The sequence below is a fragment of the Acanthochromis polyacanthus genome, chromosome 1, assembly GCF_021347895.1.
Source record: "Acanthochromis polyacanthus isolate Apoly-LR-REF ecotype Palm Island chromosome 1, KAUST_Apoly_ChrSc, whole genome shotgun sequence".
NCBI classification, from domain to species: Eukaryota; Metazoa; Chordata; class Actinopteri; family Pomacentridae; genus Acanthochromis; species Acanthochromis polyacanthus.
Window position 1 is genome coordinate 64859418 of NC_067113.1, and position 72089 is coordinate 64931506.

General features: G+C 41.6%; 3 protein-coding genes and 1 long non-coding RNA gene across 7 annotated transcripts in view; 1 reads left to right on the top strand and 3 right to left on the bottom strand.

Moving 5' to 3' along the window:
- Positions 1–6270: 6270 nt before the first annotated feature.
- Positions 6271–8947, bottom strand: LOC127535889 (uncharacterized). The gene is made up of 2 exons (XR_007944771.1): positions 6709–8947; positions 6271–6604 (listed from the first exon to the last, which is right to left on the bottom strand). It is a non-coding gene; the product is annotated as an uncharacterized LOC127535889 (long non-coding RNA).
- Positions 8948–17078: 8131 nt separating this feature from the next.
- Positions 17079–20678, bottom strand: LOC127535656 (E3 SUMO-protein ligase ZBED1-like). Its single transcript, XM_051954181.1, has 2 exons — positions 19293–20678; positions 17079–18068 (listed from the first exon to the last, which is right to left on the bottom strand). The coding sequence occupies exons 1-2, from the start codon at positions 20571–20573 to the stop codon at positions 17643–17645; spliced, it is 1707 nt and encodes a 568-aa protein (XP_051810141.1). The 5' UTR covers positions 20574–20678; the 3' UTR covers positions 17079–17642.
- Positions 20208–54734, top strand: LOC110966563 (EF-hand calcium-binding domain-containing protein 6). 4 transcript variants are annotated; one of them, XM_051953917.1, is made up of 19 exons: positions 20208–20293; positions 21743–21999; positions 22113–22193; positions 22380–22540; positions 25424–25579; positions 29411–29630; positions 33438–33552; positions 34352–34458; positions 40004–40227; positions 40319–40382; positions 40464–40582; positions 40678–40848; positions 45974–46169; positions 46247–46441; positions 48097–48336; positions 48706–48882; positions 49662–49720; positions 50385–50568; positions 53643–54734. In XM_051953917.1, exons 2-19 carry the CDS (start codon positions 21892–21894, stop codon positions 53763–53765), a joined length of 2700 nt encoding a protein of 899 aa, XP_051809877.1. In that variant the 5' UTR covers positions 20208–20293; positions 21743–21891; the 3' UTR covers positions 53766–54734. The 4 variants fall into 4 exon arrangements, 3 of the variants coding, with proteins under 3 accessions (XP_051809877.1, XP_051809876.1, XP_051809878.1); XR_007944447.1 differs by lacking the exon at positions 20208–20293 and adding an exon at positions 50666–50853 and having other exon boundaries at positions 21006–21999; positions 53643–53767; XM_051953916.1 differs by lacking the exon at positions 20208–20293 and having other exon boundaries at positions 21006–21999.
- A 7916-nt stretch (positions 54735–62650) lies between these two features.
- The window catches only part of mpped1 (metallophosphoesterase domain containing 1), a 152791-nt gene continuing 143352 nt past the window's right edge, over positions 62651–72089 (bottom strand). Inside the window, exons 6-7 of the mRNA XM_051954472.1 lie at positions 70847–70960; positions 62651–66370 (exon numbers count right to left, since the gene is read on the bottom strand). Of these exons, the coding sequence (XP_051810432.1) occupies positions 66252–66370; positions 70847–70960 (233 nt within the window). The 3' untranslated portion in view covers positions 62651–66251. The remainder of the gene's footprint in view (positions 66371–70846; positions 70961–72089) is intronic.

Genomic DNA, 72089 nt, shown 5'->3' on the forward strand with positions numbered 1-72089 from the left:
TGGATTCCTGATTCATTTAATGTTATCTTCATTTTAAAAAAAAACTGCTTTTCTTTCAAAAATATTTCATTTCTAAGTGACCCTGAACGTTTGAACGGTAGTGAACATAATCGGAAGTCAGTTAGAAAATCACATTTACCAGTTATCTTAAAATCTAGCCTTAAATTGTTTTGGTCACTGCCATCTAAAAATAAACACTGGAATGAAGTGGTATTCTACACGTTGTGTTTGATGGAGGTGTCCAGCCGAGGATCAACTCAATGTGAGAAAATGAGACAGAGAATGCAGAGACCAGACACTCCGACCAGCTCGTGTGATGCACCATCAGTACTGCCACACAGGAAGCTGCAGACTGTCTTCTACAACAAGGTGCGGACTTGTCTGAATGACTTTGTGTGTTTAATTCCTCCTGTTTGCGTGTCACCATCTGGCCCTCTCCCCTGCATTATCCTCTTTAAAGATGAAGGGGTAAATTAGCTCTAAGTGGCGCGTCAGGATGCAAACAGCAGAGGGAACACTCCTAATTAAAATGTTTGCCCAGAAAAATCAGCTCCTGAGTTAGTGTGTTAATCATGGCTAATTTGCAGGAAAGGCAGCAGAGTCGAGGCCGACTCTGTTCTTTCATCCTGGAGCTGCACTGGGATGTTCTCCATGGCAACCAAAAACCCATGGATGACTCACGTCCTGTCCTTATTGAGAAAGGAAAGCTAGAGAAGGAGGAGGTTTGTTTCTGAAATATGAACGTCTGTACATCTGTGTGTGTTCTTCTCCCCACCAGATGTGTATGAACTCCACCCCAGTGTGACGAGCACTGCTGGCCTTCGACACCACCCACTCTGGCCTGGTAAAACCGGATGTTCAGGGCCGTTCTGAGCAGCTTTATATTTCCCATGAACCCTTTCTCTTTTCAGAAACTGACCAGCCGGTAGGGAAAGCAATATTCTATTTATTTATTGTTTCATTTTTATCAACCTCACAAGAAAAAATGCCCCTCTTAAAACAAGAAAGAAAAACTATTTCAAGGAATTTTTACCTTGAAATAAGTGGAAAAAATCTGCCAATCGAACAAGTAAAAAATGGCTTCTTAAGATATCTTGAAATATATGTTTAGGATATTGAGATCTTAATATTAGCTGGGAAAACTTATTTTAACCTATATTTTACCAGGATTGTCAAGTTTAGGTGTCTCATAACAGGCAAGACATTGTGAAAAAAAGCATTTTTTTCACTCAAAAACAGATTTTTGCTTTCATGTTACCTCCTAATTTGAGACGTATTAACCCTCCTGCTGTCTTCATTTACGGGCACCAAAAAATATTGTTTCCTTGTCAGAAAAAAATCCAAAAAACCTGCAAAAAAATTCCCAAATTTCTGAAAATTTGCAAAACTTTCAGGAAGAAAATTCCAATAATTCCATAAATGTTTCCCGTAAAAATTTTATTTAAAAAAAATCCCCCAAATTTGGCAGGAAAATTCTTGTAAATATTTTTTTAAAATGAGTAAAAATCTTCCAAAAAAAATCCTTAAAATATCTAAAGTGATTACATATATATATATATATATATATATATATATATATATATATATCAGCAAAATATTAAAAAAAATCTTGTTTGTTTTGTTTGTTTTTTGTGTGAATGTTCTTAAGAAGAGGAGCAGCCCAGCAACTCTAATATTGAAAGCGCCTACAAAACTTGACAGACAAATCTATGAAATTGGATCTTATTTACAACTGCTAAGAGCCATGGAGGGCGTCCCTTAAAAACACAACGGAAGGCCAGTGAGAACGGGTGCAGACTAGGTTTCATAGTTGGGATTCTTGCGGAGGATAACAAAGCTCTCCAGGATGGGAGTGACGGGGAGGTACTCCTCTGTGGCCAGCTCTGGTCTCTCTCCATGAGCGAGCAGCACCAAAAAATGTTCAAAGATTTCCCAAAAATGTTGAAAATGTGGACATCAAAAGTTTCACTATTAATTTTTTTTCTCCACATTTTCAAACTTTTAAACGGGTCTATTTGACCCACACAATGACACGAGGGATAAAACAAGATAATTTCAAGATTGTTTGACTTAACAAGATATTTAAGATGTATTGTCTTAAACAAGTCTCTCCATCTTGCTGAAATGTCTCTTTGGAGAATCTATCGTAAGTCAAATGGGAAGAGACATTCTGACTAAAAATAAGGCAAATAGACTTGGTAAGATTCTGAGTTTTTGCAGTGCTCCCTGCTCTTTGTTCTCTAAATCTTGAATCTACCATTCATCTATAGAATGTCATATATTTTTCATGCATGTGTGTGGACTGTATGTGTGCATGTAGCTATGGTGTGGGAGCAACAGGGCCAGTGAGGTGGAAGCGCTTCTTGGGTCATTTCACTAAGCCGCTCAGTGCAGAGGGAGATGCAGATTTTCACTGTGATTTTCACTTTGAAGTGACAGCATTTGTACTTGTTCACACATGAAACAAACACAAGGTTAGACTGGACAAAATGGAAGGTCGAACTGAGAAACAAGAAGTTACTTAGTATATTATTGGCAACAAGTAAATAAACACCACGAGGCAGTGGCTAAAAGTGGAACCACCCACGACTGAGGAACGGATTAATATTGTACACGAAGTTTACATTATCTAAAAGTTGACATTTTCTCTCTCTAAAAGTGCACAAAGAGAAGGTCTATCAGATCTGGACCAAATGGAACGAGTATGAAAACCCACAAAGCATGATCTACCCATAATTAGATACAACCAGTCCATTCATCTTTCTTCTTACTTTTTCTTTCTAGTCTTGTGAAGATAATTACAAATGGCCAGCTTCACCATTCTATTGTTCATTTGCAATAAAAAAAACAGTGATGTAAAAAATTTAAATATTGGAAAAACAGTAATTATCTTTGGTGCTGTAAACACATGTTTGAAACTGTAATAATCTGCCTTTTAATTTTAAATAAAGAGAATAATAAAAAAAATCTAAAGTGATTCATAAAATCCAGCTCGACACCAGACTCCATCTCTGCAGCACCACTATTTTAGTTAATTAGTTAGTATAGACATTGAGTCAAGATAACATAGTTAAAATGCAAATGTAGAAAATGTCTATTATTTAGTATTTTACTTGGATTACAACTAGTTGCACCTGATATTGACGTTATCATACCATTTAATAAGCGTTATCAGTGCATGTCATTGCCACAGATAAGGGCCTTGAAGTAGCTCAGTAGGTTGTTATCACCTCAAGTAATGGAGCTCAATTATCACCTTATTGCTCCAACTGCTGCTTTCATTCACAGCTGTTCACCTAGGGCCTATTTCACAAAGCAGGTTTAGTGAAAACTCTGAGTTTGTTAACCCTGAAATGAGGAAAACTCTGAGTTTTCCATTTCACAAAGCGAGGTAACTCTAACCAGGGAATGCGGGGTAACTCTGGTCTGTTTCACAAAGAGGGGTAACTTCAACTCTCGGTCAGTTACCGCAGTAACAGACTCTATGACTCTAACCTGCTCGCCAGCAGGTTTATCTCGCAAAACCTCGAGTTTCTCTCTGTCTCCGCCCTCTTTCAGCCACACACGCTGTTTCATTTCCTCATTCATTCAGTCAGTAAGCGAGCGAGTTTTGGCGTAGACCAGCTTTTATTAATGATCCAGTGGATAAAGGAGCAGCATTACTGCACAGATAATTAAATATTCATCGGTAGATTGTTATCAGACCAAGCATAAATGTTCTCGCATTTCCGAACACCACGGCTGTGGGCCGGTGGGGCGCCGTGGGGGTCTGCTATGGCCCGTTCTGCTGTGTGGGCCTTGGGGCTCTGACTGTGTCGGTGGGGGTCGCTCCGGGTTCCTGGGCTGGTTCTCCGCTCAGTGGCTCCTGCGGGGGGGCTGTGTGGACCTCCTTGGGCTGGAGGAGACAGTTCCCTTCTTTTGGTGGAGGTTTTCATGCATGCCAGACCCACCACACCGGCACTTAACCAAAACTCAATAGAGTTTGTTCCTCCGGTCGCTGAGTCAGTGGAGGTTGCTGGGTTAGTGTCTGTGGATCTCACTTTGCTTTATCTATCCTTCTTGTGGTCTTCTGACATCTTCATGATTAATCCAGTTGGGATTCTGTCGTATCTGGTGTTTGTGAAGAGTCTTAGATTTGTAACTGGTTTTAAGGTGTGAATTAAAGAGCACAAACAAATAAAATGCACCTTTTCTCTTAGAACACTGTCTATGCCTCACCTTTCTGTCTGTCCTGTGTTTGTTTTATGTTTCACTTGGGTGTGCACAGCCCTCAATGGCATAATGTAGAAAACAGCTTGAAATAAACATGATAGGTTAATTTGCCATGAGGGCAGGTGATGGTCACAGTTAGCTTGAAAAATCCAAACTGAATCTCCATGTAATCTCCTATCTCCATGTTAGGAGATACAGGAGAGTCAGTTTGGCATTGGGCGAATTGAATCACGTTTCCCTCCCGGTACAGTTTGGTACGACCAATCATAGCACGGGAGGCGGGAGTTAATGCTGCGTCATCTTCAGCGCCTGGATTACCCATAAAGATGATGCCGGAGGAGGAGGAGGGGGGCCACCGCCGTAAAACAAGAAGGAGAGAGAGAGAGAGAGGAGGGGGGCCAAAGCGAATCTTTTTGTGGTCTCTTGGCGTTTTGGATGGCGTTAGTCGTTGCCTCTTTTCACTTGACGTTTCCGACGATGAGGAGGCAGTGGATGGCTCATTACTTTCGGCTTCTTGCCATTGTTTGTACAGAGGAAAATCCCGTTCCAAACGTGTGAGTAAATTTAAGCAACTTTTACACATACGCACTGAATTGGTTTGGCTCTGATTTAAAGTTATTCCTAACTCCGCTAATCATTCGGAAGGAGTCTTTTGTTGCGTAGCCTTTTCAAAAATAAGTGTTGTACTTGAGAGTACCCCATGTATTCGCAGATTTTTGTGACAAAAACGGCAGTAATCATTCATCGCGACGCTTTCTCGGCTGCATGTCGTTGTTGTTTGGACTACATGGACTACAAGGTCGATTTGTTTGTGCGTCACATCCGTGTTAAGCTGATTGGTTCTTTCTCGTTCAAGCTGCATTCGTTAGCCCCTCCTTTTTGAAATTGTCTCGTATCATCGCAATGCCAGACTGCCTTTATTTTAAATTAATACATAAATAAAGTCAGTCTGGATTTTCCAGGCAAGGTCACAGTCACAAAGAAGAAAAAAAAATTGCATGAAGCTTAAGTAATGACGCCATGGTTGGTTGGTGTCATTTTTGAGCGGATTTGCAGACAAAAAAAAAAAAAAGAAAGAAAACTTTTCCTGGCTCTGAAATGACTTTTACTCATTGTGGACATAAACCTGTCAGAACATCAAGGAGGAGTTCCACAGGATTGCAGGTGAATGATGTAGAGATCTGTTAAATTCATTTTAAATAATATTCTATTAATGACATTGTGCTGCAACCTCAGACTGGGATTAGCCATTTTAATTTCTTTTAGGATTTCTCAGTGTGACTGGCTGCATAGATGCACACACATCCCCGTTACAGCTCCCTCACATCTTGAATAGGAAGTCCATTCACAGCATAAATGTGTAGGTAGGCCACAGGTAGACTGACTACGGTTTCTAAATGTTAAAGACTGCATCATAGTTCAACATCTGTCATTCTCTGCACTGTCCAGATCATATGTGATGCTGCATACATCATTTCTAATGTGGAGGCCACGTGACTTGGGTCTGTTCATGACTCCAGGATTTATGGAGAGTCCAACCTGAGCAACAGACTGCAGCATGGTCAGCAGCCTAAAGATTTTCACAATATAATTCTCTTGTCTCCCTCCTTTAATATGCTCTGATGTATCCACAATACATTACAGGAGAGTTTGATGGCCTTCTGCTGGGTGACAGGGGTTACCATGCCAACCCAGGCTGATGACCTCACACCCTGACCCTCAACCAGGCCCCCAACAGAACTTCATCCGGGCTCACTGCAGGACCAGAGCCCAGGTGGAGATGACCATAGGCCTGTTCAAAGCCCATTTCCAGCACCTACATCACCTCAGGGTGACCCCTGAGAGGGCCTGTGATATTACTGTGGCATGTGTTGTTCTTCATAATATTACCACTATTAGAGGAGAGCAACACCCCTACAAACTGAAGACCCAGATGATGACCCCATCCACCTGCAGCTATCCAGGACAGCACAGCAGTCAGAGACACCATATGCAATAATCACTTTAGAGTTTAAGTCACCATCATCATCACCACAGCAAATAAAGACATGATACACATTTCATTTGGTCTTCTTTATTTCCTACAAATAAAAGAGATAGTTCAGTGCATGTTCTAGTAGTTAACATAATTCACCTGTGACCATCACCCACCTCTAACTTGTGCTTCAGTATTTCAATTTCCAGATCTGTCCTCCTAATCTGTTTTTTTTTTTTAAATTTTCTCTGCAAATGCAGTTTGTAAATCCATTTTACTGATAACTGGCAATACATAGAGGACATTAAATTATACGGTTGCACATGAATTCCACGGAATGAATCTCTGGTGTTTCCTGAACATCCATCTCACTGCAGTGGAAGTTGAGGAACCATCCTGCTGCTGTCCAGGCATGCTCTGTTAAAAAAAGATGAGAATGTGCAATACTTCAGTGTAGGCTAAATGTCACACTCTATATTCCACCCAAAATGTGAATGGAAAGAGAACTATCAGTAACATACCTCTGTATGCCTTTCTGGAGCCCCCTCTGTAAAGGCAGCAGACATAGTTTCATCCTCTTCATCCTAGATCAGTGACATGTTTCAGTACACTTAAACTACCATTTGAATAAATCTTTGGAGTGTTGCCTACTTACAGTTACAAGGTATGTGGTGTGAAGGGGCCAAAAGACAAAAAAGACACAAAAGAGAACTAAATAATCATATGTATATATTAGGGCTGGACCCGAATATCTCGAATATCCGAATATTCGTTCGCTACGGCACTATCCGGATATTAATTTTGGTATCCGAATATTCATCCCCCCTCCCATCCTGCCGTTGGACGTCACCGGGCGGAAAGAATATGCAGCGTCACTGTCTTCCCTCCGCCTTCGGCCCACATTGGTTCATCTCATCCTGTGATTCCATAAACATATACACATATGTCTATAACATATACACATATGTCGATGTGATCACCCCCTCCTCCCCCCAGAGGAAAATATTCTGAGCTCGTCTCTTCCCTGCGCCTTCGGCCCATTTCGGCTCATCCCGCCGTGTTCTTCGGCTCATTTCGGCTCCTCCATTCATGTTTGTAAACACCACCCGAATGGCCGGGTGGCTGCTGACTCTGAAGCCACGCTTCACTTCGTTGCATAAACACAAGACAAGATGCTGAAGACCGGTGATTGGGAATTCTTCAGTTTAACTAAAGACTAAACGAGGGCAAAATGTGGACCCGGGAGAGCAGACAAATGGATCCAACTATTCGGGCAGTCTCCGCCGCCACTGCCGCGCCGCCGCACGAACCACACGAACGAATCCGAATATTTGGCCCGTCTCCGCCGTCACCACTGCCGCTGCCGCCGCCGCACCCGTTTTACAGGCATCTGCTTTCTTTCTGTTGGCTGAGCAGAAGTCTGTGTTAGTTTAAATGGGCTCAATTATTTAACAGGACATGATATGGATGCAGACATTTAGGCTATGTGTGGATAAAACAACTGCACAGTCAAACAGCCACTTAATATTTTGAGCACTTCACAATGTAAAACATGATCAACATGAAGGACCTCCATGAAATATGCCGAGGTCTGACCTGTTTGAACAATGTTTTTATATTTCATCTTAAGCTGCTGCCACGTGCGCTTCTCCCCCGCGGGATTTCCCCTAAATGAAATAACTCAATATTCTACCATTCAGACAGTTTTTCACTGTAATATTATTACGATTACAAAGGACTACATTTAAACTTACGCATTGACCTGGGCAGCAATGTTCTCCACGCCGTCTCCCTCTCTTTTGCAGCTGCAGCGGTTTTGCACTTCTTTCTAAAAACATGTTCAAACTCGCCATATGAGCGCGTTAAAAATTTCCAGTTCAAAAACGCAGCCTTTCGCTTCCCCGTTGCCATGGTGACTCATCGAATCGGGGCTCCATTGATGCTGTCTTTCAGAGTTGCAGTGCACGCGCTTAACTCAGAGTGAAACTACTCCGAGTTGATTAAACCAACTCAAATCAACCGTTGTGAAACCGAAAATTCAGAGTTTCCTCTCTCAGAGTAGATCAACTCAGAGTTGAGGATTAAACTCAGAGTTTGTAAAACCTGCTTCGTGAAATAGGCCCCTAGTGTTTAGTTGTGAGTTCCTATTTGATCACATTTAGGTCTAAAAATAATTGTTTAGATTTAGAAACCATTGATTTATTTGGGTTAAACTACACCCTTTATGTTACAAAGCTCCATTTCCTATGTTTCCATGGTGACAACTCCACTACAGACTTTGCATGCACTTATTGGCACAACTGCAAGACGTCACTTTTGTTATCAGGGTTACTTTTGTTAATCAGTGATTGAGAGGTTGACAACTTTCTGGCCAACTGGAAGGTGGAGGACGTCCCTACTGGCTCTTACACATGAATGATGTGCAAAGATAACGGTCATTTAATGTGCTGATAATGCGGGTGTTACAACCTTCTCAACACACAAGATGTCTTTTCACCAGCGCTTCCTGGAATACACAAAAATGTCTTTTTAGGGGTTTAATCACTGACTGAAGTGCGACTAAAAAAGCATTGTTGAATGTCGAAGCTGAAACAACATCAGTATTCATTTAGAGTTTTACACCCACCGACCACTTCAAGCTCAGCTTTTCATTTATTTCTGCCTTACAAAATTAGGGCTGGATTACGCTCGGTTTGAACTAGCTTTTACATCACGTCCACTGCAAGTTGTATCTGTTCGGATGTGGGAAAGGTATGAAGGGACTGAGTTTTCCAATACCTTTTGGCCATCAGACATGCCATTCTTAAGAAGTCTACTGACAACTTAGACAGCAACATTTGCCCTTAACACTGACTTCAACATGGGTGCACACACTACCAGTCAAACGCTAGGAGGCACATCGCAGAGTACGCCTTCGAATACACCAGGAACAACCAGAGGACCAGCGTGATGGCCATCCACAAGGCCAACATCATGAGGATGTCAGACAGTCTGTTTCTGAGATAATGTTGTAAGGTGGTCAAGAACTACAGAGAGATGAAGCTCACAGAGATGTACCTGGACACCGTGTGCCTCGACATGATCCAGGGTCTGACCAAGTTCAACGTCCTCGTCATCCCCAACCTGTACGGAGACATCCTCAGTGATCTGTGGGCCGGTCTGATTGGAGGACTGATGATGGTGTGTCACATGGGTCTCCATGACTACGGCAACAAGATCCAGGCGACCTGCTTTGACACCATCGAAGAAAAGAAGGTTCTCACTAAGGATCTGGGAGGAAACTCAAAATGCTCAGAGTTTACAGCTGATATCTGCCGATGTGAATCTGCCTCACGAAGCTCATCCAGAAAATGCCAAGAGTGTGTTAGCAGTAATCAAAGCAAAGGGTGGCTACTTTGAAGAACCTAAAATATAAAACATGTTTTGACTTATTTCACACTTTTTTGTTTACTAGATAATTCCAGAGGTGTCCATTCATAGTTTTGATGCCTTCAGTGAGAATCTACAATGTAAACAGTCATACAGAAAAAACATTAAATGAGAAGGTGTGTTCAAACTTTTGACTGGTCGTATATGTAGCCCAAAGCAGAATTGTCTGACACAAATATAATTTCTAAGTTCGCATTGTCCACACTTACCTCCTGCTTGAAATAAACCTGAACTTCATGTAATTGACACAGTCTTGTAAAACATCACAGATAAGAATGCTGTAACTGTCTGCATTTTTCACCCAGGAGTGTTCCACTTACTGCTCAACCCAGCAGAAAATATCTAGAGACCTTTTAAGCCACGAGCTGGCAAAGTTTTAGTTCATCTTACACAGTAAATTAACTCCAGCTGCTGGTCTCACATGAAAATTGCCAGAACATTCAGAAGAATAAATTCCCCACTACTTGATTTGCTTGTGCTGGTCACAAAGATGTGTTTGAAATTATCTTCTTTTTTCAATCTGTCTCTTCTCTCAGGGCCTCTAAAGTGGCTGCCCCAGATGTGGACAACTTGGATTTGCACAAAATGTATCCTCATCTGAAAGAGACCCCCCTTGTCCGAACCACGGTACGGCTCAAGAGTAAAATAGAGTGGTGAATCTGCTACTTGTACAAAAGACAGTCATTCAAAACTCACCCATATTTGCACTGTGCTGCAAAAGCTGTAGGAAGAGGCGAGACAGAAGTGATTTTGAGTGTTATCAGACAGGACACCAGGGAGTAATCTCAGCAGATTGCAAAGAGACAAAGGCACATGCTCAGGTGTACGCTTTAAATATAAATGCCAGACAGCTTTACAGATGAGCCGATCATCATCCGCAGCTTTTTGATGGCCATAAACATGATTAGATGATTGCATATGGCCACTGGTTAGCCACTCAGTCACTAGCCATATGTTCGTCTGACAGCCATCCCCTTCAACACGCCTCCGCATTCAGTTCTGCCTCTTTAATTTCAAATCAGTCTTCTTCAGCTGGATAAAAGTTTGGTGTCTGACTAAACTTCTGGGGAAGGGGGGGTTGAATTTTCCATTAATTCACAGCTATGTTTGATGTTGCCGCCGCCACTCACAAAACAACACCGAGCTTCCAAGTTTAAGGAAGTGTGTGTACATGTTTGTGTGTACATGTGTGAAGCTTCTCCCAGATATGAATCACGCATATCTACGTGCCAGAATCTACTCCTTTTTTATGGCATGGGAGGGAAAAAAATCACTCCATCAACTGTTTAAAAAATCTATTGAGCGGGTGGGAGATCAAACAAGAGTGTCCTCATACTGCCAGCTAATAATGAGGTTTTTTTCACTCAGGCAGGTTTTAAGCCAACTATGATTTTTAGACTGTCTCTGGGGAAGCATTCAAGAGCTCAGACGTCTTGCAGTGATTCACATTGTGTGTGAATTATAATCTAACATATGCTTCAGATATATTGACCCAGGCCATAATTAGTACTGTTTTAATATTACACTGCATAATCATATGAAGTATTTTAATCTTGTAGATTCAGGATTCTTTTATTTGGCCATGTGTGTATCAAGACACTGTAATTCATGGCTTCCAGCCGCTCCCAAAACACACTGTGAAAAATAAAATCAGACTTGAGTGTTTCTGCACTAAGCAGAGCTTCCTCTCTGTTCTAACCTCAACAAAGAGTGAATACATTTCAGAAACATATTAAGTGTTGGTATAATACAGTGTAATATCCCTGCAGCACAGGGACTGCACAGTTTGTAAATCATTAAAACTGTGCATTTTTTATTTTAAAATGTAGCGTAGTTGTGCATCTTTACATCATTTTAAAGAATTGTAATGATTCCAGTTTGCGTATTTGTTTGTCTTAAATTCTTCTCATCTGGTGTTTCTCTATGAATTTTTCAGTGCCTTTATCAAAAAACAAACAAAAAAAATCTCTGAACTGTACAATTAAACAAAAACTTGATTTTTTGTTGTTCCACCTAAGACAAGAATACTGCAGTGTTAGTGCGAGGTGTTTTGAACCCAAAAGCAGGCACTCAGACAGGTGGATGATTAACAAGGATGTAATAACGAACTCAAAATAACTCCACATGGGAGGCACGGAAATAACAGGACAGGGTACAAACTAAACGAAGGACACAAACTAAAATGGGCCGCGATATGGGCTTAAACTAAGAAACTAACAGAAGACTTACAACTAAAACAGTCCAGGGATCGGGAGCTGAGGCAGGGGCAGAGGAGATCGGGAGCTGAGGCAGAGGCAGAGGAGCTGGGCTGGGCAGGACTGGGCAGGCGGCGAAGCCCAGAGCAGGAGGGGAGACCAGAGTAGACAGGGATGTCCAGAGCGGGAGGGGAGACCACAGTAGATGGGGAAGTCCAGAGCAGGAGGGGAGATCAGAGTAGACGGGGAAGTCCAGAGCAGAAGAGGAGACAGAGCCAACCAGGCAGGTGTATTCCATGCAGTGTCCCAGGCAGGTGAACCGCAGGCAGTGACCCAGCATTGAGTCGTTGGCAGAGCCAGGCTTTATGTGCCGCTGATTACTGATCAGCTCCAGCTGTGGTCCCTCTGTGGCTGGGGCCAATGCTCTGACGAGCCGCGTAGCCAGAGGGAGGCGGAGCCGAGAGACAGGCAAGCTGTTCCACTTCTCGTCTGTACAGGTGACCCAAGCGTGAAGCGCTTGGGTCACCTGAGGTGTAGTCGTTGGTATAGAGGGAGAAGAGCAGTGGGGAGAGCACACACCCCTGGGGGGCACCAGTGCTGATTGTCCGGGTGCTGGATGTGATGCTCCCCAATCTCACCTGCTGCCTCCTGTCTGCCAGGAAGTCTGTGATCCACTCACAGGTGGAGGCTGGCACAGTGAGCTGGAGGAGTTTGGAGTGGAGGATGTCCGAGATGATGGTATTAAACGCCAAACTGAAGTCCACAAACAGGATCCTTGCATAAGTCCCTGGGGATTCAAGGTGATGCAGGATGTAGTGTAGTCCCATGTTGATTGCATCATCCACTGACCTGTTTGCCCGGTAGGCAAACTGCAGGGGATCCAGCAGGGGGCCTGTGATGTCCTTCAGGTGGGCCAACACCAGTCTCTCAAAAGATTTCATGACCACAGATGTCAGGGCGACGGGCCTGTAGTCATTTAGTCCTGTGATGGAGAATTTCTTGGGGACTGGGATGATGGTGGAGCGTTTGAAGCAGGAGGGGACTTCACACAGCTCCAGAGATCTGTTGAATATCTGTGTGAAGATGGGTGTTAGCTGGTCAGCGCAGACTTTCAGGCAGGAGGGAGACACACCGTCTGGTCCTGGTGCCTTCCTGATCTTCTCTCTCTGAGAGTGTCTTTCCACCAAGGGAACCGGATGAGAACCATTGGTTCAAGGTGACGACCGCTGCGGGTCTCGTTCTGCCGAAAATCCCGTTTGCTTTTCCACCGGCTATGAGCCGAGTTGCGGCAGCGTCGTTGTGTCACCGCAAGACATCAGTACGTCACTGCATGCGTAGCCGTTCCGCGATGGTGCAGCTGGTCAAAATGCGGGCTCTTTTTGGCCAAAAACTGCTGCATCCCGGCTGCCTTTTCTGGTCCTTGTAGTCATTTCTGAACTTTTTAGTTGTTGAGGAGTTAGTCAGGCTCCGTTCATACAGCTGTAGCCATCTCCCACTGGATTGTTTCGAACACTGGTGTGGTCCAAAAGGCTCCCTCTAACTTCCACTGAATTTCATATGAAGACCACAGTTACAGGAAGCTTTGGGTCTCCTCCTCATACCATTACTGCTTGGATTTTGCTTCCATATTTACCGGTTTTTAAAACACAAACACTGAACATTACTGCTGCTCGCTCGGCTGTTTAAAAATGGTGCTTCTGTGTTTCCGCTGTTGAGGATCGGTCATAACCCCGCCCCCAGCCCCTGACGTACTGGGCTTTCACCTCGGTCCACCTCCGGCCCAGCAACGTCTTGGGGCTGGGGGCGGGGTTATGACCGATCCTCAACAGCGGAAACACAGAAGCAATGGTGAGTCCCAGTTTTTGGAGCCCGGAGGCGGCCCACCGCCTGTCGAAAAACAAAAACCCGGGGCCGAATCGGGCGCCGACTCCAATCTCGAACCGGAACTGTCTCGGTCGAAAAGGGGCTAGAAAGACCCGACACACGTGTGCAGGTGAGGGGTCAGCAGGGTGAAGGAAAGGGGTGGCAGGAGGTGTGAACAGTTGTGAGGAGGTGTTGTTGGGTTGGGTGAGAGGTGAGAAAGATGGCCTTTCAAACCTGCAATAAAACCCATTGAGCTTCTCGGCTAGGTGATGGCTCCCTGCAGTGTGGGGGGAGGGTCTCCTGTAGTTTGTGACGGTCTCCAGGCTCCTCCACACTGATGCTGGGTTGTTTGCTGAAAAGTTGTTTTCCAGCTTCTCAGTGTAGCTCCTCTTAGCTACTCTGATCTCCTTAGTCAGTGTGTTCCTGGCCTGGTTGTACAGGATCCTGTCCCCACTTCTGTAGGCCTCCTCCTTTGCCCGGAGGAGGTGGTGTGTAGGATGACCCTGGTGGTGAAGAAGATGAAGAGGGCAAAGGCAGAGCAGAGGACCAAATGGTGGAAGCTGAAAAAGGAAGAGTGTTGTATGAATTTCAGGAAAGAATTGAGACAGGCTTTGGATGGTCAGGAGGTGCTTCCAGATGACTGGACAACTACAGCAAATGTGATCAGGGAGACAGGTCGGAGAGTACTTGGTGTGTCATCTGGAAGGAAAGGAGATAAGGAGACTTGGTGGTGGAATGAAGAGGTGCAGGAGTGGCTCCAGAGAAAGAAGTTAGCTACGAAGAAGTGGGACACTGAGGACCGAAGAGAGTAGACAGGAGTACAGGAAGATGCAGCATGAGATGAAAGTAGAGCTGGCAAAGGCCAAACAAGGGGCTTACGATGACTTGTATGCTAGGTTGGACAGTAAGGAGGGAGAGACTGATCTGTACAGGTTGGCAAGGCAGAGAGACAGAGATGGGAAGGACGTGCAGCAGGTTAGGGTATTAAAGGATAAGGATGGAAGTGTGTTGACAGGTGCCAATAGTGTGATGGGAAGATGGAAAGAGTACTTTGAAGAGTTGATGAATGAGGAAAATGAGAGAGAACGAAGAGTAGAAGAGGTGACTGTTGTGGACCAGAAAGTAGCAAAGATTAGTAAGGATGAAGTGAGGAGGGCATTGAAGAGGATGAAGAGTGGAAAGGCACTTGGTCCTGATGATATACCTGTGGAGGTATGGAAGTGTCTCGGAGAGGTAGCAGTAGAGTTTCTGACTGGGTTGTTCAACAGGATCTTAGATAATGAGAAGATGCCCGAGGAATGGAGGAGAAGTGTGCTGGTGCCCATCTTTAAGAACAAGGGAGATGTGCAGAGTTGTGGCAACTACAGAGGAATAAAGCTGATGAGCCACACGATGAAGCTATGGGAAAGAGTACCGTATTTTCACGACCAAAAGGCGCACTGTACCAAAAGGCGCATTCTCAGTTATGTGTGCCATTACTGTATTTAACACACACATAAGGCGCACCTGATTATATGGCGAGGGTACACAATCCACGCCCGCACTTCGCCCTTTAACGTTCTCATGGTGTCCTCTACTACGTCGGCCTTACAACAACAACACACACACAAGCATACAAGTGTGCATATTTAAAAATAGAGCGGGAGCAAAACTGAGTTTGGTTGTGCTTTATTTAAGTATTGATTACAAAGTACTAACATTTTTTTAATCATCAATAGTCGCGGGCATGGTAAAACACACGGATAAAACAAGCACACAAGTGTGCGTATTTAAAAATAGAGCGGGAGCAAAACTGAGTTTGGTATTCACATTTTTTTTTTACCGGTAATCGTCATCAATCAAACCCATGGAAGTCCTCATCCTCTGTTTCTGAATTGAACAGCTGCGCTAAACCTCCATCAAACATGCCAGTTTCACTTTCTTCACTGTCAGAGTCACTTTCCGTGCCGTGCGGCGCCTCGGAAATGATGCCGGCTTTTGCGAAAGCTCGAACAACAGTGCCAGCAGACACGTTAGCCCAAGCATCTACAATCCATTCGCAAATTGTGGCGTAACTCGCCCGGCGCTGCCTTCCACTCTTAGTGAAACTGTGGTCTCCATCGGTCATCCATCACTCCCACGCCGCTCGCAGCCTTACTTTGAACGGCCGGTTCACACCGATGGCCAGCGGTTGGAGTTCCTTTGTCAGGCCTCCCGGAATGACAGCAAGCTCAGAGTTCATTTGCTTCACTTGTTTTTTCACATCGGCTGTGAGATGGGCACGCATAGAGTCACAGATCAACAGCGATGGTGATGCGTGGAAAAAACCACCTGGTCTACGTCCGCCTTACAACAACACACACAGGACGCACTGCACCATAGGGCGCGCCGCACAATTTGAAGAAAATCTAAGACTTTTATGTGCGCCTTATAGTCGTGAAAATACGGTAGTTGAAGCTAGACGAAGGGCAGAGGTGAACATCTGTGAGCAGCAGTATGGTTTCATGCCAAGAAAGAGTACAACAGATGCAATATTCGCTTTGAGGATGTTGATAGAGAAGTACAGAGAAGGTCAGAAGGAGTTACATTGTGTCTTTGTAGATCTGGAGAAAGCTTATGACAGGGTGCCCAGAGAGGAACTGTGGTTTTGTATGAGGAAGTCTGGAGTGGCAGAGAAGTATGTTAGAGTGGTGCAGGACATGTATGAGGACTGTAAGACAGTGGTGAGGTGTGCTGTAGGAGGGACAGAGGAGTTCAATGTGGAGGTGGGACTACATCAGGGATCAGCTCTGAGCCCCTTCTTGTTTGCTATGGTGATGGACAGGAGGACAGACGAGATTAGACAGGAGTCTCTATGGACTATGATGTTTGCAGATGACATTGTGTCTGTAGTGAGAGCAGGGAACAGGTAGAGGAGAAGCTGGAGGCGTGGAGGTTTGCCCTGGAAAGGAGAGGAATGAATGTTAGCCGGAGTAAGACGGAGTATCTGTGTGTGAATGAGAGGGACCCAAGTGGAAGAGTGAAGTTATAGGGAGAAGAGATCAAGAAGGTGGAGGATTTTAAGTACTTAGGGTCAAGAGTCCAGAGCAATGGGGAGTGTGGAAAAGAGGTGAAGAAGCGTGTACAGGCAGGCTGGAACGGCTGGAGAAAAGTGTCAGGTGTGATGTGTGATAGAAGAATTTCAGCTAAAATGACAGGAAAGGTTTACAAAACTGTGGTGAGACCAGCCATGTTGTTTGGTCTGGAGACAGTGTCCCTGAGGAAAAGACTGGAGGCAGAGCTGGAGGTAGCAGAACTGAAGATGTTGAGGTTCTCTTTGGGTGTGACCAGTAGGGCTGTCACGATACACCCAATCCACGGTTCAGTTCAACTTTCGATTTTAAGCTCACGGTTTGGTACGATTCGCGGTACAAATTAAAAATTAAAAAGTGCATTTTTTTTCCAGGTCTGAGTGCTATATGTATTAATTTACATTATTGTCTTGATTTGAAAAGAAAAAAAAACACTTGTTTGTTTCTAAATAAGGCACTTTTATTTTACCCAGCATATAAAAATAAAAATATAACAAAACACTTGTGAGCAATGTGGTCCTGCCATGAAAATAAATAGTCAAATAAAAATAAATAGCACACTTTTTTACATAACACTCTCAACCTTTCAAGATGCAGGCCAGTGTGCATATGCAGAATTCCTCCTCAGACATTTATTGACCCTGGTGAGACTACTGAACTCAAAGGAAATGAAAATAGCACCCAACAACATGGGACTGGGTTTGTGCCCAATAACTTCTATTTTTCAGATTCTGCTGAGTTACAACAGTCTTCTTAAGCTCTACTCTAAATGAAATCAAAAATAAAATGAACATGAACTTAGGGGGGTGGATCCAAAGATAATTTTTATTTGGTCCACATTCTGACCTATGTATCTATGTTTCTTAGTGTCTTAGTGTTTGAACAGGTAAGTGCTTGACAAACAAGAAAGGTGACTTCTCAATGAATGATTTTGTAATTCTTCTTTAAGAAGATGAGCATGTTCACATTTTGTGGATCCAGGCAACTCCTGAGAGCTGTAACGATATCCCCTGCTGTTGAGAATACTCGTTCACTTGGAACACTTGTTGCTTGAACAGCAAGGCAACTTTTGGCCAGCTTTGCCAAATGTGGGTAAGACAGTTTATTTTCTTTCCACCATTTCAGAGGATTTTCTTCAAGTTCGATGACTGGAGCCAACCTATACTGCTGAACTTCCTCTTCCACAACTTGAGGCCATGGTTTGGGGGCTCCAGCTACTGCCTGGCCATGGCTGAAGAAATCGCCAAACAGTTCACTAAGAGCTGATTTCTTTGCAGGGGGACCTGCAGCTGCTGATGCTGTCTGATCTCCAGCACTGCTCTGGTCAGTCTCTTCTCCAGAGGCCTGGATCAAAAAGGTCACATAAAGCAGAGAAAATATATTAGAGGTCTATGCTGCCATCCTGAGTATATTTTTGATTACATTTTTGGAGTGCTAGCATAACATAAAAGAAATAATCTAAGAACTATAACTTTTAATATTTTAAAGGGTCAACGTTGTTGGTGTGATATCTTTAATATAATTATATTGAAGATTTGTATATGTATATTTTAAATGTTTCAACATTGCTTTTATTTATAAAACATTAAGTATTTTTATTTATTTTTAATGAAGGTAACACTTTATAATAACTATACACTATTAAGCATTAGTTAAGCATTGGTTCAGCATAATTTAAGCATTAGTTAATCCTTAAATCATCATGAACTCATCATGAATTCACCATTAGTAATACATTACAAAGCATTAGTAAAGATGCTTTATTAGTGTGCCCTAAAGAGATAGTTCACCAGTTTACTTGAAATGTTAAGGATTGCAAAGTGTGTATTTATGTTTCTGTTTCTGTATTTATGTTTCTGTTTCTATTTTATACGATCACAGACTGTTGTTATTTGAAGATGTTTGTCAAGTTTACTTGAAATCTTATAGATTGTATTTGTTTAAAGTGTGTATTTAAAAGAGCTTGTATTGTTTGGGACCAATAAAACTGACACTTTGTATGTCTTTGCTTCTGTGTCATTTATAAATGCTTTATAAAGCATAGATAGTCCTCACTTTAGATGGACTCACGGAATATACTGAACTAATGAGTAGTAACTGCATTAATAAGTTATTCATTGAGTATGAATATGTGTTTGTAAATCATATACTAACACAGTTGCTAACCCTTTATAAAGTATTAACAACTGAGATTATCAATGAGCAACAAAACATTTTTAACCGGATTTATTAAGTGCTTAGTAATGCATAATAAATGCCATACAGATCATGAATTCATGATTAATTAAGCACGTATAACTAATTAGTTACAAATGATGAGTTAACGATGAATTAAGCACTTTACTAATGTTTAACTAATGCTTAATAATGTGTTAGTTGAACATTTAAAACTGTCTTTACTAATGCTTTGTAATGTATTACTAATGGTGAATTCATGATGAGTTCATGAGGATTTAAGGATTGACTAATGCTTAAATTATGCTGAACCAATGCTTAACTAATGCTTAATAGTGTATAGTTACTATAAAGTGTTACCTTAATGAATTGACCAGTGATCACATACTGTACCTGTCTGGGATGCTGTTGCAGGATTTTATCAGTCAGACTTTTGAAGATCTCACTCCGAGTTAATGCATCCAGGTAGGACAGAGACTTGAACCTCGGATCAAGCGCAGTGGTCTCATCCAGGAAGAGTTGGAGGGATGGGTCTGAATACCTCGGCTTCAAGTTACCTTCTATGGCAGATTTCAGTTCCCTTACTGTAGGTGAATCTTTGGCACTGGGTTCCATAGCAATCAGGACCCAATGATAGAGGGGACGGATCATGGAGACAGTGGGATTCTGTGCAGAACTTAGTGCATCAGTGATTTTTTTCAGTGGCTGCAGGATCTCAACGACCATCTCCATTGTTTTAAGCTCTTCATCAGACAAGGTGATGAGGTCTTTCACATTCTTTTTGACACCGTCATCTGTGAGTGCAGCATAAACTGCAGCTTTCTGCTCTATGTAGCGTTCTAGCATCTCATAGCTGGAGTTCCACCGTGTCACCACATCCATTACCAGCTTGTGATTGGGAAGCAAAAGCTGTTTTTGTTTGGTGTCAAGGACAGCTGCTGCAGTTGTACTACGGTGGAAAAAGGCTACTATCCTCCTGACTTTGCCCAGTATACGGTGCATCTGATTCACTCCCAGCCCCTTCTGTGTTGCCAGATTCAAAGTGTGTGCAAAACATGCAATGTTTGGTGACATTCCAGCATCCTTTGTTGCATTGGATATGTTTCTCGCATTGTCTGTTGTCACTGGGATTTTGAAATTTGGTCTCTCTAATTTCCATTCCACTGCCGCTTTCTTCAGGATAGCAGACAGATTTCCACTTGTGTGAGCATCATAGATTGGGAGCGTTTGGAGAACTGGACTCTCCATCTCCCACATATCATTAATGTAGTGGGATGTTATTGTTATGTAGCTCTCTGTCGCTCTCGAGGTCCACCCATCTGTTGTTAATGCAATCAGTTCTGCATGGCTCAGCCCTTCAGAAATGCGAGCCTTCACATCATCATACATGCCAGGTAACACTTTATCAGTCATATATGTTCTGCATGGCATTTCGTAACGTGGTTCGAGAACGCTGATCAAATGTCTAAAACCGGCATTCTCCACCACTGAGAGTGGTCTCAGGTCTGCAGCGATACACACGCCAATTGCCCTCGTTATTTGGTGAGCGCGTTCTGAGCCGGGGTGCAGTTTTTCTCTGTAGGAGCTGGGGATTGTTATCTGAGTCGTGGTTTTACCACTGGCGTTAGCTTTTAGCTCAATTTCTTTGTGGTGTCTGTTTATATGCGTCCCCATGTTAGAGGTGGTGCCTGTAGCATACGGCACACGTGTCGAGCAAAATATTTCCACACTTTGGATTTGAAGGAAGCGGGAGGGGTTTCCAGTTCCAGTTGTGCAATGTTGTCATCAGCAGCAGTGGCCATAGTTTCCGAAAAATCCACGCAACACGCAGCGGTTGTTTCTCTCGGTCCGGTCTGCACTCTGCAAAGTTAGCGTGCGCCGTGCTGTGTTTATTTCCTGATGCTCGCTGCTCTCCTTCCTCGTCGGCAGCACGCATGCGCGTGATGGCTTTCAGTTCTTTGTGTTTTTTCACAGTGGCTCTGTCAGTCAGCGCTGCTGTCTGTGGCTCAAATGTGACACGTATGTGCATTCGGTCATGCGCACGCGCGTACCGCGGGACGGCTTTGGATTTCGGTACACTGTACCGTACGTAATTTTCGGTACGATTTCAGTACGTACCGAGTACCGTGACAGGCCTAGTGACCAGGATGGATAGGATCAGGAATGAGCACAAGGCAAGGAGGTCTCATTTTGTATTTTTCCCTTTGCCCAACCCCAGGGCTTTCTTCCATGACTCGTTACCTGACTGGACTAACGTTTGTGTTTCGGGCAGCAAAGATAAGATAATGAACTTTGGACAGCAGAGGGACAGCACATGTTAGAGGCTTTGGAGATAAAGTCAGAGAGGCCAGACTGAGATGTCCAGAGGAGAGAGAGTGAATATATTGGTAGAAGGATGCTGAGTTTCCCACTGCCAAGCAGGAGGCCTAGAGGAAAACCAAAGAGGAGGTTTATGGATATGGTTAAAGAGGACATGAAGGTAGTTGGTGTGAGAGAAGAGGATGCAGAATACAGGGTTAGATGGAGGCAATTGATTCGCTGTGGTGACCCCTGAAGGGAAAAGCCGACAGGAAAAGAAGAAGAATCACACTCACGAACAATTTAGATTCACCAACTAACTTGATCCGTTTTTTGGACTGTGGGAGGAAGCTGAAGTACCCGGAGAAAACCCACACATGTATATGGAGAACATGCAAACTCCATACATGGGAAGACTGGGGCATGAACCAGGGATCTTCTAGCTGCAAGGCAACAGTGCTAACCACCAAACCACTGTGCAGCTCATGATACAATACAGTCTATTCAGTTTGAAAGAACAATGCTCAAATCGTCTTTCTTTCCAGAAAGGTTGCATCACCAGAGCAGACCTGCTGTATTTTCTGGAGAGACCAGATGAGACCCAGCCACGAACCTCCCAGCCTCGCCTTCCCCGTTCACAGAGCTGCTCAGTGTACTGGACCCTGAACACACTGGTGTAATCCAGCTGGTCAGGATGGAGAGTCTCCTGCCCAGCATCACTTCTGATCACAAGGTCAATTTAGAACTGTTAGCAGCCCCTGTGGAGACCCCATACATCCATGAAGACAAAGAAGACACTGCTGTAAGCTTGTGTAACTGTTTGCGTGAGTGTATGTGCATGTGCATGGGCTCTGGACTTGCTTCCATGTTAGGCCGTGTACTGTAGGTGCACCATGTTTGATTTTTTTTCTTTAGGAGGAGCAAAAAACAGCAGATGAGAAGCAGACCACACAGTGGGCCGATAAAGTGTCTGTGGCATCTGCTTCATGGAGAACAGTGAGTTAACTGTGATCAAATATCACACATATCGCACAGCATCCAGCACCAGATCAAATAGAACAAGGAAAGAGAAGATGAGATCAAAAGAAAAAAGATGGGTTAATTATTAATGCAGTGTTTGAATTGTGTGCGTGTTTGTTTTGCATCTGTGTGCGCGCTCTGTGTGTGTACTTATGCATTAAGGTGGAGGATTTGCTGCCGGACAAGCTGTGTGAGCAGCTCTGTTCGGTGCTGGCTGCTCTGAAGCTGTACGACCCTCAGCACACTGGACACGTCACACAGGATGAGCTGAAGAAGGTTTTAAGCTGCTATGGCATGCCTATGTCAGACGCACACTTCAAAAAGTAAGACATACACATTGCAGTAATCATATGCTCAGAAAGGCAAAAAAGAAGGCAGTGGTGATTTTAAGAAACATGCAAGAATAAAGTTGTCTGCTCAAGAAGTAAACATTATGTACAGAATGCCAGTCTATCTATACTTTCTGTTTCGGTCAGACAAAAAAGAAACAATTAAAATCAGTTTCCTTTGTCTTTAGTCAGATCATATATCACCACAAATGTGTCAAAATAGGTGCGACAGCAAAACAAAGTTGCTGAGAGTGTGATGTTATAACACTTCACTTTTGCCACCAACCACTCTTTTCTATATCCATATACAGTAACGTGCAAACATTTCAGGCACTGAAAGTGAAGTGAAGGTGCCATGAAGAGTTGTTATTAATTAATTTCATACAAAATGTGGTAAAGAAAAAAACCCTAAATGAAATCAATACTTTCCGTGGACACTTTTTGCCTTTTTCAGCAGCACCAGTCCTCCCTGGTTGTCTTTCTCACCGTTTTTCAGGTACTTAGCAGGTGTGCTGTTTCAAGCCATGTTCACCATGTTTACATGCTCACATTTTCCCTCCTGAGGCCTACAGCAGGTTGAAGCAAGTTCGACATACTCAGGATATATTTTTGTTATCTGGTTTGACTGAGCCTAAAGACCACAGTCACAATCAGCTGGATATCAACTTTTTAAGTTACCCCAGGGATTTCTGAATCTCGCTGTGAGCATGTTCCCGCTAAAGGGTCGATGTTGCACCAGATGACCAACACAGACGTGGACAGGTCTAGAGCTACATATTTCTCACAAGAAGAGCAAACTATTCCTACACCAAAATGAGGAATTTTAAGACATAACAAAGGACCCTAAAAATAACAAAGTTGCTGCAGCCGCATTCCTATATGAATGGTTACAAATGCTAACTGTGTGACTATAAGAACTGGCTTGTCACTGCCCCATTATTAAGGCATAAGTAGATCTGACAAGAAATTACTTACATTACATTCAAAAGGTTGGGGGTCACTTAAAAATGCCCTTATTATTAAAAGAAAGACCTTTTTTTGTCAATGAAGATAACATTAAATCATAGGCGTTTCTAGCCCATTTTTGGGGGTGCTTCAGCCCCAAATTGAATCCCAGCACCCCTAAAATTTAAAAGATATTTATTTTTATTTTTTGTATCGCATCTCATTGTTTTTTTCGAAGAAAAGAGCCAGGTTCAGGTAAGAGTGTAAGATCAAATGGTTTATCTATCGAGTAATGTTGTAAGTTGGATCAATGTATCAGTGTTTATATCTGTTATCAGATATAAAACACATTGTTTGGTTATTTACCTTCAGATTGACATTACAAAGAGAGAGAGAGGACGTTATTTATTTGTATTCTTATTGGTATTTTTTCATATTTATATAATTTTTCCTCTAGCTGAATACAATCTATTTGTGTATGATTGTCAGTCCAAAGAGGGAGAGATGAAAAAGGGGAAGGAGAAGAAAGAGTGCAAGGTCAGGAAGAACCAGGCAAGAAAATAAACAGAGAATAGTGGCAAGCAAAACAGCAACTGTTAAGATGACAAAGAAAAACATCCATTCACAATATAATTTTTCATATATGTCATGGAGGTTATGTGTTCTCCCCACATTAAATGCTTTCCAGAAGCACGCTTAACAGATATCAGTGGACTTCATTCTAAACAGAACATCATTACATTTTCCTAATTATCTATTTGTTTTTCTATTTGTTTAATTTCACTATAAAAGGAAGAGAACAAGGAGAGACTCTGGGAGATGAGAGCGTGCAGACCAGGGAAAGAAATGCTGTGCATCACATTTCAAATAAAAGTCAAAAAATAAGTCCTAGGTCCATTTTTGTTTTGTTTTTTGGGGGGTTTTTTTGGTGCTTGGTATAGGGGGCTGGTTTACTCCAGAAACATACATGCTGTTTATGTGTATGTTGAGGAGCTGCTGTATCTAAATGAGTCGTCTTTTCCCAAAAATTAGGACTACGATATGTTTCTTTTGAGATTCCAGTGCATTCCTCCTTTGCGGTGATTCAGCATTTAAATAAACTTTATCAGACTGGATGGTTTAGTCACAGACCTTTTCAAAAAGTGTTATGCTTTTCTTTCAGAAATGTGGGAGTGAAACTGCATTAAAATGTACAAAACAATGAAGAAATTTATCTCGCCTAGCTGGGCACCTCTGGGTGCTCAGCACCCCTAAACCTCTGATCCTAGAATCGCCCCTGCATTAAATAAATGATAAATCCAGTGTAGACATTGTTAATGTGGTAAACGACTGATTTTTAATGGTTTTAATGAGATTTTTAATCTCCATAGGGGTACAGAGGAACATTTCCAGCAACCATCACTCCTGTGTTCTAATGCTACATTGTGTTAGCTAATGCTGTTAAAAAGGCTAATTGATGATTAGAAAACCCTTGTGCAGTTATGTCAGCACATGAATAAAAGTGTGACTTTTTAAGAAATTGAGTGACCCCAAACTTGTGAACGGTAGTGTATAAGTTTGTATACTTGTTGCACGTTGCAGTGGACTGCATATGCAACTTTGCTCAACTTGTGTGAGGCTGTTTTATCCTCAGTGAACCAGTTTTTATCAATATTGCTTAGCTTTAGGTGCACCAGGAAGTTGCAGCACAAGTAGCAACCGTTCTACTGTATACTGTTCTACTATCTTTGTGATCCAAAAAATACAGCTTAAATGTTACAATATGTGACAAAAAATAGCCTTCGTCACTGCACAAATAAGTCAAGATCACACCATAAATTTGTATCGCTCCTAAAATGTGTGTTATGTTTGACTGCTGAAAGATGAAACTACTCACCTTGGCTCAGTCTGGATTTCTCTCAGCTCACTCCCAGACTGTCTTTGTGTTTTCAGACTCTGCATGTCCTCCTCCAGCTCTAGACTGGGCAGAGCTGACAGCTGCTCCACAATGGTTTCCTACAGCGACTTCCTCAGAAACCTGGGAGTACCTCTAACAGATGTAACAAACACATCCTGCTGCTCCCACAAGAACACAGCTCATACTGAGAGGTGAGCTGAGAGAGAATGATACAAGTGCTGAGCTGCACCGACTGAATTTACTCTTACATATGTCTTAGGCAACAGACAGAAGAGATGTAAATCTGATTTCCCAGAAAATGTGGCCTGCTAACATAGGTTATTTAAAGTCTCCTTTTGTATACCGTGCAAAATGATGTGTGCAGTGTTTGACAAAGTGATGAAATAAAAAGGGTTTAAAGTTCCAAACCACTATAACAAACTACATTTTATAGTATAAAATAGGCAGAGGTGTGCAACAAACCCGGCCTCGTTTGCACAGAGATGACACACTAACCCTGTCGGTGGAGCCTCCTCTGAGTGATGCGATTAGAGCGTTTTGCTTCTGTTTGATGCCACCAAGGATACTCGTACACCACAGATGATGATCATGTGCTATAGATTCCAAAGTATCTACACACGTGGACAAAATTGTTGGTACCCCTCAGTTAAAGAAGGAAAAACCCACAATTCTCACTGAAATCACTTGAAACTCACAAAAGTAACAATAAATAAAAATTTATTGAAAATTAAATAATCAAAAACAGCCATTACTTTTGAATTGTTGATTAACATAATTATTTAAAAAAACAAACTAATGAAATAGGGCTGGACAAAAATGATGGTACCTCTATAAAAGATTGAAAACTATTTGACCAGAGTGACATGATTAACTCAGGTGTGTCATTTAATTGACATCACAGGTGTTTCCAAACTCATAATCAGTCAGTCTGCCTATTTAAAGGGAGACAAGTAGTCACCCTGCTGTTTGGTGAAAAGGTGTGTACCACACTGAACATGGACAACAGAAAGCGATGGAGAGAATTGTCCCAGGACATCCGAAAAAAAATGATAGACAAACATCTTAAAGGTAAAGGCTATAAGACCGTCTCTAAACAGCTTGAAGTTCCTGTGACAACAGTGGCTCATATTATTCAGAAGTTCAAGACCCACGGGACAGTAGCCAACCTCCCTGGACGTGGCCGCAAGAGGAAAATTGATGACAAATTGAAGAGACGGATCGTTGGAATTGTATCCAAAGAGCCCAGAGCAACCTCCAAAGAAATTAAAGGTGAACTCCAAGGCCAAGGTACATCAGTGTCAGATCGCACCATTCGTCGTTGTTTGAGCCAAAGTGGACTTCATGGGAGACGACCAAGGAGGACACCACTGCTGAAAAAAACTCATAAAAAAGCGAGACTGGAATTTGCAAAAATGCATGTTGACAAGCCACAAAGCTTCTGGGAGAATGTCCTTTGGACAGATGAGACCAAACTGGAGCTTTCTGGTAAGGCACATCAACTCTATGTTCATAGACTCAAAAAGCAAGCATACGAAGAAAAGAACACTGTCCCTACGGTGAAACATGGAGGCTCAGTAATGTTTTGGGGCTGCTTTGCTGCATCTGGCACAGGGTGTCTTGAAAGTGTGCAAGGTACGATGAAATCTGAAGACTATCAAGGCATTCTGGAGAGAAATGTGCTGCCTAGTGTCAGAAAGCTTGGTCTCAGTCGCAGGTCATGGGTCTTCCAACAGGACAACGATCCAAAACACACAGCCAAATACACCCAAGAATGGCTGAGAGAAAAGCGTTGGACTATTCTAAAGTGGCCTTCTATGAGCCCAGATCTGAATCCCATTGAACATATGTGGAAGGAGCTGAAACATGCCATTTGGAGAAGACACCCATCAAACCTGAGACAACTGGAACTGTTTGCTCATGAGGAGTGGGCCAAAATACCTGTTGACAGCTGCAGAACGCTCATTGACAAATGCAGAAATCGTTTAATTGCAGTGATTGCCTCAAAAGGTTGTGCAACAAAATATTAAGTTATGGGTACCATCATTTTTGTCCAGCCCTATTTCATTAGTTTGTTTTTTTAAATAATTATGTTAATCAACAATTCAAAAGTGATGGCTGATTTTGATTATTTAATTTTCAATAAATTTTTATTTATTGTTACTTTTGTGAGTTTCAAGTGATTTCAGTGAGAATTGTGGGTTTTTCCTTCTTTAACTGAGGGGTACCAACAATTTTGTCCACGTGTGTAGGTTGATTCCACAATCTTCAAGCAGTCTTTGAATCCTTGGTCTTCCAATCCTTTGCTGACCTTCTACAAGCTTGCCATAGAACAGTTGTTTGGGTGACCTGTTGTCATCCATTCTTACGAAATGTCCTGCCCACTGTAGCTGCCGTTTTCTGATCAGACAGACAGACAGACAGACAGACAGACAGACGCTGATTGTTACGTAACTCCGCCACATTCCTTGGTGGAGTAAAAATATAGGTTAAAACGACTGTCACTGCACACATGACAAAGCACAACACTAGCATCAGTCCAGAAACATTACAGCGAGTGTAAAAGACAGTTTTTACGCCTGAAGTTGATGGAAGCTCACACCTCATTTACTGGACTCGACAATTTAAGTTTTACTATTACGGTTTCCAGTGGTGATGAAGACAACGTTTGTAACAAGTCAAATTAATAAGACTCACTAGAAATAAGTATCATCCTTTTTTTCTGACAAATTAGGAGCTGAAGTTTAGTTTGTTGATTCCAGCTGTTGGTTTGAGTCTTTCCTCTGAGTTTATTAAATACCAGCAGCATCAGACAACAGCAAGATGCAGATGAGTGCCTCCAAAAAGATAGACGTGCATGCATTTACTCATAGATGAAGTGGAAAGGGAATCGATCAGGATCAGTAACTTTGTGTTCTTTTCTTCACTCAGGCAGGTGAACCGTCACACACAGAGTCACACTTTAGAAGCTGCAGCTTTTTTTTTTTTGTTTGTTTAAACAGTCACTGTCTTCAGGATGAATGCACCACAGCTGTGGGGGTGTTTACTGTTAAAAGTCTGATCTATTTACTAAAGTCATGACATGGAACTTTATGGGTGAACTTCTTCTCCTCAGATACTCTGCAGCATCTATTCTGCTGGCCGATTTAAAGCATCAAATTACGAACATTAAATAAGTATTAGATCATTAGTAAATGAAGTAGAATAAGTTTCATAAGATATTATATAATTGCCTATCTATCCATCCACACAGTTACCTCCCCCGCCACCTTCTTCTCAGAATCTCACTCCAACTGGTAGCTGAAAGTTGGCTGCGATGTTGTATGTGTAGTTCTGTGTGTTTCACTGACTTGAGCTGTGTAGTTCATTGTCTTTTTTGACTGTCTGTAGAGTTATCTGTATTTCTATGACTTCTGTGATCGCTATCTGTATATGGAAGAGAGAAATGTGGAGACAAGTGGTACAGCTCAGAGATCACCAAGCCAGAGTGCAAATACAGAATTCAGCAGCTACACACACACAAAGCACATGCTGTTTCCTTTTTAGATCAGTTTTGTTAGCACTGCTCATTTTCACTGAAATTATTCATTTCTTGGTTTTATATTTTTCTAGAGCAAAACAGATGTCAGAAAGTCGGATACAGGTTATAGCTTCGTCTTTACTACTTCATTTTCACTGTCTGCCCTGTGTAGGGCTGATTTAAAATTACTTTAGCGTAGATTTTGTTGGGTTTAAAGTTAATGAAATGGAAAATTGCCATGTAAATGTATGGAGAATTTCAAAGAGGTGCTCAGTGCAAAATGGGAGGTTCTTCAGCAATCAGAGCCTGTATAGAAGTACGACTAAGGGATGCTTCAAGGCCACATAAGCTTTATTAAAGATTTCAGTTTTAAGCCTAATCATAAAAGTACCAGCTAGTGGTTGAATGACGACATACTAGTACAGATGTATCTTTTTTTTTTTGTTTAAAGCCTGTTCACAGTCACGCTACTGTTGTCTTAGTACTTACTGCTCTGCCTCCTCAGACCATTCACATCATCTCAGTCCACACTGCAGTCCATCAGACAACAGAGTCCCTGCAGCCAGCAGACTGGTCTGGACACCTCTGGTATCCTGGACGTGGTTTTCCAGAGGATGAGGCTGAGATTAGAACAGCGTCAAACCAGCCTGGGTGACCGGATCCAGGCCCTCATCCACACTGCTGATGAAGATGAAGAGACGCTGTCAGAGGCTGATGTTCAAAAGGTGAGAAGGGAGCAAATTAATCAATCCTCCAACACACCACTCGAATCTTAGCGTCTGTAGTGAAAGTTATGTGGTGTGCCTGCTCTACCCTCCTTATGCAAACTTCATTGCTCTTTTAAGGTGGAAAGTGTAATGTTTTTTTGCGCAGAGATGTCACTACAATTTTTTAGCATTGCACCGTTAATATAGTGATGTGTAACACTTGACTGGGTTTGGTGTTCACTGATCTAATTCCATAGTGCTGTTTTGTTTCCTTTCTTATTTTTTTTAACATCAATACAACTGTTGATTTTGACAGATCAGCTGTTTTTATTCCCTCTGATTAAGCTGCCAGACAAAATGTTTCGGTAGACTCCTGAGTTCATTTTGCTGCTGCAGTCATGTGTTCCATCATCAATGAAGATTAATGAGCCCTTCCCAGAAGAATCCATGTAATATCATTACCTCCACTGTGTTTCACAGATGAGCTTGTATGTTTGGGATCATGAGCAGATCCTTTCTGTCTCCAAACTGTAGTCTTTCCATTCCTTTGGTAAAGGTTCATCTTTGTCTCATCAGTCCATAAAACTTTGTCTCAGGATTTTTGAGGCTCATCTCTGTCCTTTTTGGCAAACTCCACCCTGGCTTTCCTGTTCTTCTTGCTAATGAATGGTTTGATATTCTAGTGTAGCCTCTGTACTTTTGTTAATGAAGTCTTCTGTGAACAGTAGATTGTGATACCTTCACTCCTGCCCTCTGGAGGTTGTTGCTGATGTCACTAACAATGGTTTTAGGTTCTTTCTTTACAACTCTTTCAATGTTTCTGTCATCAACTTCTGTTGTTTTCCTTGTTCTACCCGTTCAACATCTACTACTTAGTCCACCAGTGGTTTCTTTCTTCTTCAGGGCATTAAAAATGGTTGATCTATCTATGGCCAGTGTTTGTGCATTGGCTCTGATTGATTTTCCATCCTCTCTCAGCTTCACAGTGGCTTGTTTTTCACCCATAGACGGCTCTCTGGTGTTCATGTTGGTTACACCTCTAACTATAGCAGCAGTCTGCACAGTCAAAACCCAAATCTGAAACTGAACGTAGACATTGAACGATATTTATAGATTGAATAATCAATGTAATAGGACATACCAGGACAACAAAACACACCTGTCAGTCACATGTTCCGATACTTTTGCTCACATGAATAATGTGTGGGTTCAAATAAAAAGTGCTATCTTCTGAGTTGTGCATCAGATCCAGATCTAAATACCTGGAAATCAAAGCTGAAATGTTCATCTCATATTCATCTTTTGATGTCAAACACAAATATTTTCAGTGTATAGCAAAAATAAAGGAATTGGCCTCACTGTTCCAATACTTTGGAGAGGAGTGTAACTGTCCAAATACCTTCAGTCTGTGTATAGTTTTTTTTTTTTTTTTTTAAATACACTCAGTAATTTATACTACTACTAACTCAGATGTCTTGTCATTGTTTCTTCAGGATATTAACTTATCAACAGGTTGTCTGGATTACACTGTTGTGTTTAAAGTATATCCTCACAAGTGCTCAAAGTACTCTAAGTGAACTACCTGTGATGTATGTGAAATTTTGTACAATTAGAGAAACTGAGGGTGAGAACTTGTAGCAGAAAATGGGCGGAAATGTCAAAGAAGCTGCGATGGCATTAATTAGACGCTAAAAATACAAGACACGGGTTGCTTGTTACAATGCGGCAGTTAACTATTAAAGCAAGGGCATGAGGCTGAAACTGAATCATCACACACTCCCACCTGAGCTTCACAACATTCAAGTTGGTCCCGTTATGTTTCACCCACTCCAGACTGACTAATGTTTACTGAGCTGTTACTTTGGTGAGACGCTCTTTTTGATTTCTAACAACTTACATGTCATTTTCATAATTCTGGCTGTCATTCCTTTAGGTTATGATAGCATTATACTTATTAAAGAAACTGCTGAAGTGTGGGGACACTGTGACAAACTAAAAAATGCCAGATGATTAATAACTTTTGATCGAATCAGACAAACACTATTTTGCAATACTTGCAAATCGTGTTTCTTTTCCACTAGGATCATTCCAAGATTGGAGGACATTTGGGCTTTAAAATGTTTGAAAAATAAACCTTCTCTATTACTGTTTCCTGCTCCATATTCATCAATAATAGATAATAAACCATCAAAGGCTTGATTAGCTCAGCTTACACATCAATGGCACCATTTTTATTCCATGTTTTGTGTTGTTTGCTAACCCTACTCTAATCACAGTAACAGGGTTGCTAATCCATGCTAATGTGATCTTTTTTCTCAGCAATAGAAGCTAGATATTTAGCTAGCTGTTACTGCTGACCAAGAGGACAAACTGACTGATGGAAAGCAGTCCAAAGAATGAGACTGATCCTGATAATATGAGGTAGAGGGAGACATTCAATCAAGGCTGACAATGTGATGAAAATATGAAATATAGAAGAGAGGATATAGTTTTCCTCTACCCATTCTTTAGGAAATCTGTTAGATGATGTTAATTCCAGTGTTTGATGAGATTCACTGTTTTCTTCTTCTACCAGATAAATAGGTTAAAAAATAAATGAAATAAATAATATGATGATTAAAACTTTTCCCCAGCAATTACAAGAGACATTAATTATAAAAAATAGTGCCGAATAAAGGAAGTTTAGGTTTCTTTTTAACTGTTTTATTTGAGATTCAATTTGGTCATCAGGGGGTGGGACAAGAAAAAAGTAGCATTTTAGGGGAACTTCAGACTTATTTATTAGATTTGAATATTAATATTTAAATCTAATATTTTGTGCATGGATTATTTGAAATTTAATGGGTGGGATGTAAAATGTCCTCCAAATTCTGAAGTGACCAGTGACATGGACAAATAATTTTTCTTTCTACACTATATTTTTAATAATTACCTTCAAGTTTTCAGAGGAAATTTTACTCTGCATAAAACAGAGTAGGTTTAAACACAGTCACCCTAAAAGCCTCAGTATGCAGCCTGGTAATAAGAGACATTAATCAGAACGAATATTTAAATAGAGGGAAAAGCATTCTTGAACAGTCTGATAAGGATGCAGTATAAAAGCAGTTGTTGTTGTCAGCTCAGAAATCTCTATAGGAGGGAAGATGCCTCAATATAAATCAGATTTTACAGACATTTTTTAAAGCTAAATCTATACTAGATGACACATCTGTCCCAATTGTGGAGACAATTTGATTATTTTCTTCTCTAATGGCTGCCATCCTATTTGTAAAGAAGTTCAAAAAGTCATTACTCCTGAGATGTAAAGAAACACAGAGTTCCACAGAGCTGTGGCTCTTTGTCAGCCTGGCTGCTGTGCTGAAAATAAACCTGAGCTTCTGAGTTCTTGTTTTTCTCTAAAAATGATGAATAATATGCAGCTTTGGCGTTACATCCACATGCCGCATTCAAATCTAATCACAGCACAGAAAACAAAATGAAGAGCTTTTAAAATCTCTGCCAAACAATCATCTATCCCAGCCACAGCTGGATGGAAAACTTGGTTTGATGTCACAGTGAAAAACAGTTCTTTCATTTATTAAAGCTGATTAATTCATTTTGTTTTCATTATGACACAGTGAATGTGAGCATAAACTGGAAGCATGGGTACTGTACTTCATGCTGTTTCTTTTTGTTTCAGCATTTTAAGTATTCCACAGTTGACCGGTAAAAGATGCAGGTCAGAATTTATTTTGCACCTGTTGTACCTCTGACCCTGAAAAGTCAATGCAACGTGGCCTGAGGTACAGCAGACCACCGAACCTCCTCTTCTTGTTTTGCCCCCAGATACTAGAGGACACCTGGGTCATCCTGGATGATAAGCATTTCAGCAGATTCACAGAAATGTTGGGCTTCAGGGGCGGACGGATCCAGCGCTCAGTGTTCCAAGCAAAGTACGAGGGTGAGAAAGAAGAGCGGCAGCCAGAACATCTTGACCAGTGGCGTCAGCAATCCCATCAGTTCTGCATGGCAGGGTTTTCAATGCTTAAATAGAGATTTCAAAAATCCCTTCCTACTCCCCACCAGGCTGCTGTCCCCTTCCACTCCATCTTGCCTCACATCCCGACTCCTTCCCCACCCACGGTGATCAAACATAAGCCCCCTGCTTCCTGTGAAATTATGTCTTTCTTAGCACATGAGCCATTGAAGAAATCATCCTGGATTATAAATAGAGTAAGAGTGAGCCTCTTCGTCTCTCATTAGCAGAGTGGAGCAGCACACAGATTCAGAATCGCACTCATTTCTGCTTGTTTGGGCTAATTATGTGCTTTGGAAGCAGAAAACAGAGCAGCAGGGCATCACTCTAATTTGTATCCACTACAAAAAATAAAAAATAAAAAGGTACACAGTAGAGAGAACAACAACAAAATAAATAAATAGAAAAAGCATAAAACAAAGGCAGGACACAAAGTTAGTCATGTTTGTGGGACATAAAAATTGAATTTTCTAGATTTAGAATATAAGTGTGCTTTTAATTAAATGTAAATTAGGTCAGGCAGTTAAATGCCCAGTGTGGCTGCCAGACATGAAGGGCATGCTGCGGAGTGTGGAAAAACACAAATAACTCACAAAATGGAACAGAGATCCCAATTTGTTGAGTTTAATTCCCTCACAAACAGGGAACAGGTTAATTGTGTGTCTGATTAAAAGGGCAACTATCAACACTCTCATGATTTAACAACTGTTTCTGGTTTCGACAGAGGCCACAGCCAGAGAGCAGCCGCAGGACTCCAAGGAAAAGCTCCTCCACACCTCTGCTGAGCAGTGCCTGGCTGCCATGAGGACCAGGATCCAGACCATCCATGGGGTGGGTGAATGATGCACACTGGCTACTTTGATAAGATGATAACATTTGGATTTAATTTCATTTATGGGGGCAGGACTGACATGCAATAAAGGTTCTGGACAGTGGTTTTAGTTTTTGTTTCATGTAATTGGCATTCTGTTTTTGTTCACGTGTCCCGTGTGTGGTTCAAATAACATCCCCAAGCACCACAGATTAACAGGAAACCATGCATGCATCTATGTGATCACAAATGCTGGAGCTGATGTTGGACATCATGTGATTCCAGTATGACTGCAGTTTTACTCTGTTGTACAGCATTCGGCAGATTTTTGGTAGTTAGAGTTAAGAAGAATGGCAATGACCTGCAACAAATGGCCTCCAGGACACCATTAGATGAAAATGTCTTCTTATAGGAGTGCTGCACAGGTTTGTCCATCCATTATCTATACACCGCTTAATCCTCATTAGGGTCATGAGGGGCTGGAGTCTGTCCCAGCTGACTTACGGTGAAGACAGGGGACACCTGGACAGGTCACCATATAGAGACAAACAATCACACTCACATTCACACCTACACACTACTTAGAATCACCAGTTAACCTCAGCATATTTTTAGACTGTGGGAGGAAGCCAGAGAACCTGGAGAAAACCCACACATACACCAGGAGAACATGCAAACTCCATGCAGAAAGATCCCAGGAAGGCCGGGATGTGAACCAGGGATCTTCTAGCTGTGAGGAGACAGTACTAACCGCTGATTCACTGTGCAGCCCTGCATAGGTTTGCGCTGACTGCGTACATTTTTTTCATCTCTCTGACATTGTTATAAAATGCAGAAATGATTGGGTTTTACATTTTTTTAATTCTCAGAAAAGTTTAACTACGTTTTTATTTTATTTTGGGAGCGGGATTTCTGCATTTGTATTGACATTGCTTGAACAAATACACAGAAGAATTAGGTGTTTACTTGCAGGGTGGATTTTTTCTATATCCCATAGCAGTTTGTAATTAATCATAATTACAGAACAGTATCATTTATGAATATTTTTCATTAGTGAAAAAGTCAGAATAAAATTGATTCTTTAGTCGCAGTTTTGATGATTCAAAGGTCTCTTTCTCTAAAAACTGTCATTGCACTTTGACTCCACCTCGACATCTTTATTTTCTGACAAGTTTTTGTGATTTGGTTTCTAAAATAATTTATTTAATGCCCTGGTTTAATTTGAATTTCACTGTGTAGTAGATGTAAAATGTGATGAAGTGTTACCGTGAGAAACCATCAAAAGTCTGACTGAGAGCTGAACTGTTTGAGTGGCTGACCCATAAACAGGGGCTATAGTCCCCAACGTAGCAGTCATGGGTTTGAATCCAGCCCATGGCCATTTACTGCATGTCATTCCCCCACTCCTCTACCCATGTTTCCTGTCTCTCTCTCCACTGTCCTAAAAAAAGAAGTCTAGCTGACACAACATTTAAAACACTGTCAGTCATGCTGCATAGAGTGTAAACTGCAGCTTTTACAATATGCTAATTACAAATTTTCAATTCCAAATCCAATATGAAATCAATAAATTGTTCAGCTCTATTTCCAAGTCTGTTCATGCTTTCCACATCATCCCTCTAATGCAGCAATTAAAATGAGCATATATTTTTGAATTGATAAGATGCAGTTTCATGCTTTTTTATGTCTACCAGAAACAATTTATTCATTTATTCTATTGAGGTGTAACAGGCCAGATTAACCGCCCCGGCCAAAGTATGCAAAGGGCTCATAAAGATTAATCTGGGGTTAATCTGGCCTGTTACACCTGTCAGAAATCAAAAACTGAACATAGAAAGCTAAATTACTCATATTATGAACATTTTAGGAGTGTAGGGTCTCCATGAAAAGTGTCAGGCACTATTTTGATTCCAGAGTAATTTGAAATACTACATGTTCTAGAAATAAGTATAAAACTATTTATGGCATTTTACAGACTTGAGTTTGATATTTCCAGTCAAAATCAACAATAAACAACAAATGCACCCCCTATCAAATAGCATTTCAAGGCTGAACAACAGCACTTACTGACTGTAAATGTGTCTTTGAAAAAATCTGCCCAGATTCATTTTTCAAGGAAGCTAAAAGTGGTGAATGTAATTTCACAACTGTGAGACTTACAGAGTTAATCAACACAAGTGATTCTGCTTTCTGAATTAAACAACCTTTCTGTGATCCATTTTCTACCTGACAGTCCTGACTAAACCCTAAGTCTTCATTCTCCACATGCCTGCATGCCAAGCTTTGATCTGAGCTCCAGTCAGTAACATCTATCTGTGTCTACCTGCCTGTTGCTGGTGTGTGCTCTGTGTCTGCTGGGCCTATGAGGCGCGCATGGGAGGCGAGTGTACATGTCAGCACCTGCTGTATATGACACTTCCATTCACAGTATACTGTAGTTGTACTTGTTTATGTTTATTTATTTATGCTTTCCTGATAAAATGATGAATGATCTAGTTTACTGACAGCAGCTGTATTGACATTTGAAATGAATGATGAGAAGATTGGATTGTCTATTGGACTCCATTGCCCAGCTGTAGTGTTGCATAGTTCTTGCATCAGTCTTTAGATTTGTGTGCATAGCTGCATACCTGCAAGTCAAAGTGATTGCGTAATGGTGGCCAGCGTGCAGAACTGGCCTCCCTAAAGTCAATCACTTCACGTTCTGCTTCCTTCAGAAACATGCAAGCAACTAGAAATGCACCACATTTTGGAAGAGAAGAAGAATAAGGATGCAAGGAGAAAAAACAAGACATAATGTACACATGCATAACACACACCTGTGCTCAGTGGTCATTGTGTTTGTGGGTACATCTATATTAAATGGTGCCGTGATTTTTGCACAAATTTTTTCAAGATTTCAGCCGTCGGATGTTGCAAATTTCTGTGTGGAAAACGTCCTGCATCGTTCCAGTTCCCAAGAAGAATCGCCTGCGGGAGCTGCGCGACTACAGGCCGGTCGCACTCACGTCACACGTTATGAAGACACTGGAGCGACTGGTCCTGCGGATTGTACACCCTCAAGTGCTGGGAGGATGGGACCCCCTCCAGTTCGCTTATCAGGAGAAGGTGGGAGTGGAGGATGCCGTCCTCTACCTCCTACACCGTGCCCTCACATACCTGGATGTTGGGGGCTGCATGGTGAGGATGCTATTCTTCGACTTCTCTAGTGCTTTTAATACCATCCATTCCAGCCTTCTCCAGGAGAAACTGAACATCATGGCTGTGGACCCCCACCTCGTGACCTGGATTTCGGATTATCTGACTAACAGACCACAGTTTGTCCGAGTGGGGGGCTGTAGGTCCTCAACACTGACCTGCAGTATTGGAGCACCTCAAGGCACAGTATTGTCGTCCCTCCTCTTCACTCTTTACACCTCTGACTTTCGGTACAACTCAGATACATGCCACATGCAGAAGTTTTCTGATGACACTGCAATTGTGGCGTGTATTAGGGAGGGTGAGGAGGGGGAGTACAGGGGCCTGGTGAAGGACTTTGTGGAGTGGTGCCAGTGCAACAAGCTCCAGCTGAACACCTCTAAAACAAAGGAGCTGGTGCTGGATTTCCGCCGGCCGCCCCTGCTCTACAGCCCATTAACATCAGTGGATCTGAGGTGGAGGTGGTCTCCACCTACAAGTATCTGGGGCTGCAGCTGGACAACAGTCTGAACTGGGCAGCAAACATGGATGCTGTGTACAAGAAGGCGCAGAGCAGGATATATTTCTTAAGAAGGCTGGCGTCCTTTAAAGTCTGTTCTAAGTTATTGTACATGTTCTATCAGTCGATTGTATCTCGTGTTCTTTTTTATGCTGTTGTGTGCTGGGGGGGCAACGCTAAGAAAAGGGACACTCTAAGGCTGAACAGGCTCATAAGGAAAGCTGACTCTGAGGTTGGACTCGGCCTGGACTCTGTGGAAAAGGTGGTGGAGCAGAGGACGCTCTCTAAGATCAGGGCGATCCTTTCCGATCACAGCCACCCCCTAAATCTTGTGGTCTCTGGGCAAAGGAGTTCTGTTAGCTCCAGATATCTTTCATTGAGCTGCTCCACTGAAAGACTTAAAAACTCTTTCGTCCCTCGTGCCATCAGGCTGTATAATGCAGCCACTTCAGGGAGGAGCAGGAGAGACTGATGCTGGTCCTGAACTTTGTTTTTCAGTGCCTTAATTTTAAAGCACCTTATGGAGTTGCACTTGACTTTTTAATGTTGGATTTATTTATTATGGCTGTTGCTATTTGTCTTTTTAATTGTACTTTTTAACTTTTATTTCTATGTCTGTGTTTATGAATGTGAGCCACGGACTATTGTATAATTTCCTTCGGGATTAATAAAGTATTTATCTATCTAGCTTATCTATCTATCTAAATTTCCCCTTGTGGGACTAATAACGGATACTCAGTTCAATTCAATTCAAAATCAAAGGGCACTTCTTCAACATGAGACCACTTCTGGATCATTTCACTTTTGAAGTTTTTGGTTTGGAATTTGGAGGTCGCCATCTTGTTTTTTTTTTTTTTTTAATGGGATGTATTGAATGAAGGTGAATTTGACTGAGAACCTGACAGTACGCATGGTGATACAGTAGATCCTAGTCCTAAAACACACCCTCCTTTATCATCTATTGTTTTAATCGAAATGGCACCATCATTTACTAAATGAACATCACATTATACTATAAAATAGTTGAAACTAATGATTAAGATCACAAACTCGGCAGGAAATTTTTACTGAGGTAACTGATCAAGTGAAAAGTTCATTCTCTCGGAGACTTCTACACAATCTGGCTTCTTTTGCTACCCGGCAGACTGAATGCAGGATTAAGGAGCTTCTGCATTAGTCTTACTCACTAGATGTAAGCTGCATTTCACTGCCACTGCATTTCACACAGCTTTCTCTCATCTATATGTTGTAAAAATCCCCTCCACTATGGGAAACATCAACAACAAGCTCCAAGCAGCAACCCACCGCTGAAAATTTCAAGTTTGGCCAAGGGTTTAGACCCGACAGGAGGGCTGCCCTGCTCATTTCTTTCAGTGAATTATTTGTTTCAGTGACAACACTAACCTCACCGCATGCAAATGTTGCACTAAAACAATTGTCCCAAAATTATTTTCAAAGCTGTAGCTTAGTTCCACCCAAGACTACTGTGATTAGTTTAAGGAAATACAAACAAGCCAGAGTCTTTTTCCCCACAACAGCAGAATAATATGAGGTGTATGTGAGTCTGCTTCTGCATTGGCTTTACTTCACAGTCTTGTGGGACCAAAAGAGTAGGCACTCAGAGTGTATGTGCAGCTACAGTGGACAGTATATGTGATATCTGAAATGAAATTCCTTGATCTGTATACTTAAAATGGAATCGTTGGCACCAGCAGTAACCATAGGTGGAATCATATCAACCCAGACTGAAATCATGTGTCTGTGGATTTTTTAGGACCTTCTAGCATGCGACCAAAAACTAGCACCACAATCCACACCTCTCAGTCCCAAGGTCTTCCTGCTCTGATAGCCCAGTCTCTTCCCATCAGGACCACCTGACCATGTTCCGGCTGATGGACAGGAAGCGTAAAGGTGTGGTCGACTGCCAGGATTTCAAAGCGCTGTACGACAGCCTGAAGTTTTTCTGCAGTAAGGGAGCGTACCAGCGACTCCTCGATCTGATTGGCTTGCATCCCGGAAACAACCTGAACTACGCAGAATTTGTCAGCGTGGTTGAAAATGGTGGCAGACAGCAGATACCAACAGCTAGCATGTGAGTGTGTGTAAGAGTTGTCAGTGATATTTTAGAGGGACACTGGCTCTGCAGCATATTCAGATGTCTGTTTTTCTGTGTCTGCTGACAGACAGCAGCAGCTCCATGAACTCCTGGCCCATGAAGCACGATCCAAGTGGGCAGCAATGTCTCAGGTCAGGATAAACTTACAGAAAGCATAGGTAAAAAAATATTCTCTACAATGTGCAATGATCTGCTCCTGTCCTCCTCAATAGGTGCTGTGTCAGTTTGACAAACAGGGCCAGGGTTGGATCTATAAAAAGAGCTTAAGGGGACTCCTCTTCACCTACGCTCTTCCCATAAGACCCAACGAGTTTGAAGAGTTTTGGTTGAGGTAACAAGCACCTAGCTGAGGCATCATAGACACTACACTGTTCAGTCAAGTACTTATCTTTGTTCTAATGACTCTCCAACACTTCATTTTGGCAGGTATGACCCAGAGGGGCGGGGATATGTAAAGGTTTATGACTTTCTGGAAAGGCTGGGTCTTCATCATGATGAGGAACTGATGTCTGAAAGCCTGAAGTTGAACCAAACTGTTGTCCAGCAGGATGCTGACAGACCGATCTCCTCTGATGCCACCGAGCTGGAGCATATAAAGTAAGTGATGATGGTGACTGTGAGCAATTTGAAATTATCCATCCATCCAGTGATGCTGATGCTGCAGGTAGCTCAGACATCCTTCCTCTTAGCTACTTCCTGCAGCTCTTCCCGAGGCTTTCTCAGTCCATGTAGAATATGCAATCCCTCCATCATGTTCTGGGTCTGTCCCTTAGTTTTCCTCCACAGTGACTGCCAGCATATAGAGGCATCGTGAAAACATCCTTTGTGAGATACACAGACCTCCTCAACTGACTCCCTGAATTGTGATTTAGATTTAATGCATCTACAAAAACAAATGTACACATAAAGGCTTCAAGTGTTTGCCTCTAACTTTACACTGAAGATCGTCCACACAGCTGGTGTGCTGTTCCTCAGAGGCTCAGGCAGGAGATCTGGTGTACAGAGTAGATTCATAGATTGATATTTACAGATTTATGGTTTTTGTCTTAACTCCATAGCGTCAATGCTTTCCAACTGTGCAAACGTTGTTGCTTTGTTCTCCTGCACAGGTATTTAACCCCAGGGGGTTTAGACAGAACAAAGGCTGTTAGAAGCATTTTGCACATGCTGTGATTATTATTGAGCAGTCATTCATTTTTTTCATAAATATTGGTAATGTCATGCACCATGGCTGATTAATTTTCACTAAGTGTTCATTACCAGTGCAAACATCAAATGTAATTTAACAGCGTCTTTACAAATGATGAAGAAATGTGTGAGTGAGGGAGCACGATTCAGAATCTGCACTGACATTTTCAAATGTTCTCTGCTGATGTGAAAGTATTTTATTTATATAACCAAAGCAGACAGACTTGATGAGTAAAAGCTACAGAAGCAGAGCAGGATACATTTTAAGTTCATAACTGATTTTCCCATAAGTCCTTGCTGTCCTGTCCACAGGCAGGTTTTGCAGAAAAACTATAAAAAGCTGAGTGATGATCTGACTCAACTGGGAACCAAAAGAGACGGAACAGTGACAGTGGAGGAGCTGCTGAGCCTGTTACACTCCTACAGCTGCTCCGTTCAAACAGAGCAGCTCGTAGATCACCTGCACAGGTCCAACACTGACGTTCACACAGAGACATGTATCAGCAGAGACGTTAAAGACACTCACCAAAGACCACAGTGAAACACAAACCAGGGCCAATGTGTTTTCGTAATCTCAGAGCTTCCTGTGCCACTTTCCGACTTTCCAAACGTTTACCATCTTTGAAAAGTTATGGCAAGAGAAAATGTTACCTACAGGCCTCATGTTTTCCTAACCTTGCCAGCAAGTTGCTTTCTCGCGATATTTGTGAGTTCACAAATCTCTCAAGAAAGCATCTTGCACCGCTCCCGCTTTCACTGTTCGGACAGAGCCAAGTTGGCACGGGCCAATCACGCAGCAGTATTCGTGTGTGGGGCGGGATATCCGGGTGCGAAGACGACGCCAAGCGCCAGTAGATCAAAACAAACACGGCAACGGAGGACAACGATTGTGTAGATGCTGCTATTAACCCTTTAAGCTTCAGTCAATTCCAGCCGTTTTCAGTACAAAAAAATCGCTAATATTCTATTTTTAAATAAAAAAAATTACGAAAAATACAGGGAATATTGGACGCACATCACGAGGTGCATTTCCTTGAAAACGACCGATTCGTGGATTTTATACCGACTTCAGGACATGTTTTGGACAAAATAGTTTACTGGCTTGTGTTGTCTGGATGTAAAAGGTTGGATTATGGCCGTTTTTTGTGGAATCTTTTTTTCTGTGTGTAATAATGAACCCGGAAATGTGAGTCGCGCTGTGTGCGTTGAAGCCGTGTATAGAGAACGGATGGATGAATATTTGTTTATGTCGGACAAATGTGTTTTTCTCACCCGCTGTGGTAATCACATCTGAAAGTGGTTTATACCGGTGGATTCATGAGAATCTAAGCTTTCCATCGGCGTATAGTGTTTGTATAATCGGGTTTGCAGCCGTCGGACATTCTTGAAATTCCTATGCAAATTAGTACGACGCACTGAAGCGTAAAGGGTTAAGTCAGTTTTAGCTGAATCTCCTATCGCTTCTTTGAAGGAAGAACAAGGAGAGGCGCTTTGCGCATTTCTGGATGGTAAAGATGTTTGTGCTTTTTTTACCTACGAGTTTTGGAAAGAGTTTAATCTACCAATTGGCTCTGCTCGTTGTGAAGATCCCGCGATTGGCTAAAAACAAACCTGTCAGAGGCGGGACATACTGTTGCATTGTCCAATCTGTGCCTCTTTCCTCCGAACGCATTTACATGGAGCGGTCCCAGATTGATATTGTGGAGTACTATCAAGTACTACTCAATTATTAATCTGGCTATTGCCAGGTTAATGTTTTCCATGAAAACTAACAATTTTATCCATGTGCTAACATAACTGCACAAGGGTTTTCTAACCATCAATGAGCCTTTCAACACCATTAGCTAGCACAATGTAGCATTAGAACACAGGAGTGATGGTTGCTGGAAATGTTCCTCTGTACCCCTATGGAGATATTCCATTAAAAATCAGCCGTTTCCAGCTAGAATAATCATTTACCACATTAACAATGTTTACACTGAATTTATCAGTCATTTAATGTTATCTTGATTGAAAAAAAAAACGCTTTTCTTTTAAAAATAAGGACATTTCTAAGTGACCCCAAAGTACTGAACAATCGTGTGTCTGTCTAGATCAGATTCACAAAAGAGAATTTTGGCAGATTTATTTTTGGCTAAGTAACATAAAGAAAAGTGACTGAAAACAACCGGAAACAGTGGATGAAAACAGAAGTAAATACCACAAAACTGTGGCCACACTCAGGACTCTCCTGGATGAAAGTCCACTGGTTTGTGCCACCTCCAAACATCCAGCTCACCGTCTACTTCATGTGCTCATCACATGAAGTGGATGCAGGTCAACAGAAAAGAATAGGGAGAAAAATGTAGATATCTCGCATTGTGTGCTGTGAAAACTTCAACTTCAAATTCAACTTCAGCTTTATTGTCATTCAGCAATGTACGTTGTACACAGTTAAACTAAATGAAGTTTCCCACATCTATTCACAGTGCAGAAATGAGGGTAATACTATAAAAACATAAGAATAAGTGTAAGGTAAAAATGAATATAATTTAAAAAGACTAAGCTAGATAAAAAAAAACTAAACAAAAGCACGAGCATACATCAGACACGATCATATTCACTACTGGGGTGATAATGAGTGAGATTAATGTGACTGCAGTTTTGGGTATGTTTGCACCAATCACCCGCAGGTCTACTTGTGTTGTAGCCATTTTGGTACATCGGCTGTGTAATTCCTCCATGGCCAGTATGAACACGGAGTAACTACAGCTAACCTGTTGCAGTGTTCCTATTGCAGCCACGTTCCCTACAAAACATGTTCTTTGTTCCCATCAGCAGATCAGAGTGAGATCTGAAAACCTCCAAGTTTCAAGAAACAAACATTTTAATCTTTACCAATCACATTTCTCACTCAGAGAGAAAACAACAGTCCTATAATGAGTCAGTGACACTAATGTTATTGAACCTGTTCTGAAAACTTTCTGTACCACATGCATCAGTTTAGGTCATAGTAGTACTGGGCTGGCTGATTTTGGGCATTTGTTCAATGCTTGACAACACTCTCAACACAGCAACAGTGGGACCACTGGGTGGAAAAAGTTCTGGTCCACTAACCTGGAGATTCTTATGATATACATTAATAACAACCTAAAAGGTCTTGAATCAAATCTAAACAGCTGCAAAACCTAAAAACAGCCTTTTAATCAGAAAAGTGTCAGGTACAGTGATTGATTGATCTGATGAATGGCAGATGGGATAAATTCTGTTCTTAAATAATAATGTTTTAATATGTCATCAAAGACGACTGTTTAGTGTCTCCCTGAGGACAGGAACTGAGAGTAATGATTCATGAATCCTTGAAGATTTAATCTGTCATTCATGCAGCAGCTTCATCATGGTGAAGAGATAACAACAGTCTGAAGTTTTACTGCCCAGTTTGACTGTTCTGAGAGTTTTGCCTCATGCTAATCAATCTGGTATTTGAACCACTACACAACTTTATAGACAGGAATGCTTTCTATGAGGGATCTATGGATACTCTTAATATAACATGGTGACTAACCTTTGATTTCTTCAGCAATAGAAGGGGTTTTAGTTGTTTTCTAGTGTTTGCCTCATATTTCCACTGTGTTTTACAAACATTTCAGTCTTTGACAAGGTAGTGTCACATAAAGTTGCATTATTAAGAGTTGTTTGTTGGGCAAGTTTGGTGAGTAGATGAGCTGTCAGACAGACGGCGAATAAAAAATGAGGCACTAAAGCAAAATTTTTATTACGGTTACATTTGACAGCCTAAATCAACAGAATAAACACGAATTTAGTTGATAACTACTTAATTTAATTAACTAATGTATTTACAAAGTTACATTATTATGTTAGCACAGACGCTCACCACAGAGAACTGTGCATCCTGTTTGTCCTGTCAGTGATTGCTGGAGCAGTTTGTACGTTTACATTAACCAGTTGTAGTTGTAGTAATTTTAATTTGTCTGGGCCTCCTTACAGGAAAAGTCTGTTTTTTAGACCTGTTCCTGAATTTAGGACTAGAGATGGTTCCAAAGGCTGCTAGAAGTCACATGACTCACAGATCACAGCTGTGTGGGAAGGTCTCTGAAATAAGACAGCAACGTTGGTGCAAATGTACATGCACAATGGTTTAAAATGAAGACTGTCCTTTTGAAAACATATTTTTGAATGCTAGATATGTTGCCCAGCATATTTGCACGAGTTTTCAGATTGTTATTTACAATGTTTTGAACTTGAACCAAAACACCAGGAGAACACAATAAGGAGCAAGAGACAAAAAATAGAACTAACTGTGTGGGAGAAACACTGTACAAAGAGAGCTGCAGCTGTAAAGAAGGAATCTTGATGCAAAGTTGCAAAGATTCACTATATATGATATTTTTAAAATGTATCAAACATCGTATGAGGTCTCAAAACTTGGACTGGGTCTTGTGCAATCTTTTCATTTTAATTACTTTCAAGCTCTTCAATGGTTTTAAGAGTTTTATCCATAAATATGACATAATATTCATCCTCTACCCTTCAGGCTCAAGGTTTCCATGGATTATAACTGCAGGAGGTTTTCTTACCTGGACTTCCTGTCTGCATTGAGCTATGAAGCAGAGAAGTATGAGCGTCCTCCTGCCTCCCCTGATGTTGAGTCTTTGGACAGCCTCAGTCCACACATGGCTCTGGTCAGGATGCGAGAACTAGTCTCTGCCTCAGCACATCATTTATATAAGGTGAAGCCTCCCAGCAACATGCTTCATTTCTCTGTCATCTGCTTCTCTTTCAACTCACAATCCTGTCACTCTTCCAGGCATTCTCAGCCTTCGACCAGAGCAGGATAGGGATGGTTAGAGCTCTGGACTTTCGTCAGGTGCTGCAGAACTTTAGTGCTCGCCTGTCTGACATACAATACAGATACATGTTGACCACACTGCAGCTGGACGCTGAGAACTGCACAGTTAACTGGAAGGACTTCCTCAACAAGTTTCAGCTGCAGAGCCTGCTGGTGAGACAAGATACTAAAGGAATAGTTTGACATTTTGAGAATTTAAACTGATGTCTTAGTTTCTCATGAAGCATGTGTGGGATGTTTGTAGGTGAGCTTAGCATAAAGACTGGAAGCAGAAGGAACCAGCTAGCCTGGCTCAATGCATACGTTATACACTACCAGTCAAAAGTCTGGACACACCTTCTCATTTAATGTTTTTTCTTCATTTTTACTACTTACTACTTTGTAGATAAATAGTGAAGACATCAAAACTATGAAGAAAGATACATGGAATTATTAGACAAACAAAAAACTGTGAAATAACTCTAAAGATGTTTTACAAAAATGCCACCCTTTGATTACTGCTTTGCAAACCCTTTGCCTTCTCTGGATGAGCTTCATGAGGTAGTCACTTGAAACGGTTTTTACTTCACAGGTGTGCCGCAAGGTTTATTTGTGGAATTTTAGTCCTGAAAATTGCAAAAACTTTGAATGTATCTCCAAGTGCAGTCACAAAAACCATCAAGCTCTATGACCAAATTGGCTCACATGAGGACTGCCCCAGGACAGGAAGACCAAGAGTCTCCTCTGCTGCTGAGGAGAAGTTCGTCCGAGTCTCCAGCCTCAGAAATGGAAAGTTAAGAGCAGCTCAAATTAGGGTCCAGATAAATGCCACACAGAGTTCAAGTAGCAGACACATCAACACCAAGGGTTCAGAGGAGACTGACCAATCAGGACTTTATGGTCAAAGAGCTGCTAAGAAACCACTACTAAGGAAAAGCAACAAACAGAAGAGATTAGTTTGGACCAAGAAACACCAGGAATGGACATTAGACCAGTGGATATCTGTGCTTTGGTTGATGAGTACAAATTTGAGATATTAGGTTCCACCAGCCCTGTCTTTGTGAGACCAGAAAAGGTGAATGGATACATACATGGTTGCCACCATGAAGCATGGAGGAGGAGGTGGGATGGTGTGGGGGTGCTTTGCTGGTGACACTGTTTGGGATTTATTCCAAACTGACGACACACTGAACCAGCATGGCTACCACAGCATCCTGCAGCGACATGACATCATATCCAGTTTATAACACACCTCCAGGCTGTGTAAGGGCTATTTGACCAAGAAGACGAGTGATGGAGTGCTGCTTAGGTCAGATGACCCTGCCTCCACAGTCACCTGACCTAAACCCAATTGAGATCTAGATCTAGAACCTGTGCGAAGGGCTGACAAGTGCTCAGCATCTCTGGGAACTTATGCAAGACGTACGCTTTCAAAAATATGGACATTTCTAAGTGACCCCAAACATCAGTTCTTAACTAATCATTCACCAAAATTTGATTACGCTACTTTATTCCTTCTATCCCACAATTGTACAGATTACAAAAAAACTCCACGATGATGTTAAAAAGGTGATAATAAGTGTCTGTAATCTCAGTTTATTCCTAACATTCCTCCATGTGAGTAGTAACAAGCAAACAGTGATTTCGGATGCAGACTTAGTCCTGTCTCCAGTGTTTTTATGCTAAGCTAAAATACTGTCTTGACTTCAATACTCAACATGAAGTGGCATTGATCTTCTCTGCTCACCTTTCAAAAGAAGTATGTAAGCCTGAAATTTCCCAACCCGGCCTTTCAGACACATGTCCTCCTTCTTTTCTTAATGCTGCAGCTATTAGAGAGAGCTCAGCGTGGCAGTAGGCAGCAAAGGACTAGCGGCAGATCTCCCACCCAGACCAAAGCTGCTGGTGTCACTGAGCTCCTGCAGCAGATCCTCACACTGGTCTCAGGTCACTTGTATGAAATCAGCAGAGAGCTGGTGGACTTGGATCCCTCCAAGAGCGTCACAGTGTCTAAAGACCACTTCAGACAGCTTTGTGATCGCCACCACCTGAGACTCACAAACGACCAGGTAAAGGCAGAAAAAAGTGTTTATGACAGCTCACATTGTAGTGCATTATAACTGGGAGAATTCAGAGAGGAGTTGTTTAAGAGAAACTCTCCAACAACTATCCCTGTGCTTCCAAGCTGAAACAACACAGCCTGGCATCAATCCATGCTTCCAAATGAGAGGAGAAATCTCAATTTTGGTACATTTGCCAGCTCTGTTGTTTTTAGACTATGTTTTCTTTAATTATTCTAATCGCAATCTAATTTATCTTTGTTGATAATTATAGACTGCGTGAGAAAGTTAGTCATCTGGAAAGCCAATTTGCGTGCTGTGTGTTACTCACTGTGAATATTAGTCCCCACAGTGTGTGTGTTTCTGTTTTCTTTTTAGTTTGAGTGTGTGTGGAGTCAAATGCCTGTGAACGAGCAGAGGAAGCTGCAGTACCGAGAGTTTCTGAAGCGGTTTGGTGCACCGAGCAGGACCCATGACACTGAACCTTCAGCTGAGCCCACAGAAACACAGCGTGGATGCTCAGACGCTGACGCTGTTCTTCTGCTCCGCACTAAGGTACACATGACACCACACTCCTGTGGTATCTGGCAAACCTGACTCACTCTAAAACAAATGTTTTAAAGTAAATAACAGTAATGTCAGTTTTTTTTTTTCATTTTAAAAGTCAATGCTGGTATTTTGTCATTTTGCATGACAGCAGCTTTGTGAAGAAGCTCAGTTTGTGACTATGAGAAGTGGATTCATGCCTCAGTCCTGAGTGTGATATCCCATCATTTCATTTAAACATTCTTATTCTGTGCTCCATAAATATATTTATATATTTTATATCATGCAGTGACACGATCATAGTCTTTCACTCTTATTCTCATTCAGTGAGTCATTTTTCACTGTATTTGTTGACTTTTCAATTTACTCAGTTTCAGTTTGTCGGTTTACTTTAATTTTTACACTACCATTCAGAAGTTTGGGGTCACTCAGAAATGTCCTTATATTTGAAAGAAAATCAGTCTTTTCAATGAATATAACATTACATAAATGATAAATCCAGTGTAGACATTGTTAATGTGGTAAATGACGATTCTTGCTGGAAACGGCTGATTTTTAATGGAATATCTATGGGCCACTGTGCTTTGAGGAACCTTGAGTGCTGCAGAAATTCTTTTGTAACCTTGGCCAGATCTGTGCCTTGCCACAATTCTGTCTCTGAGCTCCTTGGACAGTTCCTTTGACCTCATCATTCTCATTTGCTCTGACATGCACTGTGAGCTGTAAGGTCTTACACAGACAGGTGTGTGCCTTTCCTAATCAAGTCCAATCAATTTAATTAAACACAGCTGGACTCCAATAAAGAAGCCGAACCATCTCGAGGAGGATCAGAAGAAATGGACAGCATGTGAGTTAAATAAGAATGTTGCTGCAAAGGGTCTGAATACTTATGACCATGTGATATTTCAGTTTTTCTTTTTTAATAAATTTGCAAAACTTTCTACATTTCTGTTTTTTTCTGTCAAGATGGGGTGCTGAGTGTACATTAATGAGAAATAAAATGAACTTATTTCATTTTGGCAAATGGCTGCAGAGTGAAAAATTTCAAGGGGTCTGAATACTTTCCGTACCCACTGTAACCAGTGAAAACATGCATTAAAAGCTCAGTCCAAAACAAAACAAAAAAAACCCTGAACAAAACACAAAAAATCCAACCAACCAATCAACCCCCCCCCCCCCCCCCCCCCCCCCACCCCCCAAAAAAAAACAGGTGTTGGGTCATGTGCAGACTGCGAAGAGATTTGGTATGAATGCCTGTAAGGAAAATGCAAAGATGTGAGTGGGTACAAATTTCCCAGAGGCAAAGATGCATCTGCAAGATTTGAAAATATTTCAGCCGTAGTCAAAATTCTGCACCTACTGTATTTATAACTTCACTGCAAGAGCCATGGGATCGAGCCCATGGCCACTACGTAGGAGACTATAGCCCCTGTTTGTGGGTCGCCCACTCAACCAACTTTATTAACGTCTTCTGCATTGTGAAGCCCCACCTCTCCTCTTTCTTCTCCCAGTCTGCCCCCCAGCGCAGCTCCAGGCATCCTCTCTCAGTGGGGAGGCCGGAAACAGGAAGCCTGCTGGGCACCGTGGAGAGGAGGCTGCGTGGGGCGGTGTGGCGCTGCTCGAAGGAGATCCAGAGGAAGTGCACTGAGCTGGATCCTCAGCGAGAGGGACACATCAGCACTGCCTCCTTCCTGGGTAAGAGGCAAACCACAGGCATCATATATGACACTGAGCTATACTGTCTAAATGCTGCATGTCAATGTGCATGCTAATGACATTGGCTGTGTTGCAGGGATCCTCCAGGCTCTTAATATTAAGATGACAGAAGATCAGTTCAAACATCTGGCTGGGAAACTGGACATCATGAATAATGGCCTTGTTTCATATCATAACTTCCTTCTTCACTTCCTGCTGAACCTAAAACCAGCAGAAAGCAAGAGGGCGTTTGAGCGGCGAAGGCTCCCTCTTCCTACCGCATCGGTAAAAAAAGACATTTTAATGAACTTGTGTAAGACAATGAATGGGTTTTACATCCATTGAAAAATGGTTAAATATACTTTATATAGAGTTGACCATGTGAGATTTGGATAAAGTCCAGTTGTTTTTTACTGGACTCCTATTACCATGACCTGGATGACTGAGAATCTACACTGCTACTGCAGTGGTGAAACATTTTATGGCAGTGCTTGCATGTATGATTTACTCTCTTGTGGATGCATTGTGGTGCATGTCTACACTGCTGCCATGTCCAGTAAGTCCTATCTATGTATTCCACATACACACACTACTGCCCTTGTAGTGTAGTCGCAAATAACATTAAACAAATCAGAAATCCAGTGTAGACATTGTTAATGTGGTAAATGACTATTCTTGCTGGAAACAGCTGATTTTTAATGGAATATCTCCATAGGGGTACAGAGGAACATTTCCAGCAACCATCACTCCTGTGTTCTAATGCTACACATTGTCTTAGCTAATGATGTTGAAGGGCCCATTGATGGTTAGAAAACCCTTGTGCAGTTATGTTAGCACATGGATAAAAGTGTGAGTTTTCATGGAAAACATGAAATTGTCTGGGTGACCCCAAACTTTTGAACAATAGTGTACATGTTTTGTGTATGCACACAATGTGCAGCAAAATGGTCACACAGGCTGCATGTGGAGGACCATAGAGGGGCTTGGGGCTATAATAAAATTGACATTTTCATGTTTTACAAATGCTAACCCAACATGAACACTAAATGCAGATGTTTTTGAATGCAATCTAGGCTTGTAATGGTTAGTAAAACAGAGTATGTCTCTGTCTTTGTGTTTCCTATCTGGAGTGTACAGAGTCATCACAGGTAGCTGCAAACTCTGCTCTAATTGAGCTAACTTTAGCTTTATTTGCCTCAGCTCCACCACACTGGTGTTGTCTTCCCGCTTGTTTATTCTCCAGAGAAAACAGCAGTTTTATCACGTTCACTATTGGCACATTTGGGCTACTGTACCCTGACTACTGCTGCTGTCAGTACGGTGCCTCCGGTGTGTCCTAGCTGCCTCCTACAAGTATAAAAGAGAGGAAAGACATAGTTAAGGAAAAAGAAAGAGGTACTTGTCTCAGCAGATGTAATGACACTGTAAACCTTCATACAAGTCAGCAGAAGGTAAACTGAATAGTGCTGCAGCCTTCTTATATTGATTATTCTTTCAGTCCTGATAAAAAAAAAAAACCCTTCTCTGTCCTGAAATAACTAATGATTAACATTACAGGGATTTATTTGTACATAATATGTTGCACAGGGCTTGGATTTGGTTAAGTTAGGTGAAGTAGGGGCTGTCACTGTTTTCTGCCCACCTGACTTTGTTTCTATGATCACAATTCAAGTTTGACGTGAAACTGGGACACAGGATATGTACTTTCAGCTCCACATCCTCATGCTGAGCAGCACATTAGCTCTTTTCAAATTAACTCTGTAGTCCTCCTCCTTCCCTCTGTTTAAGGTCTGATGTAGTGTAGTTTTATTGGCTGCGAGTTTAAATTAGGTTACAGTGAAGTGAGGGGAGGGATGGCTCTGGAATGTGAGGGGGTGGTGATGGGCGACAGCGGGTTGCCAGATTATGTAAACTCAGCAGGGACCTCCCACCCTCAGGCTCTTGACTATCACCTCCCATGACGGGCAAATTGGACAAGTTCGGTGCGTGGCAGTGCTTTTTTGGCATAGGGAGGTGTATACGAAGCTTTGAACAATGACACACGGGTGGGCACATTCTAAAAGGACCCCTGCTGAGCAACTAAGTCGAGCCCCAAGCTTCAGCGGAGCGTGTGGGTGAGGGCCTAATCTGGCAACCCACGAGCTGCAACCTTCCAAACCAACTTTGGAATCACAAAGACCTGCATTGTCTCAACTGAACCCACCATCTGTGTAAAACTGCAGAGACCCCCTGCATGTTATCTGATTTGATGGTGTGTCTGTACATGAGTTTACAGACAAAACCTCTTTATCTGATCACAGAACACAAAAGACTTTGTTCAGAGTCTCAGCTTGTGGAGAAGTGAAATGTTACTGATAGCGTGGGGGCTCTCACCTCTACTTGTTGTTTTCTCTCTCATTGTTCCTGTGTTGCTGTGTGGACCTGATACTTTGTGCTGTGCTGGGATCCTGTGATGGTCCAGATAAGCCTGGGGATTCTCAGTACAGACGATGTGGAGGTCATGCTGAGGATCTATGAGACAGTGTGCTCATCCTGGACATCCATCAGACGCTACTTCCTGACATCTGACCGCACTCGCACAGGAAGTGTCACTGTGCAGGACTGTGCAGAGCTCCACCTGTCTGCGGTGAAGCGCTCCGGGATAGACCAGCGTTTCGTGAATTATTGATGCGCCCATTTGAGCTCCACTTGTGTCTCTTCTATCAAAATGTCTGAAGGAGAGCAGTGAGGAGTGACTGGAAATCCATGAAGCTCAAGTGTGCAGACTTGGAAAGTCACACATACACACACCTGTTCACTTGACAGCCAATCAGTAATTTTAATTGTTCAATTAAGCTGAAGGTTGTAACAAGACCACGCAGACATTTTGGCCCAGGAGAGCAGCAACTGACACTCCTGGTTTATTGTCCCTGCCATTTACCTGCTGTACAATTTACCGAGGACGACATTCCCTGAGTCAATCGATAGAAACAATTTGCAACCTGGTTAGGGATGACGTCTCCTAAATCCCCACACAATACACCACAACACACAACACGCACACAAGCTCCAACTTTTGCTGTTTCGCCCTGCAGGTGCTGCACCAGTTCAGTGTGGATCTGTTGGAAGAGGAGTTCTTCCACGTCAGTTCTTATTTTGACGCCAACGCCACAGGGAAGATCTGCTACAACAGCTTCCTCTGGATGTTCGTCCACTGACCTTCCTTCACACACCTCCAGCAGCTTCCACAGGACTCAGGTTTATTTAACACTGTTGCATTTGTGTGATCATAAGCTCTAAGATCCCTACCCTTAATGGATAAAACAGCATCTTGGTGGTAACTGTCTTAACTTGAGGCCTCTGGGAAGGTGCTCCCCTCAGCACGGATTGAGAACCAGTACTGCCAACAAAGACTGCACTACTGACTGATTGCTAGCAATTCAGGTTCTTTCATGTTTTGGATGACCCATTATGTTGTTAGAAAGCGGTGGAAGGTAAATTCTGAAGGTGTCTACTTAAGTATAAATTCAAGGTACTTTACTTGAGTATGTACATTTGTGGTACATTAGATTTTTACTCCATTACATTTAGTTTCAAAGCTATAGTGAGTAGTTACTTTGCAAACTGATATATAATAAAAAATAATATAACCAGACCAAACTTTCTAGAGTACATAAAGTAACTGAAATTAGTCCCACAAAGGACAAACCTGACTCTTGAGTGGATCTAGTGGATCTGGTATGCTGTGGAGACCATGTTATTTGGGTCAACTTGCAACAAGGGTCACTATAAATCAGTACTCAGTGGTTCTGTGTGATCAAATTTATTTTATGATGAAACTATCCTGATGGTCCCTTCCAGAATAATAATGCCTCTGTCCTTAGGTAAGAATTGCTCAACGAATGTTTCGGTTTGAAAATGATGTGAATAATATGATATATATATACCGGTATATGATAGTCTCCAAATCTCAAGCCAACTGAACATTTGGGGGAGATTTTAGACCCAATGGTGGCATATAGTGGCATACCACTTTACAAGGACATGTTGCTTTTTCTTTACTTTGTCATCTGTCAGTTTATATTATGTTGAAATGGGCCATTCTTACGAAAGAGTACTTAAAGAACCTTGACGAACACTGAGGTATTCTGATTTTTGCTGAAATAAAATTATGGGTACTTACTCTGGCACTGAGCATGATTTCACCTTGAAAGTTTGGCATTTTCCAGTCACTGTCTTGCATTTGGACTACACAGCGGTAAGCCGTGTCGCCTCACAGCTAGAAGATCCCTGGTTCGCATCCCGGCCTGGGCCTGGGATCTTTCTGCATGGAGTCTTCATGTTCTCTCTGTACACGTATGGGCTTTCTCCAGGTTCTTCCCACGGTCCATAAACATGCTAAGGTTAATTGGTGATTCTAAATTGTCTGTAGGAGTGAATGTGAGTGTGATTGTTTGTCTCTATATGTAGCTCTGTGGTAGACTGGTGACCTGTCCAGGTGTCTCCTGTCTTCACCTTAAGTCAGATGGGATAGACTCCAGCCCCCACGACCCTAATGAAGATTAAGCGGTGTATAGATATTGGATGGATGGATGTCTTGTGGGCTGCACAGTGGTATAGTGGTTAGCACTTTTGCCTTGCAGCAAGAAGATCCCCGGTTCAAATCCCGAGGTGGGCCTGGGATCTTTCTGCATGGAGTTTGCATGTTCTCCCTGTGCATGCGTGGGTTTTCTGCAGATACTCTGGCTTCCTCCCACTGTCCAAAAATATGCTGAGGTTAATTGATTATTCTCAATTGTCCGTGAGTGTGATTGTTTGTCTGTATATGTAGCCCTGCAACAGACTGGCGACCTGTCCAGGCTGTCCCCTGCCTTCACCCGAATCAGCTGAGATAGGCTCCAGCAACCCCCACGACCCTAGTGAGGATAAAGCGGTGTATAGAGAATGAATGGATGGATGGATGTCTTGTGCTGAACCAAAGGAGTTGCTCCCCCTGCTGATTGTTAGGAAACATCCAAATCTAAGGCACTTCTGCAGTGGCTTCATTTTTCAGACCTCGAGGCAGATGTATCTTTACGTACAGAATATGACTTCTTTACTTGAAAAGTGGATGCTAGCGAACTAGATTACCTTGGGTCCACTTGTAAAATACAAGCTAGTTTCCTCCTACTAAACACTTTTTCACATGCACATCGTATCACTGCCTGCTGAGAGCCATTGCTACTTCTCCAGAGAATGTGGCGGAATTTTGTCACAACTGGCATCTGTTTGTCTGTTAGCAACATGACTCAAAAGCTCACTAACAGATTTGGATGAAATTTTCAGTTAAGGTCAGAAGTGGCAGTGATGCAACTTTTAGTCTGGATCCACGGATTTGTTAAAGATTTCTGTATCATTGCCAGATAGCATCACAGTGTCACTGTAACTATGACAACAAGCAAACACTACATCAGCTGCCTGCTGATGATCACATGATTGTGATCCTGCTACAAATCACCCGTTTTGGACTATCAGGACTTTTCCTTCAGAAATGATACAAGGAACAACTGATTAAATTGTGGGGGTGTTTCTGAGTCCCATCAATTCCCACTACCCGCTATGATTCGGTATCCGTACATAAGGTACACATGCATAACACACGCCTGTGCTCAGTGCAAGGTCATTTTGTTTGTGGGTACATCTATATGAAATGGACACATTCTATGTTGCTCTGACTTCTGATTATCAATAACTAATAAATAAATGCTGCATTTCTGACAATGCCATATGGGGAATGAACAGCCCTGGCGTAGTACTGCACTCTCAGAGTGCTTTTCTTGTTTTGGTGACTGTCAGTGGGACCTCTGTATGCTGCTCTGTGCATTGAATCATTGCATTGTGAAAGAACAACACACATCCCTGGAAGGCAGTTAACCAGACAGACCAGCTTGATTTACCAGAGTGGTCATTGAAACTGATTTTACGAGCTAGTTTTAGTGTTCACCCACATAGATATTGCCCCAAACAAATAACAGAATAACTATCATTGTGAGGTGTTACTTTGGAAACAGTTCATTTATATGTTCAATTCAATTCAATTCAATTTTATTTATATAGCGTCAATTACAGTCAACTCGTCTCAAGACGCTTTACAGAACCCAAATGCCTGACCCCCAGAGCAAGCCCAAAGGCGACAGTGGCAAGGAAAAACACCCTTTTAACAGGGAAGAAACCTCGAGCAGAACCCGGCTCTATATAGGGGGGACCCATCTGCCTGCTGGCCGGGCGGGTTGAGAAGGACAGAAGAGGGCAAGGGGGAGGGATGGGAGAAGAGGGAGGGGTGGGAAAGCAAGGAAAACACAACACACATTTGGATACATGCATGACAGGATATGTGACACAGACAAAGTATAAGCTAACATTGAAAACTGACTCATAATTTACTCTTATGATGTACGGCTCTAACATTAAACATACTCCATATATAGCTAGCAGTAAAATTCAAACAGTATGTAAGTTAGCATAACAAGTATAGTGAAGGCAATGCAGAGTTGACTGGTGGAAAAAGGGAGTTGGAAGCAGAGGGCTGGAGGAAGGTCAGCAGCAGCATCCCACAGTGGACATGGTGGAGACTGGACCAGCTGGTGGAACATCAACCGCAGATCTGAAGCATCCAGCTCTGGGACCAGGGACACTCGGAGAAATAGCACAGGGGGAAACAGAGTGAATGTACTGCAATAACGGTATACATATTAAATGTAAAGGTAGATAGAGAAGGGCTCAGTGCGTCAAGAAAAGTCCCCCAGCAGCCTCGGCCTATAGCAGCATGACTAGAGGCAGAACGAAGGGACGTCCAAGAGGGAGTCAGCTGTGCAAATGAAGACACAAGCCGAACCCCTGTGGGTCACCCAGTCAGCCCCAACTATAAGATTTGTCAAAAAGGAACGCTTTAAGCCTGGTCTTAAAAATAGAGAGGGTGTCTGCCTCCCGAACCCAAACTGGGAGCAGGTTCCACAGGAGAGGCGCCTGATAACTGAAGGCTCTGCCTCCCATTCTACTTTTAGAAATTCTAGGAACAACAAGTAAGCCTGCAGCTTGAGAGCGAAGAGTTCTACTAGGATAATAAGGTACTATCAGATCTTTAAGATATGATGGAGATTGGTTATTAAGAGCTTTATATGTCAGAAGAAGGATTTTAAATTCTATTCTGGATTTAACAGGAAGCCAGTGAAGAGAAGCAAGTATAGGGGAAATATGATCTCTTTTGCTAACTCCTGTCAGTACTCTCGCAGCAGCATTTTGGATCAACTGTAGATGTTTGAGAGAGCTATTTGGACAACCCGATAATAAGGAATTGCAATAGTCAAGCCTGGAAGTAACAAAAGCATGAACTAATTTTTCTGCATCACTCTGAGACAGAATGTTCCTGATTTTTACAATATTACGCAGGTGAAAAAAGGAAGTCCTACAGACTTGCTTTATGTGTGAGTTAAAGGACATGTCCTGGTCAAAAATAACTCCAAGATTCCTCACAGTAGTACTGGAGGCCAATGTGATGCCATCCAGAGTAACTATTTGCTTTGAAAGCGAGTTTCTAAGATGTTTGGGGCCAAATACAATGACTTCAGTTTTGTCTGAATTTAGCAGTAGGAAGTTAAAAGTCATCCAGGTTTTAATGTCCTTAAGACAATCTTGCAGTCTAGCTAACTGATCAGTTTCATCTGGCTTCATAGATAAATACAATTGTGTGTCATCTGCATAACAATGGAAGTTAATACAATGCTTCCTAATAATATTGCCTAAAGGAAGCATGTATAATGTGAAAAGTATCGGTCCTAAGACAGAACCCTGAGGAACTCCATGATTAACTTTAGTATGCTCAGAAGAGTTATTGTTGACATGCACAAACTGGAACCTATCTGATAAGTAGGATTTAAACCAGTCCAGTGCTGTCCCTTTAATGCCAATTGAATGTTCTAGACGCTGTAATAAAATGTTGTGGTCGATTGTGTCAAACGCTGCACTAAGATCTAACAAAACAAGTATAGAGACTTGTCCATTATCTGATGCTATGAGAAGGTCATTAGTAACTTTCACTAGAGCTGTTTCTGTGCTATGATGCACTCTGAAGCCTGACTGAAACATTTCAAACAAATTATTCCTTTGTAAGTGTTCACATAATTGATTTGCAACTGTTCTTTCCAGAATTTTAGAGAGAAATGGTAGGTTGGATATCGGTCTATAGTTAGCTAACACATCTGGATCTAAAGTGGGCTTTTTAAGCAAAGGTTTGATGACAGCAACCTTAAAAGCCTGTGGTACATAGCCTGTTACTAGAGAGAGATTAATCAGATCTAACATTGAAGAATTAATTATAGGTAAAATCTCCTTGAAGAGTCTAGTTGGGATAGGATCTAAAAGACATGTTGATGGTTTGGATGTAGAAACTGTTGAAATTAGTTCAGAGAGACATATAGGAGTGAAGAATTCTAAAGATTCATCAGGTCTAACAGCCAATTCAAAAGCATCTGTGACATTTGTAGGAAGGGCCAGATTAATTTTATCTCTAATCATAACTATTTTATGTGTAAAGAAGCTCATGAAGTGGTTACTGGTTAAAGCTAAAGGAATACAAGGTTCAACAGAGCTCTGACTCTTTGTCAGCCTGGCTACAGTGCTAAAGAGAAACCTAGGGTTGTTCTTGTTCTCATCTATTAAAGATGAATAATAAGTTGTCCTGACATTACGAAGAGCTTTTTTATAGATTACTAGACTATTTTTCCAAGCCACATACACTTCCTCTGAATTAGTGGAATACCACTTTCTTTCCAGCTTTCGGGATGCCTGCTTTAAAGTCCGCAGCTGGGAATTATACCAAGGAGCAAGTCTTCTCTGAGATATAACTTTCTTTTTTACAGGTGCAACACTATCAAGAGTTGTACGCAGTGAGGCTGAAGCATTGTGAACATAATAATCCACTTCTGTGGGGGTAAAATAATAATAATTGCCTTCTGATTTATCAGTAAATGTTGCTGAAATAAACAGTGAGGGTATTATTTCCTTAAATTTAGATACTGAATTGTCAGACAAACACCTACTGTAATGATATTTGTTCTCAGCTGCTAAACAATCCTTTACTTTAAATTGAAATGTTATCATAAAATGGTCAGAAAGAAGAGGGTTCTGGGGAAATACTGTTAACTCTTCAATTTCTATGCCATAAGTCAGGACAAGGTCAAGAGTGTGATTAAAACTATGAGTTGGTTTATTTACATGTTGAGAAAACCCAATTGAATCTAATAATGAATTAAAAGCTGTTGTAAGGCTGTCGCTGTCTATGTCAACATGAATGTTAAAGTCACCCACAATAATAACTTTGTCTGAACTGAGCACTAATTCAGATAAAAAGTCTGAGAATTGAGATAAAAACTCAGAATAAGGAGCAGGAGGACGATATATAACAACAAATAAAACTGGTTTCTGAGCTTTCAAATTTGGATGAGAGAGACTAAGAGTGAGATTTTCAAATGAGCTGTAATCAGGTTTAGGCCTCTGGTTCAATTTTAAACTAGAATGGTAGATTGCTGCTACTCCTCCTCCTCGGCCTGTGATTCGAGGAATATGACAGTTAATATGACTAGGGGGAGTTGATTCGTTTAGGCTAACAAATTCTTCCTGCTGCAACCAGGTTTCAGTCAAACAGAACAAATCAATCTGGTGATCAGTTATCAACTCATTTACTAGCAGAGATTTAGACGAGAGAGATCTAATATTTAACAGACCACATTTAATTTTCCTGTCTCTGTGCTCTGTTGAAATAGTGGTATTAATTTTTATTAAATTTTTGTGGTTACTATTTCTTTTGTTTAATTTTGATTTGTGTAATTTATTGAATTTTGGTGGTCGGGGGACAGACACAGTCTCAATAAAGTTAACTGAATTACTGGAGGGTGACAGCTGTGAGGAAACTGCAGAGAGGTGTGTAAGACTACAACTCTGCATCCTGGTCTTAACTCTGGGTTGTCATGCTTTAGGAGTACTAATAAAATCAGCCATATTCCTAGAAATGAGAGCTGCACCAGCCAAAGTGGGATGGATGCCGTCTCTCCTAATCAGACCAGGTTTTCCCCAAAAAGAGCTCCAATTATCAATAAAGCCCACGTCGTTTGATGGACACCACATAGACAACCAGCGGCGAAACGACGACATGCGGCTAAACTTGTCATCGCTGGTCAGATCAGGCAAGGGTCCAGAGAAAACTACAGAGTCCGACATGGTTTTGGCGAAAGAACACAGCGATGCCACGCTAATTTTGGTGACCTCCGATTGGCGTAACCGGGTGTCGTTACCGCCGACGTGAATAACAATCTTACTATATTTACGATTATCTTTAGCCAGCAGTTTCAAATTTGCTTCTATGTCGCCCGCTCTGGCCCCTGGGAGGCATTTAACTATGGTCGCTGGTGTCGCTAGCTTCACGTTTCTGACTATGGAGCTGCCAATGATCAGAGTTGGTTTCTCAGCGGGTGTGTCGCTGAGCGGGGAAAACGATTAGAAACATGAAGCGGTTTGTGGTGAGCCGGGACAGCAGGCTTGAGTTTAGGACTGTTTTTCCTACGAACTGTCACCCATCCACCCGGCTGTTCGGGCGCTGCTAAGGGACGGCTAACAGATGCTACACTAGCTAAGCTATTGCGGTCCGCACCGGCTAAGGGGGCCTGGCTCGCTGCTAGCGGGTTATTTTCCATGGTGCGGAGCCGCGATTCCAATTCGGAGAGCCTCGCCTCCAGAACTACAAAAAGGCTGCACTTATTACACATATCGTTATCACTAAAGGAGGCAGAGGAATAACTAAACATGTGGCACACTGAGCAGGAGAGGGAGAGAGAGGGAGAAGAAGAGGCAGAAGCAGAAGCCATGCTAACAACACGACACAGTGCTGAAACAGGAAATGACGCAATACGCTCACCGTAACGTCAGACGTCGCCTGCAGATCAGTTCCAGTCAAAGTCTAGGACTGGAACTCAATGTCTTATGTCTTAGTTTTACGTCAAACTGGTTTCAAACAAAATAACTGGACTAAGTATTTTTAATAGTTTCAATACATGATTTCACATTATGCTTATATTAATATATTTCTACGTAAAATTATCACAAATTCTAACTTGAGAAGGGGCCCGCAGCTTATTTTTGCTCCCGGACCCATAGATAGGTTAATGTGGCCCTGACAGCAGCACTTTAGAATTTCAAATGTGATCTGACTCTGTTATGACAAATGGACTCATCAAGGGAACTGAACTGAGAAACATGAAAAAAATGAAGATTAACAAGGAGAGATTGATAAATGATTTGAGAGTTGTTCACTGTATTCTCCATCCTCTGTTGGCTGTCTGACTGTTTGACACTGATTTGTGTTCCAAAGCCAATCAAATAAAGTGCCTTTTTAACAATGCAGACGACGAGGCGCAGCGGGCGCGTCTTTTCTTTGGATGGGAAGTGTGAAGTGAGATGGATGACAAGGAGATGGGGAGGGCGTCTGTCATTCATTCAAAGGAAACGCAAGCACAGCAAGATACACAGTAGCACTCAGAGAGGAGAGAGAAAAATGTGGAGAGCTGGGAATCATTATCTGAGGAGGCAAGGAGAAGGATGAGCAGATGGAAATGGGAAAGGGATGATCAGAACTGAGAAAAAGAGCTCAGCATTGTGGTTGGAGAGGCAGAGTGAGAAAAAAAGGGAGGGAGAGATCTGGAGGAAGACAAGAGCATATGAAAGTTAGTTGTATTAATGGCAAAGTAAAAAGTCCGCGAATAAATTACCCAGTCTCCCCTGGGATTACTAATGTAATTATTTGAACGAGGTTCTTATTAGAATGTGCAGAGGAGTGGAAGATCTGCGGAACAAAATGGGAGACAGAGACAGAGCGGCGAGGGTTTAGCTCGTGGAAATTAACTTGCTGCTCTGGGCTCTATAATTGATACGAGACACAGATATCTTTGATTGGAACAAAAGGAAAAGTTTTCCTTCTGCCTCATTTTTTTCTCTAGAACAATAAAATAAATAAAATAAAAGCAGAGGAGAGACAAAAGGGATGAGAGAAGATGGAAATAAGGAAACATGATCCTTGACTGGTCACAGATAAGGTTTTATTCAATCGGCGAAGAATCTCAGAACCAGCAGAACCGTTATGGTTTTTAAGAAAGAAAGGTATTTTACATTTTTGTCTCCAGGAGCTGTTGGGTCTTCATTTTCTTATTGTACAGCTAAAAAATGGAAAAGTCCCCAACAACAATGGCAAAAATACAACACCATATGAGAACTTTGATTCCAAAATGCTATACATCTATTTAAAAAAAAAAACCCAAACAAACAAAAAAAGGTTTATAAGCATCCAATATTGTTGAAATATAGAAATCCAGCAAGTGAAAATGTCACCAAGGACACAAGTCCCCTTCTTTAAAAAGTACTGCTGCAGTCTACTTTCAAGTCTTAGCTGTCAGTCAATTCTGCCTGTGATGGCTTTCTTTTTTCAAACAGTATATATCTCATTTTGGAACAAAACTCTTCATATGCAGATTGTCTGAGTAGCAGAAGTCATTAACTCCTTTAAGCATGCCTCAAGAAATGAATCAAGAAATAGTACAGCACTTTTATTCTTCTTGGATAAAACAGGAAACACAACACAGCTATTGAAGCAGAAAAGCATCAAAGGGAGAGACATCTAAATGAGGAGTGAACTGGAAATCGGACCAAACAGACGGCTTTTCATGAAACTTAGAGATGAAAGTTCCTCCCATCTTTTGGTTTTTAATAGTCCCCTTTATTCCTTTGTTGGAACGTTTTCTTCTTGATGCTAATTAGGTTTGTGCTTTAAATGATGAGGCTGAGAACTCCCTCTTACTGTCTTCACTACACTCACACAGACCCAGGAGCCCTGTACAGCCCTGGTATGGACCTTCCACTGGCTACATTCAAACCATTACTACTCACCCTTATCTACAGTGTCCAACTGAAGCCTTCCATGTTCTTTGAACCTCATGGTATATTGTGTAGGTGTATGACAAACAGCCATCACTTATTCCTCTGATCCTCCTCAACCAGTTAGTGAAGGGGATTCACCATGGAGAAAGCAACATGAAACTTTAATACACCCTAACTGCTCTAAAAGTACAATCTCTCCCTGTCCCAGAACCTTTCCAATGTGAAGCACCAAAGGTCAAGTCTCATTTATTGTAGCTTAACGCAGATTAAAAAAAAAAAAAAAGATTAGCAACAGGTCTTCAGTTTAAAAGACAAGCATATAAAGTGGTTATCAACTGGCAAATAGGCTTCATTCGCTAATGCTGTCCACATGTGACTACTATTTATACTTTGATTTTATTTGGGATAAAAAGTGGGATAGTGTGGCTCTGTATGGATTCTTTGATAGTGACTGATTTTTGATTTATAAGAATAGTTACTGATTACTTTTGGCAGCCAACTGAACAAGTGACTTTATAGCAGCTCTAGTCACTATTTTGGTGGAACTGGAATCTTTAAATGGGCCAGACTGGCATTAATCTGGTGGAACTGGCTGCTAGTTAATCATGATGGAGATTTAAGTTACTAACTAACCAACTCACTGTTGCTGCCACACTGAAGTAGACAGATAAAGGGGAATTCATGGTTTTTGGTCTGTGTTCACAAACATATATTCCATTGTCCATGTGGTACCACCTGTGGGCTTCTGCATGCAACCCAGAATTTTTAGACCACATTAAATTAGCATCCTTAAATAAAACAGGACTTTGTATGGGTTGTATTTGTTAAGCAGCTGCCTGACTTTTTCATGCTACCCGAATATCAGTTTATTAGTTAAAGCTCTTCAGTGTTGTTCAGTTTTCTCCAGACACTGCTGTTGATGCACCTAATTTTTTTCCATGACATGCTTCAGGACCTGCCAATTTACAAATTGAGCTTTAGACAGGTGTGTTGTCAAACTGTTTCATATGTGTTTCTTCTACCTATTCCAACTTTAACCCTAAACATCCTTGCATCAACTAAAATGCCCCCGCTTTCAAACACTTACAGACACTCGGGCATCAATGTGTGTTCTAAGAAGTGCGCCCACCTCCCACCATTCTCCACACACATGCAGTTTCGGCGAGCAATTCTGCTGCTTTTTCCTCTTTTGCCCATTTGGAAACATTAACACATCAGCAGGCGCAATGAATGCTGATGTGCCGAAGAAGTGCGAGTGAAGCAGGAGTAAACTGCAGCCCCGGGGAACGTTCATACATAATGTTGGAGAGCAGGGAGATCAAAGTGTGACGTGGTCTTGTTATGCTAAGCACAAAGACTCTTACTGGGAACAGCCATATTCAGAAAATAGAGCAAAGGAGAAAAAAAGAGAAGCTCTTTCTTTAAAAACACAAACTGCTTAAGGACATGAAAGAGTTAATAATCACCAAATGGGGCCGAGCAGCTGCACAGAGAAGGAAATATTATAATAAGCATTTACATTACTAAGAAGTCGACTAAATGAAATGTAACAACCACAAATTTCTGGACACAAATATTTAACAAGTTTTTTTTTTAAAAAGCATAGCAACAACTTCAAGAAAATCTTCAAGAAAAACTTCAAGTTTTTTTTCTTTAACAGAGAATATTTACATAGACCAGTTACAGTACATGTAGTCAGAGCATTGCTCCTCTTGAAAAAGGATAAAAGGATCCATCTCTACCACCACTAACACACAAGATGGGAGTCGCCTTGAAACAACCACTGCTGCCGCTGAGGTTTGCCTGCGTGACTGTTCAGAAGTAGTGTTAGCACGGAGCACCTTAACATTGCAAATCCAGGAAGCCAGACCTCCCAGCTGTGGCCAAAAAGCTGAGCTAGTCATTCGCAGCATGAGGGATGGAGAGAAAAGGCGGAGGAAGAAGAACACGGGAGCTGCATGAAGGGAGCAGAGGGGAGGAGGAGGGAAGCTCCTCTGAGTCTCCTCTCAGCCGGTTAAGAGGCTCACTGAGGGCTGTAATGAGGCCCAGGGGAGCAGTGTCAACATGTTTGACACCCCGACTTTCACACAGCCTGTGGCACAGACCTCTCGCTGCCCTCACACTCCATTTGATCTCACACACATACTGGCAAAACGAGAAAAAAAAGAAAAAATAGTAGTAAGCTCCGAGGCTGACGAGGGAATAGGAAGAGAGGAAGATAAGGGGAGTGATGAAGAGTGTAGCGTGTTGGGGGGAATTAGGAAAAAGTTGGGAAATTAATGTTTAAAAGTACGAAGAGAGAAAGGTTCTGTGAAATCCCCCTGGCAAATGTTCCGTTGCTGCTGCGGAGTCGTGGCTTCACCAAAAGTCTCCCAACAACGAGGTTGTTCCACTGTTCATTTTAATGAAGAGAAAAGAGTCTTTAGTGTCTCTGAGAGCCACATCAGATTGTCAGTGCAGTAAGAGAGGACATGCAGGAACGTCCATCTGTCCGCGTATAAAAGCGTCTCACCGCTCATCTGTTTTCAGTTTTGAGACGAACAAACGATGGCACATAACATTTAAAGTGTGAGGGAGAGTCTGTCCCTCGCTCACTCGCCTACACAGTTACAGTCTTCAGGTGATAAACACACACCTGTGTAATATTTACAGCACTGGGTCCGTCCTGCCCACCATCCTCACCTACCTCTCCTGGCTCCTTTCTCCTGGCTGGTGGTAGGGGTCTGGGGGCGAGCCTCCTCTAGTCATGTGGTCCTGGGGTTGGGGAGGTCGAAGACGATAGGAGCGTTCATGGGCAAGAAGTTGACAGTGCAGGCTGACGCATTGACGAACGTTGTGGTGCCGTCCGTCATCATCCCATAACCTGGGGAGAAAAACGTGGTGAGCTCTATTCAAGCAAGTGTGTTTTAGATCATTTTGTATTCAAGAAAGGAGAGAGCATGCACTGACTGCACAGACTGACCAATCTTCTGTGACAGGACCTACTTATTTTTGTCATAGGAAAGCTTTTATTCTAGAAACTGAGTGAACTTAAATGTTCAGGGAATTAGGAGTTCTTTTTCAGCATGTAGAATACTACAGTGCCCCTTTATCAAATTCTTATTTTATTCAGTTTTTCCCACACAGGAGTGATAGTTGCTGGAAATGTTCCTCTGTACCCCTATGGAGATATTCAATTAAAAATCAGCCGTTTCCAGATAGAACAGTCATTTACCACAATAACAATGTCTACACTGGATTTATCATTCATTTAATGTTATATTTATTGAAAAAAAAACAGCTTTTCTTTTAAAAATACGGACATTTCGAAGTGACCCCAAACTTTTGAACAGTAGTGCACATAATGCCAGCCTGTGTAGGTAGTTTGAGCTGATAACATGAACTGGGTGTTTATGCTGTATGTGTAGGTACACATACAACATAAACACATAGTGTACATAGTGTATACAACATAGTGTTGGTGCAACAGTTCATTTGATAGATTTTTGTTGGTGTTGGTATTTTAATGACATCAAATATTGTCCACAGGAGAGAGAGTGAATATATTGATAGAAGAATGCTGAGTTTCCCACTGCCAGGCAGGAGGCCTAGAGGAAGACCAAAGAGGAGGTTTATGGATGTGGTTAAAGAGGACACGAAGGTAGTTGGTACGAGAGAAGAGGATGCAGCAGACAGGGCTAGATGGAGGCAATTGATTCGCTGTGGCGATCCCTGAAGGGAAATGCCGAAAGAAAAAGAAGAAGAACTGACAAAACACAGTGGTGGATGTTTGCCAGGCTCAGATCTCAGACCAGAGGATGAAATCTTGTTCAACCTTTTTTGTACTCTTTTGCAAAGAGTACAAAAAAATTGTCTCAGGATCTTGCTTGAATTTTGAAAATGGCAGTTTTCCTTCAAGGGGAAGTGAATGTTAAATAGCCTATGTTGTCATAAACAAATAAATCAAGGAATTTAACAGATCTACTACAGTTACACTACCATTCAAAAATTTGGGGTCACCCAGAAATGTCCTTATTTTTGAAAGAAAAGCAGTTTTTTTAATGAAGATAACATGAAATGAATGGTAAATCCAGTCTAGACATTGGTGATGTGGTAAATGAATATTCTGTACTGGGAAAAATGCCCCTCTTAAAACAAGAAAAAAATTATTTCAATTTCACTTTTACCTTAAAATAAGTGGAAAAAAATCTGCCAATAGAACAAATGAAAAATGTCTCGGTAAGATTTCTTGAAATGAGATATGATATTTAGAATATTGAGATCTTAAAATTAGCTGGGAAAACTTATTTTAAGCTCTATTTTACCAGGATCGTCAAGCTTAGGTGTCTTAAAATAAGCCAGACATGCTAAAAAATAGTAGGTTTTCACTAAAAAACTTGATTTTTGCTTTCATGTAGCTTCCAAATTTGAGATGCATTAAACTTAAATTCAACTCAAAACAAGATAATTTCAAGATTGTTTGACTTAACAAGACATTTAAGATGCATTGTCTTAAAACAAGGGTCACTATCTTGCTGAAATATCACTTGTTAAGTGAATTTATCTTAAATCAAGTGGGATAAGACATTTTGACTAAAAATAAGACAAACAGACTTGGTAAGATTTGGAGTTTTTGCAGTCTAGCTGGAAACGGCTGATTTTTAATGGAGTATCTCCACAGGGGTACAGAGGAACATTTCAGCAACCATCACTCCTGTGTTGTAATGCTACATTGTGTTAGCTAATGGTGTTGAAAGGCTCATTGATGATTAGAAAATCCTTGTGCAGTTATGTTAGCACATGGATAAAAGTGTGAGTTTTCATGGAGAACATGAAATTGTCTGAATAACCCCAAACTTTTGACCGGTAGTGTATGTAAATATCTTTTGACAATACTGTTTTAACATTTACTTGCAACAAAAAAATTAACAGGCAAATTTTAATTCTGCCTAATTTGCTGCTTTAATTAAATAATCACATCACACTAAAAAATAGCTGCTATGCTCCATTAGAAGTCCGCAGAAATACATATTTAAGCAGGAGAGCAAGAAAACTCAGAGGAAAATTGTGTGAAAATAAATACAAAACTTCCTCTGGGCAGAACTGACAATTACTGCTCTCCATCCCTTCCTATTTTAACATTTTACACCACAAAACAGGAACGACTTTAAATATTGTATAAAAGCTTATACCCAGAAATCTGAGGTGCAGCTTTTCTCCTATTTCACTGGTGCAAAACAGACAGAAGACACAAATCCTTAGTAAATATTCTTAATATATGAAACAAATAAGATGAAAGTTTGACAGTTTGATTGACAGTAGACCACAGGAAGAATGGTAATGGTGATGTGCTCGTTGATGGTCACAAAGAAAGAAGTAATCTTGCAGAAGTGCACTGAAGAAACACAACAGCAATGAGCGCTCAGCATCAAGAGCGGAGGGAAGAAAAGCTCATCGCTTCTGAAATTACAAGACTCTAGTCTGAGCAAATGTATGCATGAGAGTGTGACACTAACACCAGTACAGTTTCAAAAATCTCTGTTTCAAAAGCACTTTGGAATGACATGCCTACCCAAATGGCAGATGTAAAAGTGTTACCGTTTTGTCAAGCATAAGTTAACTGCCATCTCTCAAAAAGTACTACAATTTAACTTTGCACCATCAGTGATTTTTGTGAGTATACGTGTCACTTTCACCATCTCTTGGAACAGAACTCTGCACACCTGTGTGGGTCCTTTCACATTTGGAATACACGAATACAAAACACACTCTGAAACTCTCTCTCAGAGTCCTCACATTAATGAAGAGAGCTGCTTTTAGCCTGGTTCTCCTCGTATAAAATCTGATCTAGTTTCTAATCTGGTCCTCTCTGATGGGGGACTGCGGCTCCAGGGTCTTGGCGCTGACCCGATAACCCCGAAAAAAGCTATCCTCAGCGCAGGGAGTCGGCCTCTCTGCCCTCGCTGGCCTGGATGAAATGCTGATAGGGATATGGCAGCTCAGCTATTCTCTAATAGACACTTCAATCGTTTTCTTTAAGAAGGCCATTCTACAGTAGCTCCATATTCTCTGAGGTTACATGCTCTGAATTAAACTCTCCCTGTCAGTTTAATTAACTTAAAAAGAGTCTGTTTAAAGTGAAGCCAGTACCGGGCTTGAGATGACATAGATTCTGACTGATTTGGGCTACATCTATATACTACAATTCACACAGACAATTTCATGTTCTCCATGAAAACAATACTTTTATTCATGTGCTAACATAACTGCACAAGGGTCTTCTAATCATCAGTGAGCCTTTCAACACCATTAGCTAACACAATGTAGCATTAGAAGTTTAGAACACAGGAGTGACGGTTGCTGGAAATGTTTCTCTGTACCCCTATGGAGATATTCCATTAAAAATCAGCAGTTTCCAGCTACAATAGTCATTAACAATGTCTAGACTGGATTTATCATTCATTTAATGCTACCTTCATTGAAAAAAATGCTTTTCTATCAAAAATAAAGACATGTCTAAGTGACTGCAAACTTTTGAGCAGTCGTGTGTATGTAATTAGCTGTTTTATATAATGAGGCCTAATGTTTAGGTGTGAAGATATGTGAGGAAAATCAAGTTCCAGTGACATAGCAGTGGGTGAATGTCTGCAAACTACCACTTTCAGAACGTGTTAAAGCTAACAAACGCAGATGCTGCTCTCAGAATTTACATCAGTTTGATGGTAGATGTGATTTTGCGGTGTTGAGTTCATTAGGATTTTTGTCAGCCTGAAAGAAAAATTAACCTTGACCTTGTGTGTGTGTGTGTGTGTGTGTGTGTGTGTGTGTGTGTCTGTGTCTGTGTCTCTGTGTCTGTGTGTCTGTGTCTGTGTGTGTGTGTGTCTGTCTGTGTGTCTGTCTGTGTGTGTGTGTGTGTGTACCAGGGCTGGGGTCTGATTCTATACCAGAGAAGACTCTGATAAAACTGCAGTTTTTTCATAAGCATAATTGCTATTTTAAATTTGGTCTTTGCAGATACTCTGTGATGTATAAGGTGTAATGCACATGTGTAAATGATAAACTGAGGCATAACATTGTTGAAATTTTTCTTAAGAAATCTCAGGTTGTACATTAATGTCTCGTAAAAATATATGTGAACATTTTCAGGGAAAAATTTGGAGTTGTCATCATTTACTGGTTAATATGCAGTGATTTTATTGGTCTGGCAGACTTGAGATCAAAATGGGCTGAATGTGTCCCCTGAACAAAGATGGGCTTGACACTCCGGGTCTACATAGACATAAAACAGACACATTTCTACAGAAGTTCCCCGGTTACTTCCTAATTTGATTTGAAAGCTGTGAAAAGCACACATACGTACCTTCGTGAATGTGTCCAAACACGTGTAATTTGGGCTGGACTCTCCTCTGGACTGTGTTGAGCAGCTCCATGCACCCGACACGCTGCATCTTCTTGGGGACCCAGTCCAGAAAACCTGCACATGGTGAAATGCAAATGAGACACAACTCACAGCAAACACTACTGTTCACACAAATCCAGCAAATAGCAGCAATGCACATATTATATGAAGAGAGAGCTGTGACCTGAAGGGAGACAAAGAAGTAGTAAAATGAATTATTTTTTATTACATATACTCTACCGGTCAAAAGTTTGGGGTTATTCAGAAAATTTCACGTTCTCCATGAAAACTCACACTTTTACCCATGTGCTAACATAACTGCACAAGGGTTTTCTAATTATCAATGAGCCTTTCAACACCATTAGCTAACACAACGTAGCATTAGAACACAGGAGTGATGGTTGCTGGAAATGTACCTCTGTACCCCTATGGAGATATTCCATTAAAAATCAGCCGTTTCCAGCTAGAATAGTCATTTACCACATTAACAATGTCTACACTGGATTTATCATTCATTTAATATTATCTTCACTAAAAAAAATGCCTTTCTTTCAAAAATAAGCACATTTCTAAGTGACTCCAAACTCTTGAACAGTATAATATATATATTATTAAATTTGTCACTCATCAATAATATGTCTGTCTACATCTCAAACATTTGTGTTATCCAAGTTTTTGATAAAAACAGCGAAAAGAACCAGACTTGTTCTTGGTGTGTAGAGGTGGACAAGTCACTTATGTGCCATCCAACTGTGGCTCTCATTATAACAGAATTTTTAGAAATCAGGAATTTTCTGCATTTCCAGTCAGGGTTGTTATAAACATTTTCAATTGTCACATAAACAGGTGGATGGAATCCATTTAGAAATCTGTGCAATGCAGTTTGGTCAGCCGAAGGTGGAGGGGAGAGGCAGTGTTTTCATGTTTCATCACGGTTTTACATTTTGACATGCACACTACAATTTCAACAATTTTCATCTTACTATTTAAAATCTGAAAAACCCCATGTGCAAAAAAGAAACAAGAATATTCCTCAATGACATGTCAAAAATGCAGTTCCAAATCACTGCTTTACAAGTGACTGTTTCCATGATCAAAGATACACAGCATGAAGTGTAGTTAAGTGCACCATTACCAGTACTTATTAACCTCCTCGACATGCAGATAAAATAAAAATTCATTGTGCAGCAGTGTTAAGCACTTT

Bases quoted from the DNA above. Each gene is read 5' to 3' on its own strand.
- LOC127535656 (XM_051954181.1), bottom strand. From the start codon at position 20,573: ATGGGGACGCATATAAACAGACACCACAAAGAAATTGAGCTAAAAGCT. The intron at 18,069-19,292 runs GTACAGTATGTG...TTTTTGATCCAG, and splicing joins TGCAACAGCATCCCAGACAG to GCCTCTGGAGAAGAGACTGA.
- LOC110966563 (XM_051953917.1), top strand. From the start codon at position 21,892: ATGGAGAGTCTCCTGCCCAGCATCACTTCTGATCACAAGGTCAATTTA. The intron at 22,194-22,379 runs GTGAGTTAACTG...TTATGCATTAAG, and splicing joins CATCTGCTTCATGGAGAACA to GTGGAGGATTTGCTGCCGGA. The intron at 34,459-40,003 runs GTGGGTGAATGA...TCTTCCCATCAG, and splicing joins GGATCCAGACCATCCATGGG to GACCACCTGACCATGTTCCG.